Here is a 72,089-nt window from a genome sequence, read left to right as displayed (position 1 = left end):
GAGTCCTCAGCGTTGCAAACAGTAAATTCCTCGCGCGTGCGTGCGTGCATGCGTGCGTGCCTCTGTGTGTGTGTGTGTGTGTGTGTGTGTGTGTGCGCGCGCGCGCGCACACACGTATGTAAAAGCAGTTGGAGGTACCAGAGGCTGCCCCCTTGATCCTCCTGTCCCAGACCAGGATATTACAGAGGCTTAGATAGCAGCTCTTCTGCTCCCCCCGACAGTCCTTCTTTCCAAAATATCTCACACCTGCTGGGTGATGTACTCTGGCATTAACCTTGAAAGACTCGGAACGCTGTCTCCGTCGCGTGGTCCTGGTCCCTGAACTAGTTGCATCGGACCTCGCACGGGCATGCTGCCTTTCCTATGGCTGCCTTAAAAACCTTGTGTTTGCAAGAGGGAGGCCTGAAGCACTCCACAGTTGAGGATATTGCTCCCTGAGAACTGACCCCCAAAGGCCACACTTTGTTGTTTTTTGTTCTGTTTTGTTTTTTTTTTTTTTAATTTAAGTTCAGTTAGCCAACGTAGTACACCGTTGCTTTGTGATATGACGTTCATCAGCGATTCGTCTGTTGCCTAGAACACCCGGCGCTCATCGCATCACGCGCGCTCCTTAATGCCCACCAGCATACTTCATTTTCAAATGTTTTCCACTTTTATTTCAACGCAGGAAACTATCCAGTAACCCATGAACGTGGGCGGAAAAGGCCTTCTGCAGAAACACTTGAGGAAGATGTCGGGTAATGTGCTCATAGTATTTTCACTCACCAGATCAAGTCAACTTGGCTTACATAACAATTATTCTCTGTAAAATCCCAGAATGAGACATTTCCTTCGAAACAAATATGATCTCTGTTTATCCTTAATAATGTTTGATGTAACTTCTTCACAGGAATGAAGTACAGAAGATGCTGCAAGGACTAGAAGGTACGCTTAAATGATATATGCAGTGAAAAAAAAATTAGTTTTAAACCGTAAGGCTTTTATAATTGAAAAATGTTAGTGAGGGATCTGCAACACTGATTTTAATGCCTTGTTCTCGCGTGTAGGATATTATACAAGTATATAGTATGATTCAACTTCGCAAGTTTCTTTACTGACCTTTTCCATTGTTGATATGGAAAAGTAAAAATGGTACTAACATTGATGAGGTAAGAATGATGCTATTATTTTGTACACATTTACATTTCATATAAATTAATATAAATTAAATGAACAAAAGGGTGTACCTCCTTTTGTGTACAGAGATTAGGTGATATAACAATTTTTCATGTCAATTTTAAATTTTCTTCATTTGATTACTTTTCATGACTTCCCAGTGTCCTAGTCTTTGGAGTAGCAGCACAAATTGAATCCTCTAAAAAACAAACAAACAAAAAATTCTTTATTGTTATTTTTCATTAGCAAACCGTGTAGCTGCAAACTAAAGAACTCTCCCAGCTAGTGAGAAATATACAATCACACTGAAACTCCCAAGTTTTATGTTGTTCTGTCAGACGTCAGTTACACCTTCTGCACTACAGGACAGTACACTTAGCAGAGTCTGAGTCAATTTGCAGCTCTTCGATAGAAATCAACCCTACAAGCAAGTATGGTTTGAAAGCTTTGCTCTATTTAGTGGTCACAAAGAGCTGGCTTTGTGAGCTGTCTAATACACTTCTTACTATAGATGGATTCCAGGTGAATAAAATATATAAAATAGAGCAGATCCTTCATGACTACTGAAAAATAACTACTGACTGTAGATAGGTAAAGTCAAATCATAGAATTCACAAAGCTTTAGTTGAAGTATTAAGATTCTGTGAAATGCAGCACTTATGCATAAAAGTGTTATGTAAAAAACTCCATGAAAATATTTTTTTAAAGATTTTATTCATTTATTTGACAGAGAGAGACATCACAAGTAGGCAGAGAGGCAGGCAGAGAGAGAGAGGGAGAAGCAGGCTCCCTGCTGAGCAGAGAGCCCGATGTGGGGCTCGATCCCAGGACCCTGAGATCATGACCCAAACCAAAGGCAGAGGCTTTCAACCCACTGAGCCACCCGGGCACCCCCATGAAAATATTTTTTAAAATGTTTTTGGATTCATTTATTTAAATTAGAATTTTTACACCTACAGCCCTTGTCTCTTTTAGTAGAACATGGTTAAAAGCATCACTCACTAGATTGCTTGAAAAATAATTTTTTTAATGTGCGATATAATTATTTTCATCCTTTTGAGGATCATCTTTAAGAATATTGCACATTTTATATAATGCATTCTAATGGCAATCCATCTAGACATGTGCCTTGAATTGGCGGGTATTTTATTAATTTAGAAAAATTTGCCTTTCAGCTGTTTCCTCACAAGGAAATTAAAGTCTGTCTTTGGGATTCTCGATACATATTTTGATAATGGAAAATATTTTTATTATTATCCCCTTTTCACTATCTCTAAACTAAAAGGTGACCTGCATTTTAAAAAGTTAGAATTGGGATACTAGTACTAGAGAAGATTTTACAGAAAATAGTGAGCAAATCTTGCTTTTTGAAATGATGCCTGCGTTATAATTGTTATTTTACTTATTTTATTTTTTGAAGTGTAACTGACATACAATATTATATTAGTACCAGGTATACAACATAGTGATTGGACATTTATGATGTCTGTATTATGAATTTTAAATGTCTTTGCATATTGCCGAGGCAACATTTACCCATATTGATTTGTATACATGAAAACAAAATAATTTTCAATGCTCAATGTCAATGAATATTCTCTATACAGTTGACATTAAACAGGCTCTTCTTGCAAAGAGAAAAATGTTCGAAATGAATGCAAAAGCTTCTGTCAAAACCACTAACGAAAAAATTGAGCATGTTTGGAAGATACAGCAAGAAGAAAGGTGACGTTGTTGTTGTTGCTTTTTCAAGTCACGATGACATTTGTATCATTTCTTAGTATTCATTGGTGCAAATAACCTAAGACAGATTCTATTATTATATTGAATTTTCCAGTAAAAAATAGATTTTGCTTGATCTTTTTCTAAGCAGATTAATTCTGTTAACCTCACTCCGTACCGTAACAGAACTGAGATGTATCTCCTAGAAGCCCATAAAGATGACCTTTTGTTCCTTTCAAATAACAATTGAGTTTTCTTTCTATAACATTAATTCATATTTATTCTAGACCTACACTACCTGAACTTCAGGTAAATGTCTTAAACCATTATTCTTGTGATAGTTAACTGTATTCAGTTATGTAGAAAAGGTTAATCTTATAAATAATTTGCATATTTTAGCTAAATTGTGTTCACTGTTCTTTCTTAAAAAAGAGGGGAAATATTTAAGTGAAATAGTCCTGTTTGGAAACCTTCTATAACAAATGCATATGATATCCTTATTGAATCTACTTATTGTATCAGAACATACGTGTTCTTCAGTAAGAAGAAATGAAAAGTAAACTGCTTTTAGATAAAATGAATTCTTCTGGGAAATTGATAACGCAGTAAATCCTCACTAGTTTTTAAGAGGTAAGGCATATGAGAGAGCTTATATGTTGGCCAGTTAGGAACAATACTTTTGGAATAAGAGTAAATTGTTCCCGTGCCCTTTCTGTTTCCCATGAGACTATTTCAGCCGCCATTATGCTATTACTGCCTTCTCCCTCTATAGTGTAAATTGTGTCAAATCAATTTTGTTTTGAATATGGTTAGATTTTCTTATCTTCTTGAAGTATGACAGTGCTTGTCGTTATGGTTTACAGACAGAATCTTCATCTCAAGTATTCTCAGCAGTTTCTGACTTTGCTTTGGGAGTGGGATACAGACATGCGGAAAGCCCAGGAACAAGAAGAAAAACTAGCTGTTGGTATCAGCCTTGGCTTTAAAATTGATTTATTTATTGTATCAAAGTCTCAAGTAGCAATAGGTCATGCAAAAACACGGGAGAGAATGTAGAGTCCATGAGCCTGGATGAGTAAATGTGGGTAGAAGGTGTGGTGCTGGGAGACTGAATGTTCTATTTGGATTGCTTCTGTCTATTTAGTGATATAGGAAGGTCACCCGTTAAGAGTTAGAGTGGTGGAGGAGGTGTTCCCTTTAGGGGGCAGAGAAGAAGTCCTGCAATTGTTTCCTGAGAGCGGGCCAGCGAATGGACCAGGGAAATATCACTGCCAAGAAGCCTTATGGGTTGAATTTAGGTTAGTGTCATAGTGATCATGAATTTAAAGTGAGATCACTCTGCATGGTTGTGGCAGGGCAGCTGGAGAGTTGGATTTTCCAGGGTTGTGATTCTGCCACACCGATTGACAGAATGAAAGGGAGGCAAGGTACGTGTGCAAGTGCATGGGTATAATGATTGGCCATGGACTTTAAGCCGAGAAGGAGGAAAAGGGAGACTATGAGAGTGGGGACTGGGGACAATGAAAAGTCGTAGGGTCAACGAGATGTTAATCCTGAAAGAGTATTGAACTGTAGTAAAAAAGGGAGAGAACTACAAACAGGGAGGTAGAGGTTGAATGTTGGGGGGCAAGTGGAGAAACAGTATAGTACAGTGGTCAAGAGCCTGGACTCTGGAACCATTTGGGGGGGAACCAATCCTGGTTAACCCGTACTAGCTGTGAAATCGGGGACAAATTGTTTATCTCTGTACCTCACTCAGTTTCCTCACCTATGAAAGAAAATGAGACACAATAAGAGTACTACGGGGCGCCTGGGTGGCTCGGTGGGTTGAGCCGCTGCCTTCGGCTCAGGTCATGATCTCAGGGTCCTGGGATCGAGTCCCGCATCGGGCTCTCTGCTCAGCGGGGAGCCTGCTTCCCTCTCTCTCTCTCTCTGCCTGCCTCTCCGTCTACTTGTGATTTTTCTCTGTCAAATAAATAAAATCTTAAAAAAAAAAAAGAAGAAGAAGAAGGCCTGTGCCTTCTTTTCAAAAAAAAAAAAAAATAAGAATCCTACAATGATTCTTGGAGCACTACATCAAAAACTAATGATGTAGTCTATGGTGACTAAAATACCCCCATAAAAATTAAAAAAAAAAAAAAAAAGAGTACTTGCCTCGTAGAGTTGTTTTGAGGATTAAATGAGATCATATGTAACAAGTTTATTTAAAATGGTTCGGAACAGGGGCGCCTGGGTGGCTCCGTGGGTTAAAGCCTCTGCCTTCGGCTCAGGTCATGACCTCAGAGGAAGCTTCCCTTCCTCTCTCTCTCTCTGCCCGCCTCTCCGACTACTTGTGATCTCTGCCTGTCAAATGAATACATAAACTCTTAAAGCAAATAAATAAAACGGTCCAGAACAGTACCTGACACACAGTTCCTATATTGGTTTCTGCTTTGACTAGTGTTCTGTAGGTGTTGCAGTCACTGGGAATGACAGAGTCCAGGGGACGCCCGTGTAAGTGAGTGAGCGAGGCAGGGCGGAGGACAAAACTGTTGCTGGAAACTACGTGAAGGAGCAGAGAGGCGAGGGTCGCCTGTCCGCGCACTGAAATGACCAAGAATTAATGCATGTTTTGAATGTTGTTAAGAAAGAATATCTCTGGGACATCTGGCTGACTCAGTGGGTTAAGCGTCTGCCTTCAGCTCAGGCCATGATCCCAGGGTCCTGGGATCGAGCCCCACATCGGGCTTCTTGCTCAGCGGGGAGCCTGTTCTCCCTCTGCCGCCACTGCCCCTGCTTGTGCGTGCGCTTCTGCTCTCTCTCTCTCTCTCCTCTCTCTGATAATAAATAAAATCTTGAAGAAAGAAAGTAAGAAAGAATATTTCTTCCGTAACTACTGTTAGAAAGGATTATTGTATAAATTTTTGCCTGCCTGTGGTAAACACATTGTTGGAAAGGTCATTTGTGGATTTTGAAGTAAAAAATTAAAACGTGTTTTCAATATGGGTGAGAAAGACAATCTCCTACTTAATGGCTACGAGGTAGGATCGTCGTATTGTTCTTGTATATTAGTGGTGAACACAATTACCTAAACTTGGTCATAAAAAGTTGTTAAAACAGGAAATGTTAACAAGTATTGATTTAAAGAATATTCCTTTGAAACTTGATGTGTAGTTATGTTTTATAAGTATTAAATATTACTCACATTTTATCACCCTTTTCTATTTTAGGGTATGTTCCAAGAGCAACGAAAGATTCTTCAACAAGCTAGAGTTGTTCAGAACCAGAGGCTGCAAAAAATTAAAAATTTATATGAGAAATTCTTAAAGGTCTGTTGTATTTGGCAACACAATATATTCTTATGAAACATCACATGGAGGGGTGCCTGGGTGGCTCAGTGGTTTGAGCAACGGACTCCTGGTTTTCGCTGAGGTCGTGGGTTCTGATTTCATGGATTGTGAGATTGAGACCCGCCTTGTGCTCCCTGCTAAGCGGGGACTCCCCTGGAAGATTCTCTCCCTCTTCCCCTCCTCCCACATGCATGTGCACGCGCTTGCACTCTCTCTCTCTCTCTCTCTCTCTCTCAAATAAGTAAGTAAATATTTTTAAAAAATATATAATATGTACATAAAAGTGGAAGTTACTTTGTTTCTTTCCAAATCTATGCGGAGGAAACATTTAGGTTATAAGTCTCTATTGTTAAACATTTTCCATTTGAAATTCATTGTTTTCGATTTAGCATAACTGGGAAATGCATTTTTATTTTTAGGATCAATTAATAGTTTTGTGGGAATCATTTAAAACAGGGAACTGTAAAGTGGGAATCTTACCTAGAAATACAGGTGCTATGAAGAAAACTGGTACTTTAATAACACTTCAATCATAATTTTTTGCTCAACAATCAGTTTGGAGGAGACCAGCAATAAATATATAGTGGAAACTCAGGAAGTCTGTAAATCACTTCTATGTGTCTTTGACTTGTATTAACGGTTTCTGTTAAATATGAGTAGGCAATTGTAATTGATGAATAACACTCATATTCAAATGTGTTACATGAGTGTTTCATGGCATATTTGCCTTTGGAATATTGGACTAATAATGACTTTATATGCATACTTAAAATCAGATGGAAAGGTCTAAATGTATAACAGAATGAAAAAGCGAGAAGAGGACTAAATGTTTGTAAATTGAGAATGATCTGCTGTGATATTTGCACATTAGCAAATTGTTCTCAGTGACACAGACCTCTTCTCTGCCCAGATATATACTTATTTAGGAGGCGATGGAATCCTGCACATTGCCCCCCCCTTTTTTTTCTAGGTGTGTGTATGGGCGGAGGTGGGGCGGGGTGGGGGAGGAGGGGTGTGGGAGGTGTTACTTTACCTCTGTAACTGTACCTTAATATCTTTCTTTGAATTCCCGCTGCCACTGCCCTAGTTCAGGATCTCATCCTTTCTTGCTTATACTATTAAACTCTCATCTGAGTTCTCTCTTCTCCAGCCCATCCTTCACAGTTCTGCAATATGATGTTCCAAAACTTATACCTTCCCTCCTGAAAACCTGTCTTTAGCTTCCCATTTTAAACACTCAGGAATTCAACGTCTGCCCCTGTAACAAGACTCCCTTTGTAGTTTTATACTTACATTCCTCCTTTTCCTCCCACCCCTCCAGGACACTAACTCACCAACTAACCCACTCACTAAACTTATGTCCTTGTTTCTAGAGTACTTTCAATTCCCTCTTCCCTTTACCTACTGAAATCTTATTCTTTTGCCAACTAAATCAGAATCAATTTTATTTTCCAGTACACAGTCATGGCAAGTTGTGTTTCCTTAATCGTGTTGTTTTCATTTGCATGTCTTTTTATTCTCACTGGAATAGGGAAGGAAGAGATCGTGCATTCATTTTCAAATTCCTCCACAGTCCTTAACAGTACTTTTTACGTAGTATGCACTAGATCACTATTTGCTAAATGAAGATTAAAGATTCAGAACATGTTTGTTTTTTCATGACCTAAAGAGGTCGTGTCACAGGTCATTTTATTCCCGCCAATGGGATCATGTTACAGTGATTTTTACTCGTTATAAGTGCACTGTTACATGGTGTTTAGAAAGCTTATTAGAAAAAAAAAAAAAGAAAGCTTATTAGAGAGTTTTGAAATTATGGTATTTCATTCTATGAGACTGTCAGTCCTTTTCTTTTCTTTCCTCCACCTTGACCTTAACTGTTTATAACCCATTGTTTCGAGAAAAGTGTACTACTGCCATGTCTCTATAATAATTATATTTGACTCAAACACAACATTTAAAAAATTTCTTAAGTGGGTATTTTGATCTCCATGTATTAGGTGTAGTATTTTATTTGGAACAAATAATGAGCATCCTTTGAATATTAAGAATTGTTACTTTTGAAATTTAATTTTTTAAAGATTTTATTTATTAATTTTTTGGGGGGAGGGGAATGAGAGAGAGAGTGCGTGTGCGTGTGCGCGCAAGTGTATGAGCAGGGGGAAGGGCAGAGGGAGAGGGAGAAGCAGACTCCCCACTGAGCAGGGAGCCAGACATGGGACTCAATCCCAGGACCTTGAGATCATGACCTGAGCCAGAGGCAGGCGCTTAACTGACTGAGCCACCCAGGCACCCCTTGAAATTTTTAATTTTATGTGTTTGGAGCATGAGATGAAAAGTGGTGATTTATAACTGAACAAGGCTTTTTGTTTTAGAGTATGCAGGACTTAGAGAAGGAGCATGAACATCTTCTTGCTGATGAACAAAGTGAAGTTAGGGAACAAATTACCAAGTTGCAAAACAAAATTATGATGGAAGCTGTAAGTAGTGTATATTTAATATTAAGAACACTTATTTTAAGTGTTAAGGAGGGATGTGAGCATTGGGGTATTTTGTTTGAAAAACGTATATAGCAATTACCTAAATAACATGCAAATGTTTAATATTTCCTTCCTTGAAACAGCAACGGCAAGAGCTGGCAATTGTTCAAAAGTCTCTTCATTCCTTGTTGTTCTGATGACTTTGAAGAAAGAACAGGAACCTAAGTTTTACAATACAAGTGTAACATTAGCTACGCCAAACCTCGTTGTAGTAGTTTAAAAATTAGAGTTGAAATCAGTACATCTTGTTTATCATAGCTTTCTTGTTAAGTGCAAGAATCTTCTCCTGTTAAAACCCCAAACCCTGACCAGTTATGTGGGTAGCAGCAATTCCACAATTATATGCATTGAGCTTTCAGTCCTTCATTAGTAATGGTGACTTTTTGTACTTAACACTGTCAATTAACTTTTAACAATAAGGATGATTCAATTTTAGGCTTGGCCCCAGTGGATTGGTATCAGTCCCAAAAGTTTCAATGCACAAGTACAGAAAGAAGGCTACACTGCTTTTTGAAAGAAAAAAAAAATTAAAGAATATAAAATCTATCTTATCTGTGTACCCACTTGTATTTACTCATTAGTTTACAGAGACAATGCCAATAAAAATACGATTTCAGAAGAAAATGTACTCTACTGCCTTATAAAATTTACTGAAAGTAAACATGAGATGGTGTTTTTGAATAAAGTGAGCTGCCTAAAATCACTGGGAGAACAGAACTACATAGATAAATACCAGTGCTGAGACATGGGTTTGTAGATACGTCATTTCCACAAAGACATCAAAATGTCATTTATTTGGTGTTGCTTCACTATCAAATGACACCTGCCTTTAGGATTGATCAAAAGTATTTCATTAATATGCACATACACTTAATTGCTTATGGTATGAGTATTTCACAGCTGGCTTTTAAGATAAATCACCTACAGTTCTTTGGTTTTGTTTTCAAGTTTAATATTCATCAAGTATGCAGAAAGTTGATTTTATATTTGAGAACTAAGAACTTGAGTAATTAATTCTTATACATTTGCTTCCATAATGGGCATTTTTTTTTACATTTAATAACATAACACCATCTTCACTTGGGCATGTCATTTAATAAACATGACATTGTTTCAGAATATATTTGGGATAAGTCAGTTAAATGTATTTTTTGTGAATTACTAAAATTGTTTTCATGTATCATTCAAAACAAATCAATCCCATTTGGAGGAGAGGAATGATTTTCTCCTGTTTTTTCTGCATGGTGTTTTGTTTTGTTTTACATTAGTTCTGACCCCTATATACCACCACCCTTCTGTTTGTTTTGAGATTTTTCCAAGTTTTTAAAAATAAGCCCATGTAAGATCTCACTTTCTAACTGCAACAATGTATACAGGAATAAATGAGTTCTCCACCACTATCCAATATTTGACATTACAGGGAGAATTTAATTGCTCAATTTTGTGTGTTTGTAAAGCACTTTCCTTTCAAGCCAACACAGGTGTTGGTATATGCGTCTGAAGTTCTGTTCCAAACTTCTAATAAGGCCCTCATTTGGGAAGTTTTGTATTAGCTATAGAGACAAAAATAAGTACTCCAAAGGTCCCCCCATGAAAGTTCTAGTGTTCATACTAAGCCATCTAATTTTATGTGGGAGCGCAGAGACGATAATCAGTACTTAATGTATTTAGTGTTCAAATAGTTGACATTTATTTCATCCCCTGACAATCTGAAATGAGTAAATACATACTCGAAACAACTTTGCCTGATATTCTAAGGGGAAGAAATATTTTGCCTTTATAATTATTTATATATTTATACATAATTTGCCATTATATACTATTTGTATACATATTACAACCTACACACACACACACACACGTTCTAACATATATATTAGACTTTATTTTTAAAAAAGATTTCATTTATGTGAGAGACAGAGAGAGCATGAGAGAGGGAGAAGGGCAGAGGGAGAAGCAGACCCCCTGCTGAGCAGGGAGCCCGATGGGGGTTGGGGGAGTTGAGGGGGGCGCTCGATCCCGGGACTCCAGGATCATGACCTGAGCTGAAGGCAGTCGCTCAGCCAACTTAGCCCACCCAGGTGTCCCTAGACTTTATTATTATTTTTTTTTTAGTTTTCTTATATATATTTTTAATTTATTTTTTCTTTATTTTCAGCATAACAGTATTCATTATTTTTTCACCACACCCAGTGCTCCATGCAATCCGTGCCCTCTGTAATACCCACCACCTGGTTCCCCGACCTCCCACCCCCCGCCCCTTCAAAACCCTCAGATTGTTTTTCAGAGTCCATAGTCTCTCATGGTTCACCTCCCCTTCCAATTTCCCCCAACTCCCTTCTCCTCTCTAACACCCCTTGTCCTCCATGCTATTTGTTATGCTCCACAAATAAGTGAAACCATATGATAATTAACTCTCTCTGCTTGACTTATTTCATTCGTTTTTTTTTTTTTTTTGTATTTTCCTTACCACAAATGGAAAATTAAAAGTAGAGCTACCCTATGACCGTGCAATTGCACTCCTGGGTATTTACCCCAAAGATACAGATGGAGTGAAAAGAAGGGTCATCTGTACCCCAATGTTTATAGCAGCAATGGCCACGGTCACCAAACTGTGGAAAGAACCAAGATGCCCTTCAACGGACGAATGGATAAGGAAGATGTGGTCCATACACACTATGGAGTATGATGCCTCCATCAGAAAGGATGAATACCCAACTTTTGTAGCAGCATGGACGGGACTGGAAGAGATTATGCTGAGTGAAATAAGTCAAGCAGAGAGAGTCAATTATCATATGGTTTCACTTATTTGTGGAGCATAACAAATAGCATGGAGGACAAGGGGTGTTAGAGAGGAGAAGGGAGTTGGGGGAAATTGGAAGGGGAGGTGAACCATGAGAGACTATGGACTCTGAAAAACAATCTGAGGGTTTTGAAGGGGCAGGGGGTGGGAGGTTGGGGTACCAGGTGGTGGGTATTATAGAGGGCACGGATTGCATGGAGCACTGGGTGTGGTGCAAAAATAATGATACTGTTATGCTGAAAATAAAAAGTAAATTTAAAAATGTCTATACTGACTAGATTGTATAAGATTGCTCTAGGCAATCTATACTTTCCATGCCATTCCAGTCAAAATTCCACCAGCATGGGGCACCTGGGTGGCTCAGTGGGTTAAGCCTCTGCCTTCAGCTCAGGTCATGATCTCAGGGTCCTGGGATGGAGCCCCATATCAGGTTCTCTGCTCAGTGGGGAGCCTGCTTCCCCCTGCCTCGCTCTGCCTTCCTCTCTGCCTACTTGTGATCTCTCTCTCTGTCAAATAAATAAAATCTTAAAAAAAAAATTCCACTGGCATTTTTCAAAGAGCTGGAACAAACAATCCTAAAATTTGTATGGAACCAAGAGAGACCCCGAATTGCTAAGGAAATGTTGAAACAAAGAAAAACAAAACTGGGGGCATCACGTTGCCTGATTTTAAGCTTTACTACAAAGCTGTGATCACCAAGACAGCATGGTACTGGCATAAAAACAGACACATAGACTGGTGGAACAGAGCAGAGAGCCCAGATATGGACCCTCAACTCTGTGGTCAGATAATCTTCGACAAAGCATGAAAAAATACACAGTGGAAAAAAGACAGTCTCTTTAATAAATGGTGCTAGGAAAATTGGACAGCTACGTGTAGAAGAATGAAACTGGACCATTCTCTTAGACCATACACAAAGATAAACTCAAAATGGATAAAAGACCTCAATGTGAGGCAGGAATCCATCAGAATCCTAGAGGAGAACATAAGCATAGGAGAACAATGTCTTCGACATCGGCCACAGCAACTTCTTTCAAGATACGTCTCCAAAGGCAAAGGAAACAAAAGCGAAAATGAACTTTTGGGACTTCATCAAGATCAAAAGCTTCTGCACAGCCAAGGAAAATACCTGTATGAACAAGGCTATCATGTCTCAAGGTTTCCTATTTAATACCACTGTGACTTAACATCTAGAGTTTAAAAAGATTTTTTTTTAAGATTAAATCAAGGCTTTTATGTTTCTATTTTCCATAACCACAGAATTAATGAATCATTTCCTTGTGGTCTAAAGTAAGACCACAGATATTTGTAGTCCCGGAACAGTGAATATAAGCTGTTTTCATAGTTCTCTCTCTCTCTCTCTCTCTCTCTCTCTCTCTGTGTGTGTGTGTGTGTGTGTGTGTTATATTGGGATTATGAATAATAATTATTTAAATTTTATATAGCCTTATGTTTTGTTATTCTGTAATTTTCCAAGTTAAAATATTCTATAATGATGGGTATAGAGTTTTAATATTGCAAGATGGAAAACATTCTGCAGATGGATAGTGATGGTTGTACAACATTGTGACTGTATTTAGTACCACTAAATGATCCACTTGAAAATAGTTCAGATGATAAATTTTACATTACGTGTGTGTTATCACAATAATGAAGGAAAAATTCCATTAAAAAAATGGAAACAGTCAACAAAACAAAGAGGCAACCCACGGAATGGGAGAAGATATTTGCAAATGACAGTACAGACAAAGGGCTGATATCCAAGATCTGCAAAGAACTCCTCAAACTCAACAGACACAAAACAGATAATCATGTCAAAAAATGGGCAGAAGACATGAGCAGACACTTCTCCATGAGAGACTATGGACTCTGAAAAACAATCTGAGGGTTTTGAAGGGGCGGGGGGTGGGAGGTCAGGGAACCAGGTGGTGGGTATTATAGAGGGCATGGATTACATGGAGCACTGGGTGCAAAATTAATGAATACTGTTATGCTGAAAATAAAAAATAAATTAAAAAAATAAAATAAAATAAATAAAAATTAAGCAAAATAATAAAAAAAAGAAGACATACAAATGGCTAACAGACACATGAAAAAATGTTCATAATCATTAGCCATCAGCAAGATTCAAACCAAAACCACATTGAGATACCACCTTACACCAGTCAGAATGGCCCAAATTAACAAGACAGTAAACCATGTGTGTTGGAGAGGTTGTGGAGAAAGGGGAACCCTCTTACACTGTTGGTGGGAATGCAGGTTGGTGCAGCCACTCTGAAAAACAGAGTTTTTTTAAAACAGCTGTTTTAATTTCCTTAAGAAATTAAAAATAGAGCTACCCTATGACCCTGCAATTGCACTACTGGGTATTTACCCCAAAGACACAGATGTAGTGAAAAGAAGGGCCATCTGTACCCCAATCTTCACAGCAGCAATGGCCACAGTTGCCAAACCATGGAAAGAACCGAAATGCCCTTCAACAGACGGATGGATAAGGAAGATGTGGTCCATATACACTATGGAGTGTTATGCCTCCATCAGAATGCATGAATACCCAACTTTTGTAGCAACATGGATGGGACTGGAGCAGATTATGTTGAGTGCAATAAGTCAAGGGGAAAGAGTCAGTTATCATATGGCTTCATTTACTTGTGGAGCATGAGGAATAACATGGAGGACATGGGGAGATGAAGAGGAGAAAGGAGTTGGGGGAAATTGGAGGGAGAGAGGAACCATGAGAGACTGAGGACTCTGAGAAACTTAATAACTATTTTTAACCATATTCTTCAACCACTAGCTAGAGATTGTTTTAGGGTAATCAGTTGGTATTTTTCTGGATGTAGTTAGTGAAAACTTTTATAAATGTACAGTTGAAATCTGCCCCTGTACTAATTAATGCTACTCTTGAGATAAGTCATGTTCTATTTGTATTCAAATCCAAGTAGCAAGGGTCTTGTGTAATTCAGAAGAGTAAACAGTACTTACAGCTCACCTATTAAAATCCCAACCAATCATTCTAAGGTCAAATCCAATGTTAACATTACTATGTGGTATATATTGTTCTTTATGTGTGACTACTTACTTTTTTTAAAAACTTCATGGGGGGTGGGGTGGGGCAAAGGGAGAGGGAGAGAGAGAATCTCTCTCCATCCCACAACCGTGAGATCATGACCTGAGCTGAAATCAAGAGTTGGAGGCTTAACTGATGGAACCACCCAGGCATCCCTATGTGTGACTATTTAAACTCAGTGTTAGTTTTCCTTTCCTTCAAAAGCATGGGAATTCCCACATGGTATTAAATCCACCATGCAACAAACATCGTGTTCGACCCCTTATGCAAACATTTGTTGACCACTACTTCCAAACTACTTGTTGTGCAGGACCAGCTTTTAGTATACAGATGGTAGTTTTCAGTATACATAAAATTGTTCAATGAATATAAAAGGAGAAGGGATGTAATCCTGTAAAATTAAAGATAGGGAGGGAGAAGCAGTCTAAGAAGGAGCTGGAGAAGAGTTTCCACCAAGGAAGAACATGGACTAAATGAAAGCAGAGCAAAGCATTTCAAAAAGAGGAAGTGACCAGCCTCTCAAATATTGCAGAGAGGTTTTGCAAGGCTATTAGTGAAATGCAATTGAAGGCCAATGCTTGGGGTGTCTGGGTGGCTCAGTTAGTTGAGCCTGACTTTTGATTTTGGCTCAGGTCATGACCTCAGGGTTGTGAGATGGAGTCCCACCTTGCTCAGGCTCCCCTCTCAGTGCAGAGTCTGCTTGGGATTCTCTCCCTCTCCCTCTGCCCCTCCCCCTTCCCCCCTTCAAAAAGAAGAAAGAAAGAAAGAAAGAAAGAAAAGAAAAGAAAGAGAGTCAATGCTTATCTTAAACAGGTTTAGTAAGAATAATGTGGCCAAACTCCAGACATCAGTACGGTAAGAAGCAAATGTGAGGGTAAGGAGTAAATTGCAAATGTATACTACTTCTTTTTTTTTTGTAGTTTCAGAGGTAGAATTTAGTGATTCATCCGTTGCATAGAACACCTGGTGCCCATTACATCAAGTGCCCTCCTTAATGCCCATCACCCAATTTTCCCTCCCCCCACCAACCTTCCTTCCAGCAACCCTCAGTTTGCTTCCTAGAGTTCAGCATCTCTTATGGTTAGCCTCCCTGTAAATTTTCATCTAATTTTATTTTTCCTGCCCTTCACCTGTGTTCATCTGCTTTGTTTCTTAAACTCCACATATGGGTGAATTCATATGGTATTTGTCTTTCTCCAACTGACTTATTTCTCTTATCATAATACCTTCTACTTCCATCCATGTCGTTGCAAATGGCAAGATTTCATTCTCTTTGACGGCTGAATAATATTCCATTTTATATATGACTCACATTTTCTTTATCCCTTCATTGGTTGATGGACAGCTGAGCTCTTTCCATAGTTTGGCTATTGTGGACATTGCTGCTATAAACATTGGGGTGCATGTACCCCTTTGAATCACTATGTTTGTGTCCTTTGGATAAATACCTAGTAGTGCAATTGCTGGGTCATAGGGTAGCTCTAATCCTTTTTTTTTTTTTTAAGATTTTATTTATTGGACAGAGAGAAAGAGAGACAGTGAGAGAGGGAACACAAGCAAGGGGAGTGGGAGAGGGAAAGGCAGGCTTCCTGCAGAGCAGGGAGCCTGACACAGGGCTGGATCCCAGGACCGTGGAATCATGACCTGAGCTGAAGGCAGACGCTTACCAACTGAACCACCCAGGTGCACTGGGTAGCTCTGTTTTACCTTTTTGAGGAACCTCCAGGCTGTTTTTCAGAGTGGCTGCGCCAGTTGGCATTCCCACCAACAGTGTAAGAGCATTCCCCTTTCTCCGCATATAGGACTGCTTTCCAATTAGCTTGTCTAATATGGAGGAAAGGAAGGGGAGGTGGGGTGATGGTTTCAGAGGAGAGACATTAGAGGAACCAACGTAGGTCGGTTAATGGTTTTTTGAAAGACACTTAAGCATGTTTATACATTAGTGGAGATTTGTCTGTGGACACCCAAAGCTGATTAGTAACTTAATTTGTCTGTGGACACCCAAAAGCCGATTAGTAACTTAATAAGAAAGTCTATTGGAATTTTCTCTAGGTTTTCAGTGAAATTGACTTGAGAGTGTTTAAAGCATTGCCGGAAGTCAGATGGCTTTGATTATTATAATCCTTTCCTGATTACAAGAATAATTTATGATTGGTAACAAAAAGTATTTAAACTTGGGGCACCTGGGTGGCTCAGAGGGTTAGGCCTCTGCCTTCAGCTGAGGTGATGGTCTCAAGGTCCTGGGATCAAGCCCCGCATCAGGCTCTCTGCTCAGCAGGGAGCCTGCTTCCCGTCCCCCCCCCGCCCCCGCCTTCGCTCTGCCTGCCTCTCTGCCCACTTGTGATCTCTCTCTGTGTGTCAAATTAGTAAATAAAATCTTTTAAAACAGTATTTAAACTTCACAGAAGTGCATGAAGTAGAAAGTAAGTGTCTCCTGTCACCTCAGTGATAATTGCTATTAGCAGTTTGATCTATGCCACTCAAGGATTTCGCCCACCCTCCCCCCACCCGCACCCCCCCACCTCCCGCCCTTCTACATACTGAAAGCTGTGAGCTTACATTGCTCTCTAGCATTCTTTACTTAGTACTACAGTCAGACAATAAGTTAATCATGGAACTAAAGTAAAAAGAATGTAAAGCCAATAGATATTTCAGATATTTCTACATCTTTGGTGCTTAATACAGGAGTAGCTATCCTCCATAGTCAGGAATTTTATTTATAAACCCTCACCTGTTGTTTTCTCTCCCTCCTTAGACTAGATGTAACTGAAATTCAGGTAGCTTCATTGATCATCTTTGTGATATTTCCATTTTGAGAAGAAACAATGTGGGGTTATGTGGTAAATATGAGCATTTAACATTATATGTAAGAACCTGTGAAGTATTCGGGAAAACAATATTGCCTTGCTGGATTTTCTGAAAAAGAAAAAAAAATCTCTGGGCTATGTTTGTGCTGATTCCACCTCTGTACCTTTTCTTCATTCTATAATTGGTTATCCTATATACTGTGCACATGTTCCCCCTATGTGTTGAATGTTTTACCATAGACAAGCAAATGATCTCATTTCCCCAAGACAAAATTAAATGCAATAGTTGAACTGTCTTTTATGGGATAAAACCTATCTCATACATTAAATGTTAAAACAAATAAATCCAGTATAATAGTCTTCGTGTAAAACTTGTAACTCGCTATTAGGAAAGAAAAGTTGATAGTCTGCATTTTTGGGGGGGGGGAAGCAGGGGGGCACTGACATAAAAACAGACACATAGACCAGTGAAACAGAGTAGATAGTCTGCATTTTTAATAAACGACTATGAGGTGAAGGTTCTCATATTTGAACCTCATACAATGTTTTATTTTCTGCTTGGTTGCTGACCTCAGTACTTGAAAAAAGTGAGTTCCTAAGAGGCCACTGTCATCAAATCAAGCTTTGCATAGGAAGAAATCTCACAGAGAGTACAAACTACTCTGCCACAACAGCCTCAGTCCATAATACTGGCTAAGTGACTAATACATGCCCGCCGTGTTAAGAAGAAGAACAAGGGCGTCATTTAACATTTATTCAACACTTACTATGTGCCTACAGGTTTCTCCCTCACTGCTTCATCTGGCTTGCTCAATCATCTGGTGTTTTTTTTTTTTAATACTATTTTATACATAGACAAGAACAAATCAATTTTAGCAAACAGATTTCAGTTGATGGTTCTAGATTTAGGAGATTTCATACCTAATTAATTTCATTATTTGTTTTAGATTAGCAGTGCTGGGGGAATCCTGATTAACATGGATAAAAATGTAATGGGCTGCCTTGTACAATTTTACAGCTTAGATATTTGCAGTCAGACTGCAGAACACGGTGTTTGTGAGCAGACGCCAGGGCAGAGTTACACTCCTCCTATACAGTGATGCTGTATACAGTTTTTCCAGAATCGGCAGGACAAGCATCCTTTAGATATCCGCACAAAGACGTATTAACTGGATATCCCACATGCCGATGACCTTTGACATAGTAAAATATATGTAGGATCAATCCCATTGTTATCTGTTAGCTGGTCGCTAGTGTAAAACACTGCATGTGTAAGGTTGGCCCAAACATCTGTGGCCCTGTGTGACCTCTGAGTAACACCAGAAGGCTCCGTGGAAGTCCGGGAAGCGCAGCTCTGATCTGGTTACTCCTCTAGGCCTCGCACTCCAGCTTACGACGGTCTGGCATACTGTCTGCATTGGGAGAGACGCAATGCCACAGTTGGAGGCTGACCTTCTGCTGTATCCTTTAGGGTGCCAGGTCCTGTCACCTGGACTCCCCACAGGACCAAAGATCCTCCTGGCAATAACGAGCTATAAGAAGTCAGCAGCTAGCTCTTTTGAAAAACATCCTCATCTTTACACCCTAATATTTGAGTGTGTCTTTGCTAAAGCCTCACACAACTGGTGGTAAGAAGTTATTTGAACTGATGACTCATGGTGTGAATAAAACCCTTAGTCCTGGAACTCAAGGCTGGAAACTACTCACACAACGGGCAGGTTTCCTCTGTGGTGTCATTACTCCATCAACAGTTAAGCTTTGTCGGTGTTCCACGGGAACTGGGAGATTGCAATATGAGTTACTGCTGTATGCGGGGAGGCCACCTTCCCAACTACACTGTAAGTTCTTTATTAGCCTTATTGTTATCATCATTCCAACTTTGATAGCATATAATTTAGATACTGAAACTTTTTTTTAAAGATTTTATTTATTTATTTGTCAGAGAGAGAGAGAGGGAGAGAGAGCGAGCACAGGCAGACAGAATGGCAGGTAGAGGCAGAGGGAGAAGCAGGCTTCCTGCCGAGCAAGGAGCCCAATGCAGGACTTGATCCCAGGACGCTGGGATCATGACCTGAACCGAAGGCAGCTGCTTAATCAACTGAGCCACCCAGGCGTCCCTAGATACTGAAACTTTTTAACAGGCTACCCACTCATGAATTTGAGAACTTTGATAATCAGTGTTCCCCTATCAAATGTGAGATGAAGTTACTAGTCTTGACCTCAAATTCAAGTTGTAACTAATATTCAGTACTGACTGAAAATAAAAGGGAAGCCACTTAAAATTAAATAGTAAAACATACAGTGATTTTTATCAAATTATATTAATCTGAAGCAATAAATGAATAATTTGTTCTGCTTCTTTATAGGTAGCTCAAAGGACTAAAAACAAATGGTATTTTGGAGATTCTGTTTACTATTTTATGTTTGGACAAGCAGCTTAATAAGTTTGTAGGTAATACATCTCTTTCTATGGATAGTGAACAGAAGTAGGCAAATTCCTGCAAAAGTTTTTTATTTCTTAACAGATGTCAGGTAACAACATGAGTAAGAGCCATTCAGTGAGATATCAACCCTCCCGTCTGACCTGATTGTTAATTTGATCCAGCGGTTCTGCAGCCCCTAGGCTACCTAATGGAACAATAAGAAAAGTAATGGAGTAATGAGTGTGTACGGTAAATATCTTAAGCAAGAGAAAAGCATATTGAACAAAAGCCAGTAAGTCCATATTCCTTAAAAGGAAAAATATATGCATATCTGAATTAAATACGCAGAGAACACACTGGAGTGTGCCCAGTGGCAAAATTTCTCAAGTGAGGATCTTTTTATTATTTTTTTATTAACATATAATGTATTATTTGCCCCAGGGGTACAGGTCTGTGAATCATCAGGCTTACACACTTCACAGCGCTCACCATAGCACATACCCTCCCCAATGTCAATAACCCAACCACCCTCTCCACACCCGCCTCTCCCCAGCAGCCTTCAGTTTGTTTCATGAGATTAAGAGTCTCTTATGGTTTGTCTCCCTCCCGATCCCATCTTGTTTCATTTTTTCCTTCCCTACTGACCAACCACCCCCCACCCCGGCCCTGCCTCTCAAATTCCTCATATCAGAGAGATCATACGATAATTGTCTTTCTCTGATTGACTTATTTTACTCAGCATAATACCCTCTAGTTTCAAGTGAGGATCTCCTTAAAAGTTTGAAATATACCACAACTTCTTTACCCATTCATCAGTTGGTGGGCCCTTGGGCCCTTTCCATAATTTGGCTATTGTTGATAATGCCGCTATAAACATCGGGGCACATATATCCCTTTGAGTTACTATTTTTGTATCCTTTGGGTGAATACCTAGTAGTGTCAGGGTAGTTCTTTGTTGAACTTTTTGAGGACCCTCGATACTGTTTTCCGGAGTGGCTGCACCAGTTTGCATTCCCACCAACCGTGTAGGAGGGCTCCCCTTTCTCCACATCCTTGCCAATGCCTGTTGTTTCCTGTGTTGTTTATTTGGGCCATTCTGACTGATGTCGTCAGTCATTGTAGTTTTGATTTGTATTTCCCTGATGATGAGTGATGCTAAGCATCTTTTCATGTGTCTATTGGACACCTGTATATCTTCCTTAGAAAAATATCTATTCATGTCCCCTGCCCATTTTTAAAAAATTTTTAAATTTTTTTATTTTTTCAGCATAACAGTATTCATTGTTTTTGCACCCCACCCAGTCCTCCATGCAATCTGCGCCCTCTCTAATACCCACCACCTGGTTCCCCCAACCTCCCACCCCCCCCCCCGCCACTTCAAAACCCTCAGATTGTTTTTCAGAGTCCACAGTCTCTCATGGTTCACCTCCCCTTCCAATTTCCCTCAACTCCTTTCTCGTCTCCATCTCCCTTTGTCCTCCATGCTATTTGTTATGCTCCACAACTAAGTGAAACCATATGATAATTGAGTCTCCCCTGCCCATTTTTAATTGGATTATTTGTTTTTTGATGTTGAGTTTTGTACACACACACACACACACACACACACACACAGAGAGAGAGAGAGAGAGAGGGAGGGAGGAATATTATTCAGCCATAAAAAATAATGAAATCTTTCCATTTGCAACAACATGGATGGAGCTAGAGAGTATTGTGTTAAGTGAAATAAGTCAGTCAAAGAGAGACAAATACCATATGATTTCACTCATAAGTGGAATTTAAGAAGCAAATGAACTTGGATGGGATGGGGAAGAGAGGAAAGCCAAGAAACAAGACTTTCAACTATAGAGAACAAACTGGTGGTTACCAGAGGGGAGGTGGGTGGGGAGAATTAGGTTGACATAGGTGATGGGCATTAAGGAGGGCTCTTGTCAATGATGAGCCCCAGGGGTTGTATGGACATGTTGAATCACTAAATTCTACACCCGAAACTAATATTACACTGTATGTTAATTAACTGGAATTCAAATAAAAGTTTGAGAAAAAAAAGTTTGAAATCGTACTTAAGACTTAATGTTTTGGCTTAAGGGGAAAATCCTTCACAAAAACAACAACAACAACAACAACAACAAAAGACCAAAAACGCAGTATTTAAGGAGTAAACTGTCCCTTGATGTCAAATATTCACTCATGGTGGAAGACTCACTTCTTCCTACGTAAGAAAAGTAAGTTAGAAGTTAGAAAAAGAGAGTTTGGTTTGGAAAGAGAGAGAGAGAGAGAGAGAGAGAGAGAGAGAATATGAGAATGTTTTGGGCTTACTTTTTTTTTTAATAAACATATATTTTTATCCCCAGGGGTACAGGTCTGTGAATCGCCAAGTTTACACACTTCACAGCACTCACCATAGCACATACCCTCCCCAATGTCAATAACCCCACCCCCCTTCTCCCAATCCCCCTCCCCCCAGCAACCCTCAGTTTGTTTTGTGAGATTAAGAGTCACTTATGGTTTGTCTCCCTCCCAATCCCATCTTGTTTCATTGATTCTTCTCCTACCCACTTAAGCTCCCATGTTGCATCACCACTTCTTCATATCAGGGAGATCATATGATAGTTGTCTTTCTCTGCTTGACTTATTTCGCTAAACATGATATGCTCTAGTTCCATCCATGTTGTCGCAAATGGCAAGATTTCGTTTCTTTTGATGGCTGCATAGTATTCCGTTGTGTATATATATCACATCTTCTTGATCCATTCATCTGTTGATGGACATCTAGGTTCTTTCCATAGTTTGGCTATTGTGGACATTGCTGCTATAAACATTCGGGTGCACATGCCCCTTTGGATCACTAGGTTTGTATCTTTAGGGTAAATACCCAGTAGTGCAATTGCTGGGTCATAGGGCAGTTCTATTTTCAACATTTTGAGGAACCTCCAGGCTGTTTTCCAGAGTGGCTGCACCAGCTTGCATTCCCACCAACAGTGTAGGAGGGTTCCCCTTTCTGCGCATCCTCGCCAGCATCTGTCATTTCCTGACTTGTTGATTTTAGCCATTCTGACTGGTGTGAGGTGATATCTCATTGTGGTTTTGATTTGTATTTCCCTGATGCTGAGTGATATGGAGCACTTTTTCATGTGTCTGTTGGCCATCTGGATGTCTTCTTTGCAGTAATTAACCTCTATGTGAGTGCTGCAGTGTTCATGTCCTCTGCCCATTTCTTGATTGGATTATTTGTTCTTTGGGTGTTGAGTTTGCTAAGTTTTTTATGGATTTTGGACACTAGTCCTTTATCTGATATGGGCTTACTTTTAAAACAGGGAAAACCATAAAACAAATAGAAGAGTGGGCTCTAGTGGCCATAATTAAAAATATTAAACCCACAGAAAAACAGGAGAAAGACAGTCCTCTCCTCCAAACAGGCATATTTTCGTTGTTGTTGTTCTGAACGATTCATGAAAGGAATTTCAGTAATTTAGAATATATTTAACTGATTTATTCCAAACTAGTTCACAAACAACTTCGTGCTTATGAAGTCGAGTTTCATTTCCAATCGAAAATTGGAAATTTCAATTTCCAACTGAAAATTTCATATAGTTATGTATGTAAAAAGTGCACCAGAAAAGACAAGGTGTAAGAATTAATTTTTCACGTTTTTAGATGAGCATACAATCACCCTTCCATATACTCACTGGATATTAAACTTGCAAAACCAAACTTTCTAGGTAATTAACCTCTAAAGATAGGCATGAAATATTTAAACCATAGGTAACTAAGTACATGTATATGTTGATAAAATACTTTTTAATCCATGCTAAGGGCAGGTGTCATTTAATAAGGGACTAAAATCAATTAAGTGACATTTTAATTTTTTGTTGTTGTTGTTGGAAGTGGCATATTCACAACTTCATGTCTCACAAGTCAATATTTACATATCTTATTCAGTTGTCTTAATGACTGTTAGCAGTTTCACTTATTCTGTGACACAAACTTAAGTTGCCTTTAATAAATTTTTTTATTTTGTGGAGTAGACTGTATTTCAAATCTTATCTTCATTGGAATTGGTTCCGTAACTTTACGAGTATATGCAGAAGTGTGTATTCTTTCATTATTATTATTTTTTCTTTCAGGAAGAGCAATGTAACCTTCTATAATTGTACTTTCTATCTTTGGGGACTGACACAGATTCACTGAAGCATACTTCAATGTAAATCATCTTTATTGCTGAAATTTAATTGACAGTGTTAGGGAGAAAAAGTCGCCATTGCTACCAAAGTTCTGAACGTTTCCTGCATGTAACTGTGGGATTGTTGCTACTCACATAACTGTTTAGGCCCACAGAAAGAGGGGCTTGCACTTAAGCCAACAAGTAACAAGATGTAATCATTTAAGCTGGAATTGTTGGACCACAATTATCATGTTACTTAGTTCAAGTCCTTTCTTTAAATATCATAAAAATAACAGAGACTGAAGAGACTTTTGAACAGTTGCCACCTCTTGTTGCTGCTATTAAATGAAAGGAGAGAATATACTCGTTTAGTATTTATATAAGGATTATACTTATAACAGCAAATAGACTACTTCAACGTTTAAATCAATCCTTAGTTTTCACCTTTAAATATTACACTACTTACATGTGCCATCATAAGGTGTTTTTGCAACACAACCATTTCCTTCCCAAGTTCGCTCTGTTCACCAATAAGAAAATTTTCCTGATTCTTCTCTAAGTCTTCTTTACTCTAAAACAAAAAGCCTAGTCCAGTTACAAACCACCATTTTTCTTCTTATGTTCAAAACATGCAAAACTAAATTTAAAAAGTACTACATATTTTAATATTCCAGTGATGTCCATTATCTTATTTGAAATAAAATTCTAAATCACACAGGTAGACCAAAACATTCACTAAGAAATATTCTAAATATTAGATTCGAGTGAATAATAATAAGAATCATCATCATCATCATCATTATTATTAATTATTATTATTTTAAGTGGGCTCCATCATGGGGTTTGAACTCACAACCCTGAGATGAAGACCCGAGCTGAGCTCAAAGGTTGGGCGCTTAACTGACTGAGCCACCCAGATGCCCCAAAATACTCTTATTTTAGGAGACACAAGTACAGTACGATTTGCTCAAAACAATGGGTTAATGTCTAGCAGCTAAGGTCAAGCTCAAAATAGACTCCAAAATAGAAAAGGAGTGGGAGTGCCTATCAACAATCGCTGTTTTTGAAATCCAGTAATGAGCTTTCTAACGTCAGGTAATGACACGTTTATTATCAGTAATAGTCAACATAACATGATTTCCTTCAGGGGAATAAAATGACCTGTGATGTGTCCTCTACAACTTATGAAAGACACAACCCACTTTTTATATTTTGCTATTCATTCAACAAGTGCTGAAATAGTGCGTACCATGTAGAAAGTACCATGTTGAGTGTTGTGGAGGAATTTAAAAATGAATACACAATCTCTCTCATATTCCAGGGCCAAGAGCAAACGTAAACAGAAATGATACAAAAATCTTATGATAGTTATAGAAGCACAATTTGTTGCGGCTGCACAGCAGAAAAAGGAGATTAATGCTGACCTCGTTGGCAAAAGAATAAGATTTCAATAGGTGAAGAAAGAGAAGTTAAAAACATTTCCAGGGGAAGGACATAAATGGAGCATAGAAGTAATAGTTTAGACGAAGCAGTTATTGGGAAGGGTGGGAATAAAGACAAAATGTAGCAAATAAAACTAAAAAGGGCATCATGTCATGGTGAATCTTTGAATATCTAAGAGTTTACAAGGGGGAACCTGCTGACAGGCTTTCAAGAGGGGAGAACTACCTTGTAGGAAGATAATACCCGCAGACCTAGGGAGGATGGAGAGATCACATGAGTGTTTAATAGTAGAAGCAAGGGACAATGAGGTCCTCAGCTAGGGCTGCAGCAGTGGGAATTCGAAAAAAGAATTTAAAGTACCATTGCAGAGGTTAAGTACCACACAGCCCAACAGTAACTGGAGGGGGAGGATAAGGAACCACAGGAGTCAAGGAAAACGGGAAATTTCCAACCCTAAGTGGTTACACTGGGCAATAACATTGAGAAGAAATAATTTCTGTTAGTTTACGAAACCTCCATGCCACCCAATAAATGGTCTTCACAGAGCATTAGAACAACACACTCTCCGCTTGGAAACAATTTTAATATTACTATTTAGTATATGTTTAATCCTAAGATTCTTTAAAGAATACTTATTTTGAAATTATATCACTAGTTCTTAAACGTTCCAGTTAGTTTAGAAGAGTGACATTTCACCACGTATTTGAACAAGATTCTTTTAAGAACAAATTACATGATCATCTCAAAAGCCGCAGAAAAAGTATTTGACAAAATTCAACGCTCTTTCAGTATAAAAACTCTCAACAAACTAGGTACAGGAGGAATGCATCTCACCATAATAAAGCCCACAGCTTTATGACAAGCCCACAGCTAACGTACTCAGTGGTGAAAAACTGAAAGCTTTTCCTCTACAATCAGTAGTAAGAAGACGAGGTTGCCCAACCTCACTACTCCTACTCAACATAGGTACCAGGGGACCTAGCTGGAGCATTTTGGCAGTAAAAGGAAACAGAAGGCATACAACCTGGAAAGGAAGAAGCAAACTTATCTTTGCTCGCAGGTAGCATGATATTTTTTTTAAAGATTTTTATTTATTTATTTGACAGACAGAGATCACAAGTAGGCAGAGAGGCAGGCAGAGGGAGAGGAGGAAGCAGGCTCCCCACTGAGCAGAGAGCCTGATGTGGGGCTCGATCCCAGGACCCTGAGACCATGACCTGAGCCGAAGGCAGAGGCTTTAACCCACTGAACAACCCAGGTGCCCCAGGTAGCATGATCTTATATGTAGGAAACCCCAAGGATTCCACACATGCAAAAATCCCTGTTAGAACTAATAAATGAATTCAGAAAAGCTGCAAGTTATCAAACCAACACACAAATGTCAGCTGTATTTCTACACACTAACAATGAGTTCCCCAGAAGTGAAATTAAGAAAACAATCCCATTTACAACCGCGTCAAAAAGAGTAAGATACTTAAGGAAAAACACTTTTACCAAGGAGGTGATAGACTCGTCAGCTGAAAACTACAAAGCACTGATGAAAGAAATTAAAGACAACACACATAAGTGGAATGATTTTCGCATGCTCATGGACAGGAAGACTTAATATTGTTCAAATGTCCATACCACACAAAGCAACATACGGATTCAGTGTTATCCCCATCAAAACCCCAATGCTATTTCTACAGAAATGCTTCTACAAAGCAACCCTACAATTCATGTGGATCCACAAAAGACCGTGAATAGCCAAAGCGATTCCAAGAAAGGACAACAACAACAAGCTGGAGCCATCACACCTCTTGATGTGAAAAATATATTCTAAAGCTACAGTAACAAGAACAGCTTGGTACTAGCATAAAGACAGATGTATAGACCAATGGAACAGAACGGTGAGCCCAGAAATAAACGCTCACAGATACAGTCAGCTGATTTTTGACGTGGGGGCCAAGGATACAAAATGAGGAAAAGATAGTGTCTTCAATGAATGAAGCTGGGAAAACTTTATGTCCACATGCAAAAGAATAAAAGAGGGTAGGTGGGTCGTCTCGCATTAGGTATCCTTAGGACATTAGAAACAATGACGACGACAAGGGTACCCTGACCAAAAACAGAAGGGGGATGGACAGGATTCCATCCATTCCCAAATGAGTGTACAGCTGTGTGAAGAAGAGGTCTGTGTCACTGAGGAGGATTCGCTAGTGTGGAAATACGACTAAAGGTAATCTCAATTCACAAGCTGATAGCCTTACTCAGGCTTTTTTCACTTTCATTTTCATTCTTTCATTCTCTGTGCTGTCTCTTGCAATTACAAGTTGGCATATGAAGCCACTCTTAGTCACGTTGATAACTCTGGAAGCAAATATGCCATGAAATACTTAACAAAATGCAACTGAAAATAAAATTGGCTACTTGCTGTTTAAGAAACATCAGCAGCACAAAGGAAAGTAAATGACATCGAGAAGTGATTTAAAGTCTTCCTACTTTCAAGCTACAAAGTCATCACTACTCTCCTAAGAAAGACTGACTCTGGAAAAATAACCATGATTAAGTTGTTAATAAAGGATCGGTCTCATGCACGATATGCATATTTATTGGCAAAATTCCCAATCTAGCATTCCCTGTCTTGAGCAACAGCCACAAAACCATTAATGAATCTGAAAAGTAAAAGTACATTTAGCATTTATGTTAAATCAGAACAATGAATTCAAAATGGAAAATGCCTAATTAATTTTAATTGATTTCAAAGGCATAACCAAAATGTTTTTTGACATGTATTAAGAAAGAAAAACAATTATTTTCTACTTCCATATATATATATACATATATGTATATATATATATATATATATATATATATATATATTACATTTTATCAGAAGACATTGTGTTACGAAATTCAGCAGACCTTTAAGAATTGCTCATACAACTCTTTAATTGCTTGCATTCTCTGGCTCTGAACAATTCTAGAGCGTTGTAAAACCTTTTGTTGCTGTCGAAATATATTCTACAAATATAAAAGAAAAAAAAAGCTTTAATGACCATTCTGGTGAAATTTAAAATCTCACAACAAAAAAATCTAGATTCAACTGGAGTAGTTTTTAAATAAATATTTTTTTAGTATCTTCTCTTTTATCAAATATTATGACCGAGTTTACATCATTTGTGTTTACCGGTAACATAGAAAAACACAATAGTCTTATCTGCTGGTCACTAAGTAGGAAATTTCCTTTCTTAACAATATTCAAATCATATATCTTATTCTTGTTGATTTTGAAATCCACACGCATGATCCCCCCAATAACCCTTCCATGATCTTCCTATTCCTCCACCAGTGAACTTGTTATATCCCTACTTAGCCGCTCACTTTCAGAGTCATACCTTGGATTTTTGTCAGCCCGATAACTGAAACACCTACATGATGTTATGAATGGCAAAGACTTACAGAGGAACTATGTACAGAAACTGGTCTGAACCATTTCAAATAAGCTTATTATAGAGGAGCTTACTTAAATCCTAAAAACAGACAAACAAAAAACAAAACAAACAAACAAAAAACCTGTAAGTACTCTTATTATGCTCCCTTTCGTAGACGAGGAAATTGAGGTTCAGAGGAAAGCAGTTTGTCCCTCGTTTCACAGCTAGCATTTAGAAAAATCAGAACTGGATCCCAAAAATCACTGTCCCAGTGTCCAGGCTCTTGACCATTGGACTACGCTCTTTGCCCATTTTCCACAACATTCCACCTCTACCTCCCTGTGTTTGTGGCCTACTCTCCCTTTCCTATTACAGCTCAGTGCCCTGGCAGAATCTGACATCCATTGAATGAACACCTTTCACCGCCCCTTGTCTCCACCCTCTGTCCTCATTTTCCCCCTTTCCAGATCAATCTATGGTCAACGGTCATACCTATACCTTTGCTTATATACCTTGCCCCCTTCTCACTCTGTTGAGGTACACAGCTAACGTCAGCCCAACCCTGGAAAATCCAGCTCTCCAGCTTCTCAGGTGCAGCCACAACCATGAGTACTAGTCTCATGTAAATTTATGATTGCTATGACACCCAACCCAACCTGGACCAGAATGTTGGTTGGCGATGGTATTTCCCTTGTCCAGTCACTGGCCCACTCTCAGGGAACAATTCCAGGACTTCTCCTTTGCCCTCAAAAAGCAACATCTCCCCCACCATCCTTACTCCTAAATGTGATACAGGCCAGTCCATTAAGAGGGAACCGTGCCCTGAGCTCAATGACCCGTTCAGGAACGAGCAAATGACTAAAACTAGGTTACCGATGGCAGTCTGGGGGACTTTTCTGCCAGACCTGTGGAGAAAGGCTATCTCGGTACACAGGAGTAAGGATGGTGGGGGAGATGTTGCTTTTTGAGGGCAAAGGAGAAGTCCTGGAATTGTTCCCTGAGAGTGGGCCAGTGACTGGACAAGGGAAATACCATCGCCAACCTGGTGGTGAATCTAGGATTGTAAGATGCTGTCGTGCTTGACCCCATGGAGAGGGCCTATCAGGAGACGGAGACAGAGCCCCAGACAGCACTGCCCAAGCAACCTTTACCCAGACCCATTCAGCAATACCTGGCGCAAAACTCCCTTTGACACCTTCAGATAAACCAAGGGCATCCCTCTTTTGTACTTTGGCAAATGTCTGTCACTTGGAACTGCAGGAACCTCAACCAAGAGAGGAAATAAAGACCAAGGGCTACTGTGAGTAGGATGTGCGCCTATACTTTTCTGATTTCTCTGAGATCGAGGCCCAGCCACACAGCCAGCAACGGAAACAGGACTCTGGCTCAAATCTATGGGTCTAAAGATGTGGCTTGGCTCACCACTCCTATTCGAGACTTGGTTACTATAGATTAATTATAAAGCTAAGCCCGATACCAACAGCTAGTTTTTCTTCTTCCTCCTTGGTTTTCTGCACATCTGTATCCCACTCTTGAAACAAAGTTAGAAACTGCTGACAGTATTCGTGATAAAGCTTCTGCCTGTAAAACACAGTTATGAGTAAGTGTTATACTTTGTATCATTAAGAAAAAAGTAAACCCACTCAAAACCAAATTAACTGAACATAAATTATACTATAAAGGGAGAAGGGGGCGATCACAGCTGACATTTTCTGATGGAAAACAGCAAAATAAAGTGGATGGCTTACTCCCAATGCTAACCCTCACTCACTCCTAACTGTCTAAGAGGGATGCTATCCCATATGACTTAGCTCTTGAAAACCAAGGAAGATTTATTGCATTATAAATATTCCCCAAAACTGCATTTTATCTACAAGGGGTTTTGTTTTTACTTTTGCTTTTTTCATTTCCATTCACCTGCTGAATAACATATAGGCCGTGGAATGATAAATAGATTCAATGAGGGTGCCATGGTCACTTACGTAAGACAAGTTTCCCAAACAGTAACATTTCACTTTCTCCCCCACTGCCGCACAATAAAGATTGTTTTTTAATTTTTAATTTTACTTAAATTCAATCAATTAACATATAGTGTATAATTAGTTTCAGAGGTAGAGGTCAGTGATTCATCAGTCTTATAGAACACCCAGCGCTCACTACATCACACGCCCTCCTTAATGCCTGTCACCCAGTTACCCCTTCTCCCTACCCACCTCCCCTTCAGCAACCCTCAGTTTGTTTTCTGGAATTAATTGGTCATCACAAATACTAAGAAATGACACACAGCTTCTGGTTCCAAAACCCAACAACATTACCTTTGCTCTTCCTGGGTCTTCCAAACACGCTCAATTTTCTGGTTAATGCTTTTGACAGAAGCTCTTGTATCCATCATGCATCTTTTTCTCTTTGCATAAAAAATCCTTTTAGTGTCACCTATATTAAGCATACGTAATTATTAACATTTGATGCTGAAAGCTATTCTTTGCAGTTTATTCAAGACAACACAGGCAATATTGGATCAGCAGCATTGGAAAGACAATTAGTGTTTTTTTTTTTTAAAGGCCTCACATCAAAAATCAAGATTATTAATCTTCAAGATGAAGTCGTCATTATTCAAGATGGTTTTTTTTCCTGTGAAATCTTTCAATTATTCATATCTGAATTCCAATTCATTTATATATATATTTTTTGCCTGCACACACCCTTTATTTAACTTATCCTGGAAAAAGAGCTAATAAACAAAAGTTACTATCTTCCAAAATGTGTAAAAAAAAAAAAATGAGGGGGTGGGGTGGTTCCTCGATGACAGTCTTTAATTTTCTCTTGAAAAGACAGTTTTAGAGGCTAGTCTTTAATAAATGTATAAAATATCCTTCAAATGAAAGGACTCACTGAGATGGATTCTCATTAGAATTTAATATATAAAACACACTTTATCATTCTATTTTAAAAGTGTCCAAAAGGAAAAAAAAGTGTCCAAAAGGGATACAAATAAATAATGAAAAAAGGGTGTGTGTGTGTGTGTGTGTGTGTGTGTGTGTTTTCATTTAGCCAATGAGGTTTAACTATATTTGAGTTAAAGACAAAAGACCATGGAGAGTTTAAGGAAATAGAAGAATTTATTCGGAATGAAAACACTTCCTAAATATGTTTCTAGTAAACAAATGGAGTTTTTATTACATCATTTTTAAAAAGCAGCTTTGCAATTAGTGAAATTTTTAATACTTCAAAAACGCTTTCTTGGGCATTTGATTGTATGTTATGGATCTGCCATCAATAGCTATTTTCCAGGGATCATGAAAAGGCATGCTGTTCTACAACTATTTTCTATATCCAGTTTGCCACGTGTAATAATCAGTACTTTGCCACCACCAAGTAGAGCAAAGCTTTCAATACATACCTGCTTGTATGATTCATCCATACAGAGGACTCAAATATTGACTTGGACTCTTTATTAAGAGTCTTGCCCTGTAACCCAGTTAGTGTTTAAGGGACATCTGACAGAACGATTGGAAACTTTTAGGTCAATTCGGTTCTGATCACATATTAGTAGCATGCTGGCAAAGTGGTCTTTAGTTTTCTATTGCACAGTTTATTAGTGTAAACAACATGACAGAGATTTACTCTAAAGGGTTCGATTTAAACTTCTGCACCAAAGAAAATAAATAGAAAAAAGTCAAGGAAAATGACTACAATGAGAAAATTAAAAATTGATATTTAAAAACTGACCTGTCACCTCCTCTGGGACACAAAGTGGAAGAGAGATTATTTTGTGCAATGTTTTCTAAGAGCCCCATAGTCCATCAAATGTACCCATGTGTAAAATAAAAGCATCACTCTTAACTCACCACTGGCAGCCCCATTTTCTACACATCCATGATAAAACAGGTAACTAGGGAAATCTATGAAGCCAAATCACACTAAATACTTAGGGAAAATCCTGTGTGTGAGAACAAGGTATGAAATGTCAGTGTTGTACTCCATTGAAAACATTTCCCGTCACTATGTATTATGGCTCAAAACAATTTACTTGTGCTGAAATAGTTCCTAAATCATACCTTCAAATCTTTCCAACATATTCTGTAATTCATTCCTGTAAAGAAATGACATTAGGTATTTAATTAAGGGTACCTAAAACAGCATGCTTGTTTTCTGGATGAAATACATCATGCCAGGTGCTTCACATACAGTACTTGTTACCAGAGCCAACTTTATTATTCTTAAAGTACCTTATGAGTCAAGTGAAAAATGCTTTAAACACGTTACCCAACATCTGCCAGAAATGATCCTGCTGGAGGACTTCTTCCCCAGTAGTTATCAGTTACTGGATAGTTTCCTGCGTTGAAATAAAAGTGGAAAACATTTGAAAATGAAGTATGCTGGTGGGCATTAAGGAGCGCGCGTGATGCGATGAGCGCCGGGTGTTCTAGGCAACAGACGAATCGCTGATGAACGTCATATCACAAAGCAACGGTGTACTACGTTGGCTAACTGAACTTAAATTAAAAAAAAAAAAAACAAAACAGAACAAAAAACAACAAAGTGTGGCCTTTGGGGGTCAGTTCTCAGGGAGCAATATCCTCAACTGTGGAGTGCTTCAGGCCTCCCTCTTGCAAACACAAGGTTTTTAAGGCAGCCATAGGAAAGGCAGCATGCCCGTGCGAGGTCCGATGCAACTAGTTCAGGGACCAGGACCACGCGACGGAGACAGCGTTCCGAGTCTTTCAAGGTTAATGCCAGAGTACATCACCCAGCAGGTGTGAGATATTTTGGAAAGAAGGACTGTCGGGGGGAGCAGAAGAGCTGCTATCTAAGCCTCTGTAATATCCTGGTCTGGGACAGGAGGATCAAGGGGGCAGCCTCTGGTACCTCCAACTGCTTTTACATACGTGTGTGCGCGCGCGCGCGCACACACACACACACACACACACACACACACAGAGGCACGCACGCATGCACGCACGCACGCGCGAGGAATTTACTGTTTGCAACGCTGAGGACTCCGAAGCAGTGACCTGCCGCGTGTGCGGTATCTACATGCGCCATCTCTGCAAAGGTGTCAGACAGACAGTACCTTGCACCTCTGGCCCGCTCAGCTGTCTTCTCTCTTGTCTCCCAAAGTCATAGGCTGCCATACCCTGAGCCTCCACGGGGGCCTTCGCAGCTCTCCCCAGGCGCTTCCTCCCAGCCGGCGGCATCCCGAGGTGTCTTCCGAGCTCTCCCGCACCTTGTGAGCGCAAACACGTGTTAAAGAAATGGGAACACGGTCAGGGAGCGATGCCAGGCAAGGGTCCCCTGCGCAGATCAGAGGGTGTGTGTCCTCATGTCTCTTGTTGGACCAGGACAGGGCAAAGAGGACGCGGCCGGCGGACCCCTTTCCCCTGCCTCCCCGTCCCCCCCCACCCCCCCACCCCCCGACCCCCCGACTCCTCTGCGCTCCTGGCTCCCTGCTCGGCCCCGACCCAAGGCACGCGACCCGACCCGGGACATCTCTCTGACTGTCAGGACCTTGCGCCACATTCTTGCTCCTGCGTTGGGACAGAAGCCATCCCCGCCCCGTTCGGGGCCCGCGGGACCATGTGCCGGCCTGGAGGCCCAACCGTGGCCGGGACAAAAACAAGGGTCCCCTTGGAATGGATGGGGAATAAACCGTTCTGACCCCGTCCGGGGACGGTCAGGTCGAGTGGTGGTGGAGGAGGGGGGGCCTCCTGGACGCTCCATCTGGACCCCAGGACGACCTCAGGGGACCAAACTGTCCTGCCGGGTCGGCCAGGCAGGAGGGCCAGAGGCAGACGGCCCCTCCTCACCAGCTGTGACCCTCTCAGGAAGTGGGGACCCCGCCCGGCCGGCCCTGCCAGCCCTGCCAGTCCTGCCCTCAGGGGCCTCGTCGTGTCCTGTCGGAGTCCCAGAGGACCTCATGGGGACATCACGTCAGAGGTGAGCCCAGCCGCCGCCGCCGCCCCACACCCAGGTCCCCTCCCGTCTGAGGAGACGCCCCCCCCCCCACGGCCACACAGTGCCCCCGGGTCCGCCTCCCTACACGCTGGGGCCTCCCTGAGGGTCCCTATGCCCCACCCCCGTCCTCTGTCTCTCTCTGTCCCTCCCCCCATCCCTCCCGCCGCACAACGACCTCCACACCACGTCCTCGGCGAAGCTCCTCCAAGGGCGTCGTGAGGGAGAGGAGGCAGCCAGCCACGCCTAGGCGGGAGCGTCGCTGATTGGCTGGCACAGCGCGCATGCGGGAGGCGGGGCCTCGGCCGAGACACGCCCCCTGGACCAACCGCCGTCCAGGCACTCACTGGTCCTGAGGATCGAGGATCGAGGGTCGAGGGTCGAGGATCGAGGGTCGAGAGTCGAGGGTTGAGGGTCGAGAGTCGAGGGTCGAGGGTCGAGGATCGAGGTCCGAGGTCCGAGGACCCGGCTGCGGTTCAAGGACGTTACACAGGTCATCTTCCGCGGAAATCACAAAAGGATACGGGAGTGTGGAACAGGTCGGTGCTCAAGCCTCCACCTTCCGGACCTGGGACACTTGGACAATTCCTACTCCGTGTCCTCCCGGGGCCCTTCCCACCCACTGCTTCCACTCCCAGAGGAATAGCCATCCTCCTGCTTGCCCTGTGTAAGCCACCCCCGCCCCGCTTTCTACGGTGTTTTGTTCGTTCGTTTGTTTATTTGTTTGGGTTTTGTTGTCATTGTCGTCGTCGTCGTCGTCGTCGTCGTCGTCGTTTGGGGTGGTCGGCTGGTTGGTTTTTGTTTTGTTTTAGAGACCCGTGTATGTATCCTTGACGGTCCTGGCCTCCTGGTGTGCTGCCTGGATGGTACAATAAACTGTATCACGTTCTGCCTCGTGCCCCGCCACTCCCTTCTTCACCCGACACTGCGTCCTAGCAGTGTCTATACCATCCCACGGAGCCCTACTGCTCTCCTCTTCCCTGCGGCAGCGCACGCCACTGTGGGACGGCTCCCCAGTCCGTTCATCCATTGCCTTGTCCGTGCACATGTGGATACTTTCCACTTTAGAGCCCCGAAAAGCAGTGATGCTGGGAACACTCTGATGCCTGGCATACGTGCAAGGGTGTTTCGCAGCGCTTAAAGGAGTCCACGAGCTCAGAGCCGGTAATGACCTGTTTACAATCCCACCAGCAGAGCACAGCAGTTCCCGTTTCTCCACTTCTGTGCCAACACTTGTTATTCTGTTGGGTTTTGGGGGGGGGGGTGGCGAGAGGGTTGTTTTTTGTTTGTTTGTTTGCATTTTGTTGGTTTGTTTGGTAACAGGCATCCCAACGAGTGTGAAGTGCCACCTCCTCGTGGTTTTGATCTGCACCTCGGTGCTGGTTACTCATGTTCCGCGCCCTTTCATGTGCTTATTGGCCATTTGCATACTTTCTTTGCAGAAATGTCCAGTCAAGTCCTTTGCCAACTTTTTAATCTGTCTTTTTTCCTTTTCCCATTGTGGCTGGGTCATAGGACCTCTTCATGTGTTCAGGATTTTAATCTCTTATCAGATAGACTGTTTGGAATTCTTTTTATCCATTCCACGGGTTGCCTGGGCGCTGTGTTGATAACGTCCTTATCAACACACGTTTTAAGCATTGTTGTTTTCCAATTTATCCATTTCTTCCCCTTGCCTCCTGGGCCTTTTAGAATGAAATTGTCTGAACCCTAAGGTCATAAAAGTTTTCTCCTACATTTTCCTAAAATTGTTTTGAGGTGTTACTTTGCATTTTTTTAGTCTTTGTTCATGCTAACTTGATTTTTGTGTTCCCTGTCAGAAAGTGATCTAATTGCTTTTTTCCTCCCATGAAAAAATAATTGTGTCATCTTCCTTTATTGAATGGTGCCCGCTTTCCCCGCTGTCAGCTGTGCCATGTCTGTCATATGTCAACATTCTCTATGTCCCTGATTCTGCTTCTCTATCCTGCTCCACCGGTCATTTCGTTTATCCCGCGCCAAAACCACAGCTTCCGCTAGAATGAAGATTCTAAGTCAGATCCGTCTGACTCTGAATCCGTGAATATTAGCTTACACTGTGATGCCTAAGTTTCTTCAGCCGTTCCTCACAGCCTCCACAAGAGGGTCTACTCTACATATGAAGACACTTAGCGTCTTGACTCCTTTGACTCCCCTTTTGTCCTCTCCATTCTGAGCTTCTTACAGTTTCCTCAAGCACACCATTGCTGTTTCCTGCCACTGGGCCTTTGAACAAGCTCAGCCAGCTTCTCTGTTGGGTCTTGCTTGACACTCCTTCCTTTGCCTGCCACCGTGACTTGTGCTGCCTCTCTCCTCTCGCTGCACTGTCATCCAATCATCTGCGTGCTAATGAGACTGTACTATTTTGCCTCACTTTGACCATGCGGGAAACCTGCACAACTCTACCAACCAGATTTGGAACCTACAATTCATATTGGCCACTGTCTGCCCATTAAAAAAAAAAAAAAAAAAAAACCAACAGCACTTCTGTGGGCTTTACTGCCCTTTGAAAGTATACATACCCATGACTCATTTAATTACCTCAATAACCCTCTGGAAGATGAATTAGTGTAAGGCCAGATTATAATTTAAGAGGATGAGCATCAAAGAGTACAAATGTTTACCCAAGTTTGCAGAGCTGCGCAGTAGGGCTAGGGCCAGACCTTTGGTATTTTGGCCCGTTGCTGTCCCCTGGCCCTTGCCCGTCACTGTTTTGTGTCACTTTGCCTCTCTGGGAATAAACCACATCTTCAGCTGTGAATCATGATCTCCGGCAGTGTTGTCTCTTCCAGTAACACAGAAAATGGTTTGAAGAGTGTCACTGTAGACGTGGAGGTCCTTTACAAAGTTGTTGTTTTTGACGTAAATTTCAAAACAAGTTAATGGGGGAGGTACTATTTTTGACATTTTGGAGGGCACCTAGACGTTATGAAATGACAAACCCATTGAAGAGTTCGTGCAGACCAGACCAGGTGACAAGCACAAGGGGGCTATCCTCGGCAGGGCAGAGATCGGTAGTTCAACAACGATTTTCCGGTTCCAAATTTTCAGGGACATTCTGATGCTCTATGGCTGCCACGAGGAGGGGAATCTGAATTTGTAGGAAGCTGCCACAAGGGGTTTGGGTAATTGATAAAGATAACGTAAGGTAAGTGCTGTGGAGGGTCCTGTACCTACCTAAGCATTCCATCCTTCACCCTTTCATCCTTGCTACCAGAACCTTGACCCCATCGCATAGAGAGGGAAGCACATGGCCCAGTCCAGCTCCTGTCCCAGATGACACCGGTGGCATTCCTAGGAAAGCTTCTTGAACTGGAAAGACGCAGCTGGTTCCCCGCTTTGATCTTTCCCCTTTCTCTTGCCAGCCAGCAATACGGATACAACGTCCGTGTCCTTGGAGACAAAAGCCACAGCTAAGCATAGAGGGACAAGAAGGAAGAAAGATCCTGGCTCCTTGAGCTGTGGTACCAGCGCTGAATGACGTATTCCTACTGTGTGTCACCAGGAATAAAGGTATTTGTCTGAGCCACTATTCAAAATGCAGCAAAATGCAATTCATAATGATAGAGCGGTGCATAACTGAAATTTCTTTTTACCCAACTCGTATCAGGTGCGGTGGACTGTTCACTGTAACAGTTAAGCCCAAACACATTTAATGACTCAAAACTACTTCGTTTATTTCTCCTGTAACACTTCCGGGAAAGTGAGAATGTCCTCCTGGTGGGCATTATCCGTGCACGTCTACAGGGACCCAGGCTGTCAGCAAGTCTGCCACGTTCAACACGTGGCTTCCACGTTTGCCCTGGAGGTGGCCCGCTTTGCAGTTTGCTCAAAGGGGAAAAGAGCAGAGAGGTGCACCAGGTACAAGGTTTCTACGAGTCTGGTCTGGCCGTGGCACACATCATTTCCGCTGACATCCCATTGCCTGGCTCTCAGTCACACAGTCACACCTAACAGCAAGGAAAGCTGGGAAAGGATGCCTAACTGGGGGCCCAGGACTGCAAGATTTTACAGGAGTGCAAGGATTTTAGGTGGAGAGGAGTGCAAGGATTTAGGTGGTGAGCTGGAAGACCCTGAAACCTGTGCCTTTCTAAAATTAATGTAAAACTTGACTGCATTGGGTTTTCTTAAAGGGAAACTCACAAAAATGCTCAAAGCCTGAACTGAAAGTCCAGCATGAAATTAAACAAGGCCATCCCACTTTATGGACTGTGAGGCAGTGAGCTAATCTCTTGACTTCTCTAAGCCTCGCTGACTTTCTCACTATCTTAAAGGCACAGCAATAGTATTTGTCTCATCATATTTGGGGTGAAATTAAGGGAAGTAATGCATAAAAACACTCCAGGGCACTCAATAATATAAGGCAAGCACTCAAGTGTTAGTAACAGTATAATGACACTAATGTTCATAATTAATTCTATTTAATTGTGAGTATGTTATAATAATTATTATTTGGCCATTATTATGGCCACTTCTTTTAGCCACTGGTACACAGTTTCCTGAATATCAAACACTGAATGCAAACTTGTGCCTGCCGTATATTTGAAAGCATAAAAAACAAATATTTTCATCATCAGGATTACATATAACATTTCATTAACAAACGTGGATTCGGGATGGGAAACGTACCGTTTAAGTATACGAATTATTTAGGGTCTGTCAAATGTCTCAAGGGCACTCTTATCCTTTAAGGCAGTATTTCTCCCACAGAAGTCAGAGAGGACGACAGATGTTTGAATAAAAGCAAAAAAAAAAAAAAAAACTGCGCACAGTTCCGGTTGACCCCTCTCTTCTTTTTTTCCTTCCACTCTCCCTGTTCTCCTTCGGCCTCCATAACTGCATACTCTCCTGCTATCCCCTTTCATTCTGGCAACTTCTTATTACCATTGCTAGGTCCTTCTTTTCTTTTTTGAAGATTTTATTTGTTTGTTTGTTTTATTTTACTTTTATGTATTTTACTTAATTGATTGATTGATTGATTTATAACTTATTTATTTATTTGTCGGGGGGGGGGGGTTGGTTCACAAGCAGGCAGAGAGGCAGGCAGAGGGAGAGGGAGAAGCAGGCTCCCCACTGAGCAAGGAGCCTGACAGGGGACTCCATCCTCGGACCCCAAGATCATGACCTGAGCCGAAGGCAGACGCTTCACCGACCGAGCCACCCAGGCGTCCCGCTAGCTCCTTCTTTTCAAATGAGCCTTCACGTGATGGCGTTCCTCAGGACTTGGTTTTACGTGGTTCTTTTCTCAACTTATACCCTTTCCCTAAATGCTTCCATGTATGCCCATGGTTCCAATGGCCATTTACATCTGAGTTTCTCAAAGTGTGGTGCATGGGATCGCCTGTATCAGAATCACGGAAAAGAGAGGGTTAAAAAGTCCAGATTCCTTGGATCTGTCCAAGGCCTGCCCAATCAACTGTGTGGGCGGGCCCTGGGAATCTGCATTTTTTTTTTTTTTTTTTTTTTTTTTTTTTATCCTTCAAAGGTTTTATTTTTATTTTTATTTATTTTTTTTTTTTAATTTTTTATTTTTTATAAACATATATTTTTTATATACATATATTTTTATCCCCAGGTCTGTGAATCACCAGGTTTACACACTTCACAGCACTCACCAAATCACATACCCTCCCCATTTTAAATAAATTCTCCAGGTTGCTCTCAACCCGACTAAAGTTGGAACCACTGTATTTGTCAAGGAGGACCTGACTGTCTTTAACAACGGGAGCTCAACATCTCCATCTGGTGGCTTCCTAACACCACTGTCTTTGTTTTGCAAATGTAGTCCATGGATGTTAGAAAACTATTAAAAACGTGAAAAACCCATACATACATATAATAAAAATAGTATATCAAAATTAAAAAAAAAAAAAACAACAACCTGAAAACAGGAAAGAAATAGGAACAGAGGACATTAGGGGAGTATCTGCTCCATGAATAACCAAGATTGAGTTGTGACATCTTTTGACTTTTTCCAACACCAAACTTGAATTTGTCTGTACTAAACGTTTAAGGGGAATTCAAACGGATGCATCTCAGTTGTCACCCGACTACACAAAAACACAGGTATTGGATGACTCCTATCTGTAGACCATTGCACCATGCATGTTTTGATTTCTTACAGGAGGAGTTCATGAATTTTCAATGTGTCTCTCCAGAGGTTAGTTAATAAAAAAAAAGTTCCACTTTCCAAAAACAATTTAATACAATTCTACTGTTAAGTCTTTCTTCTAACTAATAAAGCAATCAATACTCATGGTAGAATAATTTTCACAGAATATAAAACTTACGGAGGAAATGGAATTCATACGTCCTTCTCCTACTGAGACATGCGAGACAGTTTGAAATTGGGGGATGCTCTCCGCTTCCTTCCTTCTCTCTTCCTCTCTCTCCCACTCTTCCCCCTATATTATTTTCCTTTAACACTTCACTTTTTCGTTCCTACCTTAATTTGCTACTAGCCCTGGGTTGTTTGGGTTTGTTTCGTTGTTTTTTTTTCCTTCCTGGTTTTAGTCACTCGTTTTACTTCTTTCATCTAAGATTTAGAAGCAAAGCTTCAATATTTTACTCCGTCCAACCCCTCTTTCATACTGACTACTTCAAGTTAGCGGGCTAACGCTTAGCCAGTGAAATATGTTTTGTTTCTAATTCCCTTCCTTATGCTATTCAACATTTCACTGGCTCTTGTAAGCTCACCAGTGTGTTGGGTGAGAGGTGACTGATGATGACCCTCCAGCAGGGGGAGGGCAGGGTTAAGTATCTTCTCTTCAGCAAGTGCCTCCGGGACAATGGTATATCCACACACAAATGAATGAAGTTGGACACTATAGTCACACCACACACAGAACGCCTAAATATAAGAGCTAAAATTATAAAACTCCCAGAATAAAATGTCATAGTAAACCTTCATGACCTTGGATCTCTTAAATATTAGACCAAATGCAACAAAAGAAAAAAAATAGGTAAGTTGGACTTCATCAAAATGAAAGTATTTTTGCATTAAAAGACACTATTGAGGGGCACTTGGGTGTCTCAGTCAGTTAGGTGTCTGCCTTCGGCTCAGGTCTTGATCCTGAGGTCCTGGGATGGAGCCCCGCATGGGGCTCCCTGCTCAGCGGGGAGCCTGCATCTCCCTCTCCCACTCCCCCTGTTTCTGTTCCCTCTCTCTCTGTCTCTCTCTGTCTCTCTCTCTCTCTCTCTCTCTGTGTCAAATAAATAATAAAACAGAAGGGCTTTTTTTTTTTTTTAAGACAATGTTGAGAGAGAGAGAAAAGGTATATCCTACAAGATGGGAGAAAACACTGGCAAATCATATGTCTAGGGAGAGTCTAGTAACCAGATTATATAAAGAACCCTTACAACTCCAACCAAGTGACAAAGCAAATGATAAAAATGGGAAAGGGATCTGAAAACATAGTTCTCCAAGAAAGATATACACATGGCTATCATGATAGTATGCTCAATATGATTAGTCATTAGGAATTGCAAATCAAAACCTAACAATAGGTATTAACACCCATTAGGATGTCTAACATTAGGGGGAACATAACAAACTGCTCTTGAGAATGTGGGGAAGTTGGAAGACTTATACACTGCTGGTGGGAATTTAAAATGGTACAGCCACCATTAGAAACAATTTGGGGAGGGGCGCCTGGGTGGCTCAGATGGTTAAGCATCTGCCTTTGGCTCAGGTTTTGATCTTGGGGTCCTGGGATCGAGCCCCATGGTGGGCTCCCTGTTTGGCGGGGAGCCTGCTTCTCCCTCTCTCCGGAGCTCTCTCATTCTCTCTCTCTCTCTCTCTCTCTCTCTCTCTGCATCTCCCCCTGCTTGTGCTCATGCTCTCTCTCTTTCTGTCAGATAAATGAAAACTTTTTAAAAAATTTATCTTAATCACCCTGCAGTACATCATTAGTTTGCGATGTAGTGTTCCATGATTCACTGTTTGCATAAAACACCCCGTGCTCCATGCAATCCGTGCCCACCTTAATACTCATCGCCAGGCTCACCCATCGCCCCACCCCCCCCTGCCTTCTAAAACCCTCAGTTTCCCAGAGCCCACAGTTTCTCGTGCTTCGTCCCCCACTCCGATTTCTCCCCCTACGTTTCCCCTTCCTTCTTTCAACGTCCTCCGTGCTATTCCTCATGCTCCACAAGTCAGTGAAACCATGTGATAATTGACTTTCCCTGCTTGACTGAGTTCACTCAGCATCATCTCCTCCAGTCCCACCCATGCTGATGCAAAAGTTGGGCGTCCATCCTTTCTGATGGCTGCGTAATATTCCATTGTGTGTATGGACCCCATCTTCTTTATCCATCCGTCTGTTGAAGGGCAAATTGGCTCCTTCCACAGTCTGGCTATTGTGGACATTGCTGCTATGAACAAAATCTTCATTTTATTTATTTATTTTTTTTTGCTCTAGCTTTTATTTACTTACTTTTTAATTATGTTATGTTAGTCATCATACAGTACGCCATTAGTTTTTGATGTAGTGTTCCAAGATTCAAAGTCTTCAAAAGAAAATAAAAATAAAAACAGTTTGGTGGTTCCCCAAAAGCTTAAACATACGATTAGCAGATGGTGCAGCAGAGATATCCCCACACCCCCCAGTTTAAAACAGGCATTCAAAAAAACACATGAACACGTATGTTCATAGTAGCACTATTCAAAACAGCCCAAAGTGGAAGCAACCCAGTTTTCTATCAACAGGTGACTGGATAAACATAAGGTGGACTCGCCATACCACAGAATATTACGCAGACACAAAAGGGAATGTTGTAATGTAGATGAACTTTAAAATGATTATTCTGCGTATGATAAGCTACACACAAAAGGTTACATATTGTGTGATTGCATTCATATGAAATATTCAGAATAAGCCAGCCCATAAAGACAGAACGTAGATTTGTGGTTGCCAGGGGTTGGGGGCCGGGGGGAGGCGAGGAGTGACTGGGTGTTAAGATGGGCGTGAGATGTCCTTTAGAACTTGTGAAAATGTTCTGTTAAGGAGAAAGAGGTGATGGTTTCACAACACTGCAAATTTACTTCATGCCACTGAATGGTATGCTCTAGAATGTTATGTGAATCTCAGTGCAGTAAAGGAATATTTTACTTAAACATAGTGTTTCTTTGACCACTATAATAAAACGTTGAAGTGTTTTGGAAAAAAAAAAAAAAAAAAAAAAAACAAGACGAAACAAAACCTAAGCAGTCCCATTTTAACGTATTCATTTAAAAATAATACTAAGCCCACATCTTATATCCTGACACTTTACTGAATTCCTGTATAAGTTCTAGCAGTTTTGGAGTGGAGATCTTGCCATTTGCGACAACATGGATGGAACTAGAGCGTATCATGCTTAGCGAAATAAGTCAAGCAGAGAAAGACAACTATCATATGATCTCCCTGATATGAGGAAGTGGAGATGCAACATGGGGGCTTAAGTGGGTTAGGAGAAGAATCAATGAAACAAGATGGGATCGGGAGGGAGACAAACCATAAGTGACTCTTAATCTCACAAAACAAACTGAGGGTTGCTGGGGGGAGGGGGTTTGGGAGAAGGGGGTGGGATTATGGACATTGGGGAGGGTACGTGCTTTGGTGAGTGCTGTGAAGTGTGTAAACCTGGCGATTCACAGACCTGTACCCCCAGGGATAAAAATCTATGTTTATAAAAAATAAAAAATTAAAAAAAAATAATACTAAGCCCATGATTGCTTACACGTAAATATGCTTTGGGAAAGAAAATCACATTTTTGAAAACAAACAGAAGTGTTAAAAGTATGGCATTGTTTTACATCATTGCAAATCTATTTAATACCTTCCTGAATAGGAAGGACCTGGATTTTCTTACCTGTCTCTTCACTTCACCTCTTGCAATCTGTTGTTTCAATGGAAAGGCAACCAAGCCATCCAGAGTCACTGATACTGCGTAGGGAGAAGAAGACCTCCCTGGTCCTCCAGAGGGTTCTCAGGGACCACCCCCAAGGCCTCCCAGAATGACCACTGGGCACTGCCGAAGTCTGCTGTTCCTTCATGAGGATCAGCCCTTGGAGAGCAGAGACACTATTAGCTGATTTGAGAAAAACGGAGCCTGGGGAACAGGGACGTTAGGGCGCAGCGCAAAGGTCACACAGGCGAGGAGACGCAGACCTGCGACTCAAACCTGCATCGGTCTTTCAGAAAGCATGTCTGATTTGAAAAGATCGACCATGGATGCACCCAACTATTTTCCCTCCCCAAAACCTACACAGGCTACATGGGGGTTGGGGGGAGGGGGTCTCGGTATCTTTCTCCCTCTCCTCTACACTAAGAACCTGGGGAAAGCCTTCATTCAGTTGGCACACGGTTATGTAAAAAGACCAGCTTTGGGGCGCCTGGGTGGCTCAGTGGGTTAAAGCCTCTGCCTTTGGCTCTGGTCATGATCCCAGGGTCCTGGGATCGAGCCCCGCATCGGGCTCTCTGCTCAGCGGGGAGCCTGCTTCCCCGCCTCTCTCTACCTGCTTGTCTGCCTACTTGTGATCTCTGTCAAATAAATAGGTAAAATCTTAAAAAAAAAAAAAAAAAAAAAAAAAAAGTCCCGCTTGCACGTCTGTCTCTCTTGGATCGCATGTAGAATGGGAGGGCTTTGTCTGGCTCCAGAATCTGGGGTCTAGGGCTGTGCTGGGTCTGTCTGGAATCATCATCATCTCATGAGGGGCTGATTTGGGGGCATCACTTGCCAAATCAGCATTCAGTGACCTCATGTCAGTGGCTTGAAGTCGGCCATAATGGGAGTCTTTATATCACAGAAATGGGAAAACCCTGGAAATTGGAATTGTGCTCTCCCCTCCCAAGGGCCCGTCTCCAGCACATCACTGTCCAGGACTGGCCACAGAAGAATTTCCTGGAGCTCATTACCAGGAGGAAGAGCTGCATCACAGGGTGGCTCTGTCCCCTAATGTAAATGACTATGGGAGAGGAAGTGGGTGCTGTGTGCCCTGATGGTAGGAGCCCTGTCTCTGAGCATAGTATTCCTTGTCAGTGTGGTTGCAGCAGATCCCAAATGTGAGAGGTTCATCTCTGTGAACAGATCCCAAATCTGAGCACAGATCCCAAATGTGAGAGGTTCATCTCTGTCTCCCTATCGTCCTAGATCAAAGACATTTGGGGGAGTTGTGTCTCTTCTCAGGAAACACTGGTGTCCTGAAAACCCTGTCAATACACACTTGTCCAACTGTAGACTCAGGGTCATTTGGTCCTGAGCTTCTAGTTTGCCTTTCACTGACAGACATCCAAGTCCTTCATCCTCACACGATTTCTCCTCTTGGGTCATTTTAAATTGACTGAGAGTCCTTGGATTCCCACCTACACAAATACTCCTGGCCTCATGTGTCCTGGCAGGTTGAAAGGAGGCCCTTAACAGGACCTGGATTCCAGGTGTGTGTGTGTGTGTGTGTGTGTGTGTGTGTGTGTGTGTGTGTGTGTGTGTGTGTGTTTGACGGGAAAACAGAAGCTGTTATCTTTCTACTTTATTTCCTCCATAATCCACTTTCCAAGAACTCCCCTGCCCTCAATACCTTTTCTGAGAACATAGGGTATTGTCTCTAATATTTCATTCATTCATTCACTCACTCACTCATTCATTCGGTTGGTCAGGGTGTAACTGACTGAGAGTGAGATCAGTGCTCTGCATCTGAGGATGTGTTAGTACTTCCTCGTTTCCATAGAAAGCTAACATCAGGGAGAACGTTTTGATGACATTCTGGTTTCCATGACAACTGGGGCGGGCCATTCTTTCCTGGAGGCAGAAACATTTAACAAGGATATTTACAGACTGGAGAGATGGAGTAACTCTTGAAACATCGAGACTAGTCGGTGTCTGCTATCAATGTGAGTCGTGTGTGTGTGTGTGTGTGTGTGTGTGTGTGTGTGTTGCCAGCGTGTGGTCTTTAAGACACACGCTGTCTTTGGACATTAAGAGCTCTAATCCCTCCTGTTTTGTAAGAGAGGATGTCAGCTCTTCTTGTGGGGGGCTAAGGGGATTGAATAACCTGTCACACCCCAGTCCCATTTTGCTATCCTGAGGTGACAGCATTGCACAAGGGCATGGTTACCTCAGTTCTTGAAAACAGAGATCCCCAAATATTTCTCATTGTGTACCTCTGCTTAACAATTGTCCCATGAACCTTTAAGGACATAAGTTTACTCATTTACACCTACTTACAGTAAAGTTACTATGTGTACGATATGAGAGAGAACATCAGGAGTCAGCAAACGAGGGAGATGGGTAGGATTGGAAAAATCTAATGTTACTTTGCGTAACCTTGGGGATAATACTGTGCTCACCCCGAGTAGCTGACACACACACAAACTGAGAAACATCCCTAAAAGACAAGGTCTGAGCCCAAGCTCTGAGGTCTCCTCCTCAGAGGTCATGGCTTCTCAGAACCATCATACCATCCCTTGGTTTCTCCAGAACTACAAGTGCCCACACTTCCTATCATGGCGCTCTTGTCTCACTGTTGCTTGTTGGTTTTGTTTTTGTTTTTCTTTCTCTTTTGGTCTCCAAATAATTCTGTCAAGCTCTCTCTAATTAAAACAATAAGGGAATATCACCTATTAGTCATGTTTGTTTTTCCCTCTTTGCTCTTAAGGCAGTTCTTTTCCCTTTGGTTTCTAGAAGTTTTACTATGATGAGCCGAGACCTGTTTGTGTGTGTTTTTTCGTGTGTGTGTGTGTGTGTATGTGTGTGTGTGTACGCGTGCACGTGCACGCCTGACGGGGGGAGTGGGAAGGGAGAAAATGTGTTATGTTCGCAGGTTGGCACATCAGTATACCACCCGATAGTTTTTCTTTGTTTTGGAGCACTGTTGGCTATTGTTCCTTCATACATTCAGCAACACTTCTCTCTTCTTGGACTGCAATACAATATCTCTTATGTGGTTAAATATATACATTTTAATAATGGATATTTCCTCCCATCCAAGTACTAACCAGGCCCGACCCTGCTTAAATAATGGATATTTCCTTTGATCAATATAAAATATACCTCAAAGGCATTTCAAGTCTATTCTCACGGCTTTCTCTGCAGTGGTATGGTACCGTTTTGCTTGCCTCCTTTTTTGTTCACTTACATCCAGTATTTGATTTCGTATCTCCTTAGAATCTTTGTAAAGCAAGGTGTTGGTGCCCAGGTATACATAAATTTGTCCTCCCTGTAATATCTTAAAACATTTGAAAAACGATGATGTATACCCTCACTCACCACACGCTCCCATCCTTTTTCTTCTTCTCTTTTCGGTGAAACAATGCCATGACATTTCTGTTTACCATTCTAGACTTTTCTCTTGCATTTACATGTCTTTTGTATCCTAAGATGAAGTATATATTGTTGTTCTCCGTGTGAATGTGTGCTTTACATAAAGGATATTATTGGTACTTAATTGGCCTCTAGTTAGTCGTTTGTTTTTTTGGTTTTGGGGTTTTTTTTGTTTGTTGGTTGGTTGGTTTTTGGGTTTTGGTATGTGGGGGGTTTTGTTTTGTTTTGGTTTGGTTTGGTTTGGTTTTTGTTTTGGTCTGAATTTTTTTTCCTGAGTCAGTACGTGAAGGTCTGCATCAGTCTTTGTGTTGGAGACATAACACACCCTTGTTGGCTTAGATTATAGGATTGTTAGTCTTTCCCCTTGGGTAGCAAGCACCTGGCACACATCCAATGTTGTCGTGACAAGCTACAGTGCAATGACTTCTCTCGTGAACGAGGGCACCTTTTTCTTCTTGCGCACGACACAGGGAAATCGGTACGTTCTGAAATACGCACCTTGTCCACTCACCTGGATATGAGTAGCTATGGAGGTCTCACCTGCAGGAAAGAGGGGGATGTCCGTGATATTTTTCAACCCCAATGCCGCGCGTGATTTCATTAGTGTTATGGATGGTGGCGGAGGTCTCCCCGTGGCCGGTAATAGGAGCTGGAGGGGTAACAGAGCACGTTTGGAAGAAAGTTGGCCTACTTGATAGGAGAAACCACCTGAGTCTGCGAAAGGCAAGGGAGGGAAGCCCCCCCCCCCCCTCACTCTAGTCTTAAAACAAGGCCCTGGGGGAAACCTTGACTTTTGTATAGTTCTTTGCTCAAGCACTCCTGCTTCTCCTTCTCTGAGTAGATGGCTCTTGGTGGTGTGTGCCTGCAGGCGTAGCTGCTGCGGTTCCTCCTTCCTTAAGGAAAAATTGGGAGGCAGAGCTTGGCAATTTGAAGGTGTATGTGTATTTAGTGTTGTAGCTGATCATTTGTAGGTAAGAAGCAAGCCTAACTGTTTCACTTCTTAGAGAAAACTGAGGCCAGGTCATGATTTTCCAGCCTGTAATATTTGCCATTTAAGTGTTTGTACAAAAATAGCCCAGATTTCCAAGCAGGCATGACCTCTGTGAATTTACGCAACTAGTGAACAACATAAGGGAAAGGTTTGAAGACATCAAATCCCATTCCGTTATTCTACAAATGGAACTCAAACCCGATGAATGCTTAAAAACTTTCACATGTGGGGCGCCTGAGTGGCCCAGTGCGTTAGGCCTCTGCCTTTGGCCCAGGTCACGATCTCAGGGCCCTGGGATCGAGCCCCACATCAGGCTCTCTGCTCGGCGGGGGAGCCTGCTTCCCACCCCACCGCCCTCGGTCTGCCTCTCTGCCTACTTGTGATCTCTGTCAAATAGGTAAATAAAAATATATTTTTAAAAAATCTGAGGGGTTTGAAGGGGCGGGGGGTGGGAGGTTGGGGGAGCCAGGTGGTGGGTACCACGGAGGGCACGGATTACATGGAGCGCGGGGTGTGGTGCATAAACAATGAATTCTGTTACACTGAAAATAAATAAATAAATAAAACCCCCAAAACAACTTTCACATGTGAAAGTTCATGCTGAATTCATCTGGCACTGGAAAGGCGCAAAAATAGGCAAGAACGTATTTTCTTTTATAACTGAAATTACATAAGATGTGCCTTTATAATAAAAAGGGGCAACTGCCAGCATTTTTTTTTTAATGGATATACATGTTTGGGGGACAGTTCAAAATCACAAAACCTAGCTCCCTGTCCAGTGGGGAGTCTGCTTCTCCCTCTGTCTCTTCCCCTCCCCTGCCCCGATTTGTGCACGCGCTCTCTCTCTCTCTCTCTGTCTCTCAAATAAATAAATAATTTTTTTTTTTTTTAAAGGGAAAGAAAGTCCAAGGGGTGCCTGGGTGGCTCAGCCGGCTGAGCATCCCACTCTTCATTTTGGCTCAGGTCGTGATATCAGAGTCGTGAGACTGAGCCCTGCGTCGGGCTCCACACTAGGCATGGAGCCTGCTTGAGATTCTCTCTCTCCCTCTCCTGATGCCCCTCCTCCCCCCACCCCAACAACAACAACCAAAGTCCGGTAAATAAGTAGTCATTGTAGGGAAGGAATGAGTGGGTGTTGGGGTAAAGGTGAGAGAAGGCCTGCCTCTGGGGAGTGGGGTGGTTTGGGAATTATATCGAGGAAAGTGCCCTTATTTTGAGACAAGACCTTCAGAGGATTGTATTCTTCTTTCCTTGGAAGTGATTATACAGCCCTTACTGGGGAAAGGAGTTGAAGAATAAAGCTTCCAACAAAGTTCTTCCAGAGCTCATGGCTGTTGATTGGAAAAAATAAATACCCATTGCCATCAAGTTCTCTTCATTCCTTAACCAAAGGGCAAATGGACTAGAACACAAGTTTACCAGGACTTAAATGCCGTAGCCGGTCCGTCTGAGGGTTCTATTTCTTGATGGTCCGGAATGGACTGTGAAGTTATAGATTGTGGAGGAGCTGTTTGTACCATTTCCCTTCCAGGTTCTTTTTTAAATATTTCATTTATTTATTTGAGAAAGAAAGAGACAGACAGACAGACAGAGAGGAGAGAGAAAGAGCGAGTGGGCAAGCGGGGGTGGGGGGAGGGAGGGGGAGGGGGAGGGGCAGAGAGAGGGGGAAAAGCGGACTCCTCGTTGAGCAGGGAGCCCGGAGATGCAGGACTCAATCCCAGGACCCCGAGATCATGACCCGAGCCAAAGGCAGAGACTTAACTGACTGAGCCACCCAGGCGTCCCTCCCCTTCTGTTTTATTCTATTTATTTTTACTGGGCAGGCATGTTTGATATGGTTGTAAACTAAAATTCTGGACACATTTTCATACCCAAGCCCTCTGAGGATTGGGGGGTTACTTTAGTGTCATTCCAAGGTTCTGTTTTTAATACATTGTTCCTGGTGTGCGAAAGAGGATCAAGATTTACATATCATTGTCTCTATCTATCTGTCATCTGTCTTTCTATACACCCACCTGTACACATCTTTGGGGGGAAAGAAGAGAGCTGCGCTCCTGTTAGTACGAAAGATAAAAGGGAAATCATTTGCAACATTGTGTACCAACCCTTAATGGGAGTTATCTGGGCAATGGGCCAAAGCATATGGTGAGGAGGCCATGTAGGATTTAATATTTTCCTTTAACACCCTTCCCTTCCGCTTGCCTCTCTGAAGGGTGCATTGCTTTGGTCATCGGAGAATGAACTGCCATTGACATTTTGGTTGTCTGCTGAAAGTTACTCCATTACATTCAACATTCCTAGTTGAACAGATAGATGTACACAAATGAGAATAGGAGAGGATATTCAAATAGGCGGTATGGTTTTTAAAGCCCTTTTTAATATCTTACAGAAAATACATATAAACAGAATAAAAAATGATGGGAGTCTCTGGACCCATATAGTTGCAGTTGGCATTCCTCCTAGGTGATCAGATTACTGCTGCTTAACATTTTCCCCACTTTATAATTTTAAACAACAGTTTAGATAATTCCATGTGTATTTTCAAAATAAGGAACTGAAAGGAGCTAAAAATAACATCTGCTCCGGAAGCAGAAACATTTGCATGCGTGTGTAGAGCAGAAAGCATGGATTATATGCATCAACATCAGGCATCTTGGGCCTCTAACGTCATTACTCTGAGTGCGTGCGTGTGTGTGTGTGTGTGTGTGTGTGTGTGTGTGGTGTGTCTTGGGGACGGGTAGCTATCTGGTTGGAGATGAGGTGACTCAGGCACTCCTGTATGAGGGGCTGGCAGGTCCTGCTGCAGGGAGACTGCAGTTGGCTGAGTCACCTGTTTTTCTTTCTCCCTTTTGTTCTGTGTCCTCACATGACACCTGTGTTCTGAGAGCCGGCACACTGAGTTCTCTAAAGCAGAGGACACAATACCTGCGTGATCATACACTCTGGCAAGAAAAGGTTTGTGCGGGCTATCCCCAAAGTAGGTATAGTTAGTCGCCATACATTTCTTGTTATATCTATGAGTATGTGTGAACCAAAGTTGTGCACTCATGCATTTATTAGGGAAATAATATTTTGTACTATGAAACATATCATTTGAAACTGATAATGGACGAGCTCAAATCTGTGCGTTATAATACCCATTTGAACAGTGTATATACAGAGAAGTAGGACCCATTAACAGGGTATTTCTTGGGGGGCGGGGAGAGGGATTGAGAGAACAACTGCATTTTCTGCCTTACACACATCTAAATGTTTGAAATGTATTTGAATAAAGTTTTTAAAATGTCAGAAGAAACCGCATTGTAAAGAGATTCACAAAAACCATGCAAAAAATCAGCATTCACATGAAACAGTGATCAAATGTGCGCTTGAGGGAAGAAAGGTAGTCAGTCCTAGGCAATATGTGCAGGCATGTGTACACGGACGCATAGGAAACGTGTGACAGGCCCATATGCCATCACACTGACAGGAAGCATCTATCATGTATGGCCTCCCGTAAATATCTCCCCACCCGTTTTGTGTTCTCTACAAACCCATTCAATGTTACTTGAGAAACACCCAAGACACGCTTACATTATAGACCCCATTTTTGTTACACACACACACACACACACACACACATCACACACACACACACACACACACACACACACACACACACACACCGGCTGCTCCTATTAAATCAATGCTTCCAAGGCAGACAAAAAGGCTATCACGAAAGCAGTAGTTCCCACGGTTCTGAAATAGGAGGACTGGCCTAAACTAAGTAGCTTAACGTCGAAATACTTTGGAAACGCACAAGAAGGAAGCAAATAGACGTGTCCACATTATAAATGAGATTTAACTAATTTTTTTTTCTGTTTCAGAATGGCCTGCATTCCAGAGTTGGGGAAGGGAAAATGATGAACCCATCCCCACTTTGTTGGCTTAATTCCCCATCTGCTTTTCTGATTTTCTAGATTAACGTTAGAGGTATATGGTAGGTCCTGGGCATCTACAGTTGATGTCATTCGATCCCTGGAAGGACAGTGCACTTCAGAAGCACAGAACAGAGTCAAGGGTCGGCCGGACAAGCAGTTGGAGTGTGTGCATCAAGAGCTGCAGCTCACAGAACCTCGCCTCCCCCCGATCCACGTGGTGTCCTGTAAGACATTCCTCTTTTACTAAACACTTCATTTGCAATCGTTTCGTGTTGACATTTGGAGTGTGGTTTATTTTGCTCCTCGCCCTACAGTCACTTTCTTACCCCAAATGGTGCCGGGGGCAGGGGACCAGCCTTTTCAACCACCACAGAGAAATGAAAATGTGCACGGCGCAGCCGATGGCCCACGCCTGCAGCAGTCCTGACGAAGGACGGTACCAGTATCCCCCAGGATGACCTTCGTGAGCCTCTGGATTCTAAGCTCAGGCTCCTGAACACGATATTGTGCTGACATTCAGTGTCTGTAGGCTGGAGATCACCTCTGGCTTCCTTGGGTGCACCGGGTGGCATTAGTACCCACCAGGGAAAGGAAAACCGAAGCATCCCCCCAGGATGAGCCCCAGGGAGCACAGAAGGCGCAGGATGTCCAGTAACACAGAGGAGATCTGGGAAGTGACACCCACCTCCCCATACAGACGCTCTTGAATACGCCGTAGTAACAAGCAGGGCAAGAAGTTGGGTTTGGACGGTTATAAAACGCCTCTGGTATCTTCTGTATTTTTCCGCCCGATAGCTGCCATGGGTTTACCCCCTGTCGGAGACACACTCTTTCTATTTCTTTGTTTGCGCTCTTATCAGTTCTCATTGACCATCGTTCTTCTACTTTCACAGAAGGAATTTGCTTCCTAATACTTTTCTTCTTTTCCTTTCCCACATTCCAGTATTCTCCAGCATAGTCCCTTGAAAGCACAAGTTCCCGGGACCCTGGGAGATTCAGGTGAAGAAGGACGGGCCACACAAGCTGGGAGCCCTTTGCGGTCCTAAGGCCGAAAGGGTGTGGTGAAGAACACTGTTTTAGGGAAGGCCTGCCGTGCCTGTGGGTGTGATGGCCAGACCTCTCGACCTCTCTTAATTACCTCTTGAGAGGAATCTCAAATCATAATGGATGCTGAGTACGTCCTATGCAATTGGAAAGGCCACGTTTGGCCCGCAAAGGTTTTGTCCAGAGCTAGGACCTCACCAAGACATAAGAGGAAAGGGGCACTTCTTCTCGAAGTCGAAATACTCTCAGTAGACGAAAAAATTAAAGTGAAAACCGCAGACACAAAGATCCTAAATGAGTCTCAGATTGAATACGTTGCCTCCTTGCTGATAGCCGAGCCGAAGGCCAGTGTCCCACCAGGACAGGAAGTGCCCTACAGAAACGCTCTTGCAGTGGCCCTAGAGATTCTGAATGAGAGAGCGAATTTGGGTCCAGCAAGAGCATCAGATGATCCAGAGACCACAAAGGGGACCACAAAAGCGTCCCAAAGGGGACCACAAAAGCGATCTCGTAGAAAGTTCCGGAAGCCCAAAGGGAGCTTACTGAGGCGTCTTAGGAGAAGCAAAAAACTCAGATCGCTGCTGGTATGCTCACAGACTGAGGACGCCCCAGGCGGTGGCCAACCACAGGCACACAGAACCGTCACGCCTATTCCCAGGAAAACGAGAGCGGAGCCCTCACAAAGCTCCAGCGTGTACCCAAACTTCCCATCACGTGCAGAAGAAGATTATGAGAAAGAGGGCAAGGGAAAGAGGCACACCTTGAGAGTCAGGGCCTTGCATCGCCCCGTCAAGGAGGAGGGTACAGGTGCTAAAGACGGAGGCACCCTTCGATCTCCGCCACCAGGCTTCAACCTCACTGTACCCAAGGCTCTGAAAGAAGAGGCCCATGACACCTACCCAAAGACGCTGGCCGTCTCCTCCGAAGGCTCTGCCCTCTCCGGGAATGTTGAGGACCTTGGAGAGGGTCCCCGGAAGCCAGGCTTGGAAGGTGCGGCGGCACCCTCCAGTGCCCCTCCTCCGAGGCTGCGTTATTCACTCCGTCTGGCAAATAAAAAAAGGAAGCTGCAGGTACCAGAGTTTGAGAAAGGGCTGCAAGGACTTCAGCCTTCAGTCAACTCGAAGGCCATTAACCCCACCACTGCTATTAGAAAGGATGTCGGCAAGGAAATGGGGCAACCGATAAGCATGGCTTTTCCACAAGAGCCTTGTCCCATTGAAGGAGGAATGATGGTCTGGTTTAAATTTCAAAATCACCCCTTTTGGCCAGCAGTGGTAAAGAGTGTCAGCCAAACAGAGCAGACCGCAAGGGTGCTTTTGATTGAGGCAAACATGCCCTGCGAAACGAGTGGCATTCAAGTTCCTCTTCGAAGACTAAAACATCTGGACTGTAAGGAGAAGGAAAAACTCATGAAGAGAGCCGGGAAAGTGTACGAGCATAGTGTGAACTGGTGTTTCTCCCTGATTTCCCACTACAGAGAAGGGCTCGGTCGTGGGTCTTTTGCGGGCTCTTTCCTGGACTATTACGCCGCTGATATCAGTTACCCAATTAGGAAAGCCATCAAGGATGGGGACGTGGAGATCGATTTCCCAAAGGTGAATTATGCCGACCTGGAAGATTCTGAGGAGGAGGCCTCCCTGGGTGGGAGGAAGCCCCACAAGAAAATTCTCCCGGACCGGATGAGGGCTGCTCGGGACCGAGCCAACCAGAAGCTCGTGGACTTCATTGTGAAAAGCAAGGGAGCCGATCACCACCTCCTGGACATCGTCAAAGGCAGGAAACAGTCCAGGTGGCTGGCATCATTTCTGAATTCAAGCCGGTACGTGATCTGCATTGAAACATACCTGGAGGATGAAGACCAGTTGGATGTCGTGGTAAGACATTTACAAGAAATCTACAAGCAGATAGACAAGAAAACGCTGACTCTGGCAAGAGATGACAAGGTGAGTTTTGTCCTGGAAGTTCTTCTGCCAGAAGCAATCATTTGTTCAATTGCCGCACTTGATGGATTAGGTTACGAGGAGGCAGAACAAAAGTACCTAAAGGGGCCACCGGTGCATTACCGGGAAAAAGAGCTATTTGATAAAAATATTGTAAAGGGAATGAGAAAGAGAGCGGCAACCAGGGGCAAAGCCAAATAACTCTTCTTGTGCCCACACTTTAGCAGGGAGACCTCTCACTGCCCTGTCTGTATGAAATGTGTGACCCTTCCATCCTGTACGGCATGTAAATCACATCCTGTATATTTGCGGCCCTGGGAACATGCTGCATTCCTTTTGCATCCATCTCTAGCACCTGTGCGTAGCACGGCCGTCATCATGTCTGGTTCCCAAACGCTTCACAAACTAACTTGTTAATTAGTTTGTTAACCTGTTCATTTGTTTTTAGTTTGTAAGCTTAACTAATTTGTTAAGTGCTGCAAACAGTTGTACTTCCCGCTACTTGCTTGGACGTGTAATTACCCAGATGTTTCCATAACGTTGCTTTTGACAGTACTTTGTGCTTTCATATAGGGGGCACATTCTTTTACTACGTGACAGACCCCTGGTGTCAGACATCGAGCCACGATCGTTTTTAAAAATCTCAGATAGGTGTTTACAGAAACATCACATGGATTTCTCATTCTTTCTGCAAGGCCTCAGTATAAATGATCTGATCGCTTTCTCAAGGTAATTCCTAAATTTGATCTGCCATGCTCATCTGTTTGGAAAAATAGCCCTGAGGGGCGAAGCCCACAGCAGAGCTGTTTTGTTTTCTATATATTGCCACTACCTTCAAATGGTTCTTGGAAAGGCAGTCTGGAATCCAAAGTTAATGGGTCATCTGCCCACAGTCCACGTGTGGATGAACGAAATCTCAACGTGCAGGAAACCTTTGGTCAGCCTGTGCAAGATTGTTGACTCGACGCTTCCCTCAGATTCCGCTTAGGGAAGTAGCTCTTGTTCGATGGCTAAAGGGTTTCCTAAAAACAGGCTCCTGGCTGTCTTCCTAACTGACCGGATGCTTTACACGTGGTGTTTTACCCCCATGTGGAAGACAACGAGAGTGATCATACACAAAGCTTAGCTATTTGAGCCAGGCTCACTGCTAGGAGCCCATCTAAGTGGCACACATTGTAGGGAAGCATGCGCTTTGTTCCGGACCTGTGTCCCCTAAAACACAGTCATTGTCTCAAACCAAGCAAGCCTTCTCTTCTGACTTATTTGCTGACAAGCCCTGACAGGTTCCAGCGGTCATAAAGGCAGCCTGGTAAGTCCCACTAGGCTGCTTGAGCAATACAGATGGACAAGGATATGGGAGCTCCGGAACGGGCAACGGGAAATCCTCCATGAGGCTAAACATGGCTGTTGTCAGAATACAACGAAACATCTCTAACTACAAGATGAATTCTGAAGTCCACGAATTGTTATCCTAACTTGAAACAACATTTTTTTTGGGGGGGGGGGGGGCGGCGCGGGGAATGTCACAAAAGCTAGTTTACTTTAAAAACTTGGTGTGAAAGAAAACACTAAAGGTTTAACACGAACCTGAGTGCATTTTTATTCTTAGAGGGAATCAACTGTCCCTCGCAGGCCCACGTTATGTATTCATATGGCCACGTGATTTGTCTGTGTGTGTGTGTGTGTGTGTGAAATTTGCAAGAGTTCACTGTTTTGATTCACAATAAAACCATTGTATCTTTTACCTTGATCTTCTGCTCCATTGTACTTTAGATTGTACAACTACATAGCTGGTATCTAAATATATATCCGTAATGTATGTACACACACATACATCCGTGTGTGTGTGCGCGCACGCGCGCACGATTTTGGAATCTCAGTGATTTAGTCCTCCTATTTTAAAGTCCGTTATGAATTTTCTTCTCACCCTCAGTAAATACCCACTTTCATGCTTGTTTTTATAATTTTAGAAGAGGGCCTACCAAACTGTATAAGCTTCAGGCCCATCAGAACCTTCCTTGGACTCTGCCCGAGAGACACCAACGACTCCTGAGGCATTCTGCCGGGGCTAATCCACATGACATCCTCACGGTCCTGAAAAGTACTTGGAAACTCATCATCTCCATGCTGTACGTGGACCTCGTACACTGGAACAACACACTTTATTTCTCCTATAAACATCGTGTCTCTCTGAATCAAATATATCACTCAACTTCAGCCTTCTCATATAGCCATATCTGGCTCTACATTCTAATATTTCCTTCACCACCTCATCCATCCATCCACCCATCCCTCCCTCCATAGCACTGTGAGTCAGTGGAGCAAGTAAGATGTGGTTTAAGGCTCTGATCTGAGGATGAATTTCAGGTGCCATAGAAAGATGGCAACCTTGGGACCCAGGTGGGTCCATCATTTCCAAGATGACTGTGATGCTCTGCCTCATGTTCTTAATGAGAAATATTTATCGACATAATGGATTGATGGCCTAGATGTGAAACCAGAACTCCTGATTTTCCCATACTTGGGAGATTGCGGGTATCTCTTTGTTTGGGGTGAAGGGAGAGCAGATGGTCCCTCCTGGGGTGTCACTTATGCCTGACGCATTCACTGAAGAGGGCAGACATGTCTAGGACATGCATCTCTTCTCCACTTGAACCAGGATCACATTTGGGGTGTGCAGCTGGATTTGGGGGGTTGGCTGTGTAGATGCTGAGAAACCTTCCAGCCTGAGCAGTGGTTAAGGTGGCTCTAAGATGGCCCTAAACTGGTTCTCTATCGTGTGTGTGTGGTGTGTGTGTGTGTGTGTGTGTGTGTGTGTGTGTGTGGTGTGTGGTGTGTGTATATGTGTGTGTGTGTGTGTGTGTGTGTGTGTGTGTGTGTGTCTGATGGGCTAGCCCAACCTGTCACCCACCCTAACCTACTGGATTAAGGAGACCTCCACTCCTCCAGTCATAAGGCAGATGGTAGAAGATCCGGCCCTGACCCTAATTGTTGGCTGGCAGAGCCGCATGGAGATGGCATGCACAGGATTTACGGGGGTCTCCATATTTACGTATGGATCTGACAAAGAAAAAGTGGAACCCCGAGATACACTAAGATGATGAGCATGAGAACACTGAATACCCAGAATCCCCTGAAACCTCACCTGGGCATTAGCAGCCCCTAACTCTTGCTACTAGAGAAGCTTCCTTGTTCCTGGAGACCCTGCAAAGACCTCGTTTAGGGCAGCCACCTAAACAGATGTCGCTTCTCTTATTCAACATTAATCTCTGCTAACTTCCATTACTCTCGGGCTACTAACAAGGGCAGGTAAGACTAGGTAAGAATACAGCACAAGAGCAAAAATACAGTTTTGTTCGGATGGGAAGTGCCTTGCATTCAGAAGGAACTGTAGGACCTGGCCCATGCGAACTTGCAGGAAGTGAGAGAATACATATGCCAATGGATTTTGAGAATGTTGGACCCGCAAGACAGGGAACAGAATATAAGTCAGTATCGGGAGAACTTACTAACGTGGGAGCACAGAGCTGTGACTGGGCGGGGCAGGGGGGGGGTTGATGTCCTTAAAGGGGCCAACCCAGCAGCCTGATGTGCATATCGTACAAGCGTGGGCAACAACAGTCTATAGTAAATGACATGGAAGTGCTGGAACTTCCTAGGCAGAGAAAATTGAAGAATTGGTGAGAAGGTCCAGGGGAGTAGGTTTTTAGACAGGATTCATAATGTGAGATCAGACGTCCTCCCTCCAGCCACTGTTTCTTTGGAGGGTGGGGAAATCACTCCTCAAATAAGGAAGGTGCTGGTGAAGCGGCCCTGACATCTTTGAAGAGCTCAGTGCTGACTCTCCTCTGCAAACCACGGTTGGAAGCAAGCGATGCTGGCGTGGAACCGGCAATCAATGGAGATGACGGGATTCTCAAAAGGCAGGGTCCCAATGGTGGCACAGAACTACCGCGGCAAGGAGGGCATCACTTCCATACTGGACAGCAAGGCCAGAACCTGTGGGCATACAGATAGTATAGATAGTAGGTAGTAATGTTCTAGGGTCTAGATGTATGGACAGCTGGCTGGGGTACTACTTGATTCTCACAAGGAAAACAAAACAAAACAAGAGCTGGCAAGCAGAAAACTGATGCTAGCAACCTTAGCTGCAGTGGAAAACTGTAGTCCCCCACCAAGTGTCCAGGTCTAAGTGAGCCCATGGGCCCAGAGCCCTTTGATTAAGGTGGAGGTCAGAAAAGCCCAGCCAAACCTTTCCCAAAAACCCGTGTCTGTTTACCAAAGTGAATGTGCACTGTGGTAAGGAGGATACCTGCATTTGAGAAATATATATATATATATATATATATATATATATATATATATATTGAATATGAGTTCTCTGCTTGTAAAGGGGCTCCTGAAGTCTAGATAACAGTGTTATTCTTCATTTTAATCTGACGGGAAATCTGTTGGTTCTGTGGATCACCCAGGGTTTTGTTTTGTTCTGTTTTGTTTCCTCCAGGGTCTCAGTATATAGTAGGCAATAATGTACTTGGTAGGTGACAGAATCTTCATATTAGCACAAGTCCCATTATTTGGAAAGGCACACACGGAAGCCTATGAAGCCGCTATCTCCTTACAATATAAGAAATTAAAGCAGTACTGACTCTATACTAAGAAAGAAGAGTCAGATTATGAAAATCAGAAATGAAAGTGGGCTACATTACTATCGGCCTTACAGAGATTAATAAAAAAAAAAAAAAAAAAAAAGATGGCAAGTGAATGCTATGAGCAATTGCACACCAAAATTCAGACAAGTTAGATGAAAAGGACCATTTCCCAGAAACAAACAAACAAAACTCACTCATGAGGAAATAGAAATTCTCAATACACCTATAAAAAATTTAAAAAGAGGGGCACCTGGGTGGCTCAGTGGTTAAGCCGCTGCCTTCGGCTCAGGTCATGATCTCAGGGTCCTGGGATCAAGCCCCACATCGGGCTCTCTGCTCAGCAGGGAACCTGCTTCCTCCTCTCTCTCTGCCTGCCTCTCTGCCTGCTTGTGATCTCTCTCCGTCAAATAAATAAATAAAATCTTTAAAAAAAAATTAAAAAAGAGATTGACTCTATTATCAAGAACCTCAGAACAAAGGAAAGCTCAGGACTTGGTGGCTTCACTGGTGAATTCTACCGAGTGCTTAAAGAAGAATTATAAATCCTTTTCAAACTCTTCCCAAAAAATAGAAGGGGGGGGGGGACTTCTTATCTCATTCTGTGAGGCCAACCTTACCGGGATAGCAAAGTGAGACTAAGTCAGCACAAGAGAAGTGCAGACCAATACTCCTTATGAACACAAATGCAAAAGCGCTAAAAGCTATGCTGGCACACCAAACCCAGCAGTCTCCTTCATTAAAAGAATTTTAATTAAAAGGATTACACATCATGACAAAGTGGGATTTATCACAGGAATGTAAAGATGGTTCAACATATGAAAATCAAAATAATACGCCACATTAACAAAATGATGGGAACAAACCACATGATTACCACAAAATCATGCAGAAAATGCTTGTGACAAAATCCAATACTCAGATATTGGACAATATTGGACAAAATCTAAAATTCAGAAAACGAGGATTAGAAGGGAACATCCTCAACTTAGAGATGGGCATTTATGAAGAACACACAGCTAATATCATACTCCATGACGGGTATTAAGGAGAGCACGTGTTGGGATGAACACCAGGTGCTATATGCAGCTAATGAATCCTTGAACAATACAATAATAACTTATGAGGAGAAGGGAGTTGAGGGAAATTGGAAGGGGAGGTGAACCATGAGAGACTACGGACTCTGAAAAACAACCTGAGGGTTTTGAAGGGGCGGGGGGTGGGAGGTTGGGGGAACCAGGTGGTGGGTATTAGAGAGGGCGCAGATTGCATGGAGGACTGGGTGGGGTGCAAAAACAATGAATACTGTTATGCTGAAAAGAAATTAAAAAAAAAAAAAAACAACTTGTGATGTACTGTATGTTGGCTAACTGAATATAATGAAAAAAAAAAAAGCAGAGGTTAAAAAAGAAAATGAATGAATGCATCCCCCTAAAACCACAAACAACTCAAAATGTTCACTCCTACCATTTCTATTCAACATTGTACTGAACATTCTAGTCAGAGCAACTGGTCAAGGAAAAGAAATAAAAGGCATCAAACGTGGAAAAGAAGAAATAAAACTATTTGCAGGTGACAGAATCTTACATAGTAAAAATGTCCCAAGAAATGCATTACAAAAGCGATTAGAGCTAATAAATGAATTCTGCAGAGTTGCAGAATAAAAAAATCAGCACACAATATCCAGTTATGTACCCATATGCTGGCAGTGAACATTCTGAAAAGGAAACTAAGAAGTGTGCCTGGGTGGCTCAGTCAGTAAAGCATCTGACTCTTGATCTCAGGGTTCTCAGTTCAAGCCCCGCATTGGGCGTGGAGCCTACTTAAAAAAGAAAGAAAGGAAGGAAAGAAAGAAAGGAAAGGAAGAAAGGAAAGGAAAGGAGAGGAAAGAAGGAAGGAAGGAAGGAAGAAAGAAAACTAAGAAAATAATTCCATTTACCATAGCACCAAAAAGAAGAAAGACCTGGGTGTCATATGTGACTAATGAATCATTGAACACTACATCAAAAGCTAATGATGTACTATATATTGGCTAACTGAACGTAATAATAATAAATAAACTAAAAAAAAAATTTTTTTAAAGATACTTAGGAATAAATTTAGCCTGTACGCAGAAAGCTATGAAACATTGTTGAAAGAAGCTAAAGAAGACCTAAGTAAATGTAAAGACACATTGCGTTCATGGATTGGAAGATGTAATGTTGTTAAGATGGCAACACTCTCCAAATTTATCTACAGTTTCAGTGTGATCCCCATCATAATCCCAACGCCCTATTTGTAGAAACAGAAAAAGTGATCCTCAAATCCATATAGAATTGCAAGGGACTCCAACACCAGAACAAACTTGAGAACAAAGAACAAAGTTAGAGGACTCACACTTTCCAATTTCAAAACCTACTACAAAGCTACAGTAATGAAGATTGTGTGGTATCATCACAAGGCTAGGCACTTAGGCCAGTAGAATAAAACTGAGGGACCATGAATAAACACACACACATACGGTCACTGATTTTCAGCAGGGGTGCCAAGACCATCCAGTGGGAAAAGAACAGTCTTTTCAACAAACGGTGCTGGGACAACTGGGTGTCCACATGCAAAAAGAAGGAAGCTAGACCCTTTTGCCAGAACAGACACAAAATGAACTCAAAATGGATCAGAGACTTCAATTTAGGAGCTAAAACCATAAAACTCTGGAAAGAAAACATAGGGGTGAATCTTCATGACCTTGGGTTTGGCGTTGGTTTCTTAGCTATAGCACCAAACACACAAGCAACACAAGAAAAACAAATGCGCAAATTGGACTTAACCAAAATGTTAGCATGAGGGGACACTTGCAAGAGAGTGAAAAGACAGCCAGTGCCATGGGAGGAAATATTTTCAAATCATGTATCTGGAAAGGGTCTAGTATCTAGAACATATAAAGAACACTCACGACTCAACAACAAAAAGACAACCACACTTTAAAATGGACTAAAGATGTGAATGTAGACATTTCTCCAGAGAAGATAAGATACACAAACAGCCGATGAGCACGTGAACAGATGCTCAACATCATTAGTCCTCAGAGAAGTGAAAATCAAAACTATAAGGAGACATCTCTTCACACCCACTAAGAATGCTGTAATTTTTTTAAAAAGGAAAGTGATTTCTTCAAATAAATTTTCTGCCCCTCCCCTCTCTTCTTCTTCTTGGATCTTACACTGCAAATGTTATTATGCTTGATGGGTGGCATCCCTGAGTTCCTTCAACCTATTTTCATTTTTTCATTATTCTTTTTTCTTTTTGCTCTTCAGCTCAGTTGCTTTCCATTACCCTGCCTTCCAGATTGTCAGTCCATTCTTCTGTATCCTCTAATCTGCTATTGATTCCCTCTAGTGTATGTTTTATTTGACTTGTTGAATTCTTCACCCCTGACAGGTTCTTTTTTATATTTCCTCCATCTTTACTGAAGGTCTCACTGCAACTGCGTGGATGGGCCTAGAGGGTATAATGCTAAGTGACGTAAGTCAGATAGAGAAAGACAAATACCATATGATTTCCCTCATATGTGGAATTTAAGAGACAAATGAACAACCAGAGTAAAAAAATTAAAAAAAAAAAAAGACAAAGAAAAAAACAAACAAACAACAACAACAACAAAAAAAAACAGACTCTTAAATACAGAGAACAAATTGGTGGTTGCCAGAGGGGTGGTGGGTGGGGAGAAGACACGTGGAACAAATAAAGGGGATTAAGAGTACATTTCTCAATTGCAATGAGCCCCGAGTAATGTATAGAATTATAGAATGATCATATGGTACACCTGAAAGTAATAAAACACTGTAGGTTATTTTTTTAAAAAATACAAAGAAAGGGGCACCTGGGTGGCTCAGTCGGTTTAGCGTCTGCCTTTCGCTCACATCACGATCCCAGGGTCCTGGGATTAAGCCCCCCATTTAATGGCCCCCTGCTCAGCCGGGAGACTGCTTCTCCCTCTCCCTCTACCACTCTCCCCCTGCTGTTCTCCCTGCTCATTCTCTCTCTCTCTCTCTCTCATAAATAAATAAATAAAATCCCTTTAAAAAATATTTTTTAAAAATTTTAGAAAAGGACAATAATTAGAGTTGGCAAAAGTGTGGAGAAATTGGAACCCTCATATATTGCTGGTGGAAATATAAAACGGTGCAGCCACCACGTAAAACAATTTGAATGATTCCTCAGTAGGTTAAATATAGAACTACCATATGGGACGCCTGGGTGGCTCAGTGGGTAAAGGCTCTGCCTCCGGCTCAGGTCATGATCTCAGGGTCATGGAATCGAGTCCCACATCGGGCTCTCTGCTCGGCGGGGAGCCTGCTTCCCCTCTCTCTCTGCCTGCCTCTCTGCCTAGTTGTGATTCTCTCTCTCTCTTCTCTCTCTCTCTCTCTCTCTCTCTCTCTCTCTCTCTGTCGAATAAATAAATAAAAGAACTACCGTATGACTCTTCAATTCCTCTCCTACATATACACCCCAAACAACGGAACACAAGGGTTTAAATAAAAGCTTGTACAAGAATGTTTATAGAAAGGATGGAGACATCTCAAGTTTCCATCAAGTGAAGAACGGATAAACAAATTTGGTATATCCATACAATGTAATATTCTTTGGTCAAATAGAAGGAATGAATTTCGGATATATGCTACAATACGGATAAAACTTAAAGTCTGAGCAAAAGGTTGAGCAAAAGATGCCAGACACGGAAGACCACACGTTGTTTGATTCCATTTATGTGAAATATCCAGCACAGGCAACTTACAAGAGACACCAAACACAATAGTGTTTGCCAGAACCTGAGAACTGGGGGGACGGAGAGTGACTGCTTAATGGGTAAGGCTTACCTTTGGGGGTGATGGAAATGTTCTGAAGCTAATGAGTGGTGATGGCTGCACCCCATCAGGAAGGTACTAAACACTCCTGAATGATTAAAGTGGTAAATGTTATGTCAACTTCACCACAATAAGCAAAAGAAAGAGAAACAAGAAAAACATGGAGGAAGATCCTATCGATTAAAAGGGACTTAAGAGACATCTCCGCCGATCACAATGTGTGGTACTTATTTGGTTTCCGAGTCAAATAATCAAACCGTTAAAAAAATTCTTTTTCTTTTTACTGTTGCTTTTTTAATACAATTGAAGAAACTTTGTCCCTGGCTGGAAATTTAGCAATACTCAGGAATTATTTTTCGTGCCAATAGTTTATTTTTGCTTTTGTTTCCCTTGCCTGGGGAGACATAAATATGTTGCTAAGGTTGATGTCCAAGGGATTACAGCCTGTGTTTTCTTTTAGGTGTTTTATTGGTTCAGGCCTCACATTTAGGTCTACAATCCACTTTGAGTACATTTCTGTGTATGGTGTAAGAAGGCGGTCCAGTTTCATTCTGGTGCGTGTTGCCCTCCAGTTTTCTCATCCCCATTCATTCAAGACACGGTCTTTGCTCTATGGTATACCCTTGCCTCCTTTGTGATAGATTAACTTGCTGTATAAGTGTGGGTTTATTTCCGGGTCCTCTACTCTGTTCCAGTGACCTATGTGTCTGGTTTTGTGCCAGTGCCATGCTGTTTTGATTACTATAGCTATGTAGTATAGCTTGAGATCCGGGATTGTGGTGCCTCCGGCTTTGTCCTTTCTCAAGAGTGCTGTGGCTGTTCAGGGTCTTTTATGATTCCATTCCAACTTCAGGATTATTTGTCCTAGCTCTGTGGAAAACACCATTGGTATTTTGATAGGGACTACATGGAATCTGTAGATCATTTGGGGTCGTGTGGACATTTAAACAATGATAATTCTTCTAAGCCCCGAGCATCATATATGTTCCCACTTGTTTGTGTCATCTTCAGTTTCTTCCATCAATGTCTTACGTAGTTTTCAGAGTAGAGGTCTTTCACCTCCCTGGTTCGATTTGTTCATATGTATTATTATTTTTGGTGCACCTGTGAATAGGCCTGCTTTCTTAACTTCTCTTCCTCCTTCTTCTTTGTCCGTGTGTAGAACACAACAGATTTCTGTATATCCATTTTGTATCTTGCAACCTCATGGAATTCATTTCTTACTCCTAATAGATTTTTGGTGGGGTCTTTAGTGTTTTCTATATACAGTACCATGCCATCTACAAGCAGTGGCAGTTTTACAAGCAAACACTATGCAGGTTCCTCAAAAAACTAGAAGTAGAAATACCGGTACTATGGTAAATAACAGTGGTGAGAGTGGACATCCCTGTCTTGTTCCTGAGTGTAGAGGAAAAGCTCTCAGTTTTCCCCCACTGAGGATGATATTGGTCTTTCGTATATGGCCTCTGTGATGTTGAAGTATGTTCCCACTATTCCTACTTTGTTGAGGGGTTTTTAATTTTTAAACAAGCATGGATGCTGTGGGGCGCCTGGGTGGCTCCATCGGTTAAGCGTTCAGCTCTTGATTTCAGCTCAGCTCATGATCTCAGGGTCATGCTCAACGCAGAGTCTGCTTGCCCCTCTTCCTCCCCTTTGCCTCTCCTCTCTGTCTCTCTATATCTATCTATCCCTCTATCATCTAAAATAAATAAAACCTTTGCCTTAAAAAAAAAGAATGGATGCTATACTTTCTCAAATGTTTTTTCTGCATCTGTTGAGAAGATCATATGGTCCCTGTCCTTTCTTTTATTTATGTGGTGTATCATGTTGATTGATTTGCAAATATTGAACCACCCCTGCAACCCAGGAATAAACCCTATTTGATTGTGGTGAACAATTCTTGTAATGTACTGTTGGATCCTATTATCTAGTACCTTGTGGAAAATTTTTGCATCCATGTTCATCAGGGATCGTGGCCTGTAGCTCTCTTCCTCTTTTTTTTTTTTTTTCTAATTTCTTTTCAGTGCTCCAGAATTCATTGTTTATGCACCACACCCAGTGCCCCCATACAAAACGTGCCCTCCCTAATACCCACCACCTGGTTCCCCCAACCTCCCAGCCCCCCACCCCTTCAAACCCCTCAGATTGTTTTTCAGAGTCCGTAGTCTCTCATGGTTCACCTCCCCTTCCAATTTCCCCCAACTCCCTTCTCCTCTCTAACTCCCCATGTCCTCCATGCTATTTGTTATGCTCCACAAATAAGTGAAACCATATGATAATCGACTCTCTCTGCTTGACTTATTTCACTCAACATAATCTCTTCCAGTCCCGTCCATGTTGCTGCAAAAGTTGGGTATTCATCCTTTCTGATGGAGGCATCATACTCCATAGTGTATATGGACCACATCTTCCTTACCCATTCGTCTGTTGAAGGGCATCTCGGCTCTTCCCAGTTTGGCGACCGTGGCCATTGCTGGTATGAACATTGGGGTAAAGATGGTCCTTCTTTTCACTTCATCTGTAACTTTGGGGTGAATACCCAGGAGTGCAAACTCCTCTTTAAATATTTGGTAGAATTCCTCTGGGAAGTCGTCTGGTCCTGGACTTTGATTTTTTGGGACCTTTTTTTTTTATTACTGATTCAATTTCTTTGCTGGTCTTATCAATTCCTGTTTCAATTTTGGTAGTTTATATGTTTCTGGAATTTATCCGCTTCTTCCAGATTGCCCAATTTGGGGGCATATAATTTTTCATAACATTCTCTTACAGGCATTTGTATTTCTGTCGTGTTGGTTGTGATCTCCTCTCTCTCATTCGAGATTTTATGTATTTGGGTCTGGCTCGCTTCAGCAGCACATATATTTATTTGGGCCCTTTCTCTTTTCTTTTTGATACGTCTGGCTAAGGGTTTACCAATTTTATTAATTTTTCAAAGCACCAGCTCCTGGTTTCATTGGCCTATTTTACGGTGGGGGTTTTTGTTTGCTTCTATATCATTTATTTCTGCTCTAGACTTTATTATTTCCCTTCTTAAGCCTGCTTTGGGCTTCATCCTATATTATAGCAGCATTGTCAACAACAGCCAAATTAAGGAAAGAGCCCACATGTTCTCCATCGACTGAAGAATGGATAAAGAAGGTGTGACTATATAGACACAATTTCTCTCTATATATCTTATATAGATTATTATTATATAATATATAAATGTATATAAAGCTATATAGTTATACATATAAAGTTATATACATTTATTATAATATATGTATTATATATTTATGTATACTTATATATACATATATATACTCACACACATATGGGTAAAGAAGTTGTGACTATACACACACACACACACACAATGGAATAGTATCTATAAAATGGAACACAGGGGCACCTGGGGGGCTCAATGGGTTAAAGCCTCTGCCTTCAGCTCAGGCCATGATCCCAGGGTCCTGGGATCAACCCCCTCATTGGGCTCTCTGCTCAGCAGGGGAGCCTACATCCCCCCCCCCTGCCCTGCATGCCTCTCTGCCTACTTGTGATCTCTGTCAAATAAATAAATAGTTAGATAGATAGATAGATAGATAGTTTAATGGAATATTACTCAGCCATAAAAATGAATGAAATTTTGCCATTTGCAATGATGTGAATGGAGCTAGAGAGTATCATGTTAAGCAAAATAAGTTAGTCAGATAAAACAAATAGCATATGATTTCACTCACATGTGGAATTTAAGAAACATAACAGGGGCGCCTGGGTGGCTCAGTTGGTTAAAGCCTTTGCCTTTGGCTCAGGTCATGATCCCGGGGTCCTGGGATCGAGCCCTGCATCGGGCTCTCTGCTCAGCAGGGAGCCTGCTTCCTCCTCTCTCTCTGTCTACCTCTCTGCCTACTTGTGATCTGTGTCTGTCAAATAAATAAATAAATAAAATCTTAAAAAAAAAAAAAAAGAAAGAAACAAAACAGACGGACATGGGGGTGGGGGAGGAAGAGAGAGGCAAACCACAAAACTTAACTCCCAACTATAAAGAACACACTGAGGGTTGCTGGAGAGGGGAGGTTGGTGGGGGAAATGGGTTAAATGTTTGATGGATGTTAAGGAGGGCACCTGTTGTGATGTGTTGTGATGAGATTGGGTGTTGTATGTAAGTGATGAATCACTAAATCCTACATTGAAACTAATAATACACTGCAGGTTAGCTAACTGGAATTTAAATAAAAATTCGGAAGAAGAAAACAAAAGTGGAAATACCATATGATCCAGTAATTCCACTACTGGGTATTCAACCAAAGAGCATGAGAACACGGATTCAAAAAGATATGCATCCCAATGTTCAGCACAATATTATTTACAATACCCAAGATACGGGAGCAACCTAAGTGTCCACTGATAGACGAGTGGGTAAAGAAGATATGGTATTTTATACATACACATGGATATAGTATAGGTAGATAGACAGATGGATGTGTGTGTGTGTGTGTATATATATATATATATATATATATATATATATATATATATGGTGTAATGGAATATTTCTCAGTCCTTAAAAAGAAACGAGATCTTGCCATTTGTGACATGGATGAACCTAGAGGATATGATGCTAAGTGAAATAAGTCGGAGGAAGACAAATGCAATGCTATTTCACTTATATGTGAAATCCAAAAAACAAAGCAAATGAACAAAGGAAACAGAAACAGACTGACCAATACAGAGAACTGCTGGTTGCCGGGGGGGGGGGGGGGGGGGGGCGGAGCATAAAAGGCGAAGGGGACTAAGAGGTACAAACTTCCCATATAAAATAAATAAGTCGGGGAGATGAAAAGTATGACAAAGGGAATACAGTCACCAAAACCATGATAATGTATGGTGATGAATGGTAACCACACTCCTGGTGGTGAACATTCTGTAATGTATAGAATTGTCAAATCACTCTGCTGTGTGCCTGAAACACACTCTGTTGTGTGTCCAATGTATTTTATGTCAATTAAACTTCAACAAGAAACAAAGTGCAAGGTAGACTAATGGATTCAGTGTGACAATGTATGAAAATTTCAACAGCAAATTTTCAGATTCCACCTTGCAAGTGTTAAAGAAATTACCCTTGGTTGAATTTTATATAGTTCCAAAGAAAAGTATCCACAATTATCTCAAAAGTCTCAACCACTTCTCCTAGAGTTCATGGACATCTCTAGAGAAAAGTGACCGCAATACCAGCTTTTATTACTTAGATATAGTTCCTCTTTTAAAATCTTGACCTGAAGGTCTTCACTATCTTTTAATTTTTCTTTAATTTTACTAAAATAATGTAAGGCTATTAAAATGCCTCTCCCTTTTCCAATGATATAGCTGTATAAGGCCCAATTTTCCTCGTGTACACCCACCAAAATAACACATCTCAACAGTTCAGATGCAGAAGCAGTTAGTAAAGTTCAGCTGTCCTCTATAAAACCAGATATTAAAGAGATTTGCTCGACTTATTTCACTTAGTGTACTGCCCTCCAGTTCCATCCAAGTCAATGCAAATGGTAGCTATTCGTCCTTTCTGATGGCGGAGGAATATGCGATTGTATATATGTACCCCATCTTCTTTATCCATTCACCTGTTGGAGCACTGGGTGGTATACACAACTAATGAATCATTGAACACCACATCAAAAACTAATGATATAGTGTATGTTGGCTAACTGAACTTAATAAAAAAGAGATGAGGTACCTGGGTGGCTCAGTGGACTAAGCCTCTGCCTTCGGCCCAGGTCATGATCTCGAGGTCCTGGGATTGAGCCCTGCGTCGGGTTCTCTGCTCCGCGGGGAGCCTGCTTCCCCCTCTCCCTCTGCCTGCCTCTCTGCCTACTCATGGTCTCTGCCTGTCAAATAAATAAATAAAATCTTTAAAGAGAGAGAGAGAGAGATTTGCAAAAATATAGATCAATACCACTCCTACCCCTAAGTTTTTTGGTTTTTGAATTTTTCAAAAGTTTTTTGTGCTTACATGGTTATTTTAATTGAATTAATAAATAAATACTTTGAAAGTGTCTTAGTATCATGTCTGAATACACTAAATACTGATGGTCATAACACATAACACCCGAAGGTACCTCTTCAATAATCCTTAAGAGACAGAAAGGGTCATGAGACCAAAATGTTTGAGAACTACCATATATATATATATATATATATATATATATATATATATATATATATATATATAATTTTGCTGGTTTCCTGGGGCGGAAACCTTTATGGATAAGGGCAGGTCATATGAGGAGCACTGGGTGTTATATGCAACTAATGAATCTTGAACATTCTACCAAAAACTAATTATGTACCATATGTTGGCTAACTGGATTTAAATTTTTAAGAAGAGGAGACAGGTAAAATTGCATAAGAGAAATAAAGTGGTATAGTTACATGCCCACAGTTTGGGAATCTGGAGGCCTCATTTCTATTCTGGGCCCAACAGTTTGACCACGAATAGACCACTTGGCCACTGTGTAACTCTATTTCTCTCTCCATGACTTGAAGCTCACTGTATCTGCTCCCAACTCATCCTATCCAAGGGACAGAA

The 72,089-nt window shown here is 41.9% G+C and overlaps 2 protein-coding genes and 1 long non-coding RNA gene across 3 annotated transcripts in view; all 3 read left to right on the top strand.

Annotated features, from left to right (window-relative positions):
• Window positions 1-4,292, top strand: part of LOC131821098 (synaptonemal complex protein 3-like) — a 5,490-nt gene extending 1,198 nt beyond the window's left edge. The window contains exons 3-7 of the mRNA XM_059156857.1: window positions 668-737; window positions 890-924; window positions 2,763-2,880; window positions 3,741-3,844; window positions 4,288-4,292. Of these exons, the coding sequence (XP_059012840.1) occupies window positions 668-737; window positions 890-924; window positions 2,763-2,880; window positions 3,741-3,844; window positions 4,288-4,292 (332 nt within the window). The remainder of the gene's footprint in view (window positions 1-667; window positions 738-889; window positions 925-2,762; window positions 2,881-3,740; window positions 3,845-4,287) is intronic.
• A 1,800-nt stretch (window positions 4,293-6,092) lies between these two features.
• On the top strand, window positions 6,093-9,353 carry LOC131821973 (uncharacterized). The gene is made up of 3 exons (XR_009350034.1): window positions 6,093-6,185; window positions 8,579-8,683; window positions 8,827-9,353. It is a non-coding gene; the product is annotated as an uncharacterized LOC131821973 (long non-coding RNA).
• A 37,262-nt stretch (window positions 9,354-46,615) lies between these two features.
• Window positions 46,616-57,242, top strand: LOC131821553 (PWWP domain-containing DNA repair factor 3B-like). The gene is made up of 3 exons (XM_059157740.1): window positions 46,616-46,707; window positions 53,087-53,271; window positions 53,991-57,242. Exon 3 carries the CDS (start codon window positions 54,211-54,213, stop codon window positions 56,230-56,232), a length of 2,022 nt encoding a protein of 673 aa, XP_059013723.1. The 5' UTR covers window positions 46,616-46,707; window positions 53,087-53,271; window positions 53,991-54,210; the 3' UTR covers window positions 56,233-57,242.
• Window positions 57,243-72,089: the final 14,847 nt, after the last annotated feature.

Source organism: Mustela lutreola, chromosome X (assembly GCF_030435805.1).
Source record: "Mustela lutreola isolate mMusLut2 chromosome X, mMusLut2.pri, whole genome shotgun sequence".
In the NCBI taxonomy this organism is placed as follows: Eukaryota; Metazoa; Chordata; class Mammalia; order Carnivora; family Mustelidae; genus Mustela; species Mustela lutreola.
The sequence above is the reverse complement of the archived record's forward strand: the minus strand, read 5'-3'. Positions and strand labels throughout refer to the sequence as shown.

What these genes read in the sequence shown, in the direction of transcription:
- LOC131821553 (XM_059157740.1), top strand. Translation starts at nt 54,211, where the DNA reads ATGGATGCTGAGTACGTCCTATGCAATTGGAAAGGCCACGTTTGGCCC.